Source organism: Glycine soja, chromosome 20 (genome assembly GCF_004193775.1).
Source record: "Glycine soja cultivar W05 chromosome 20, ASM419377v2, whole genome shotgun sequence".
NCBI classification, from domain to species: Eukaryota; Viridiplantae; Streptophyta; class Magnoliopsida; order Fabales; family Fabaceae; genus Glycine; species Glycine soja.
Window position 1 is genome coordinate 42,509,521 of NC_041021.1, and position 58,738 is coordinate 42,568,258.

Here is a 58,738-nt window from a genome sequence, read left to right on the forward strand (position 1 = left end):
GTAAATAATGATAATTTTTAACTTTATATCCCATGAAAGATCTTTTAAATTAATTAAATCAGGAATTAATAACAAACAAAGGAAATAAAATATAAAAAGATGTATAAGAATGAGTTAGAATAAAAAAAATCGGAAAAAAAATTAATTCCTTAGAATTTTGTACCGTGCTCATGCCATCAGCAATGTCAGAAAAAAAGTCAATTCTACAGCATAACCGTTCCCCCACACCACAAACCTTCTTCTTTAATTCTCATCCTCAATTTATGTCTCACTATAAATAGATAATTGTAGATACAAATAGTTGGAAAAATTAAAATAAAAGATGAGATATAAATAAAATAATAAAGAGTGATTAATGGGTGATTACTTGATTTCGATTAATAAGTCAATTTTAATATGTATAATGATGTGGTGTTGGGATATAAATTAACTTATTGGGATAGAAGTAAGGGATAAAATAAAACCACAAAAAAAACAAATATTAAAGAGGATGAATTATTATTACTACTTCTAAATGATTACAGATGAAATGGTGTAAAAAATGGAGAAACAAAAAATAGTTATACAGACTTATATCCCCTTTATATATATATATAGATGATTACTTCCAGACAAAGAATACTTTTGAAAAACCAAAATAGTCAAACATCTTTTACAAATTGAGATTAAGAATAGTTTATACAAATCATTTTACTTTAACATGTTGAGATGTGTTTTAAAGAAAACGGTAAGGCTTAAATATTGAAATTGAGCTTAAAACAGCAAGAATATTTTTCATTCTCTTGAAAAATAGTTACAATAACATGATTTACTTCATTGTTATTCACATGAAAATGAAGAAGTTATTTTTAACACACTTATAACTTTTATTTCAAGTTTTATTTTTTATTTTCATTATTTTAAATTTTAAAAATATTTTTAGAAATATTAAAATTTAACCAAACACATTTTCAAATATTCCTAACAATATAGTATCATGCCTTAAAACAAATGTCTCTTTAATTATCCGTAATTAGTGAGAATGTATATTCACCGGTAATTATCAATGACATGATAGTACGTAAATATCATCCCTTAGTGAGCATATGATGTAGAGCAATTTACCCACAATTCAGTTGTTAAATTACTAGTGAAACTTCAATTTAATCATAAAAAATGTGAATTATTAATAGGTATTTTTTTTTCCAAAAGACAAATATATTTAAGGTATGATCAATAAATATCTATTCTAATATATTTAAGCTGACACATTTGTTTTTGACGGATATTATGGAAAATTATATATTGCCTATATGATAGTTCATTTGGCCACTAAAAATACTTTAGGCCATCAATATTAACGAAATTTCTTGTGGTGCCACAAGTTCTTTCTCATTAATAAGAGTTTAATATCGAATAAACTAATTGATCCATATAGATCCAATGTCATTAAGCTGTCGATAGAAAATTATATATTACGTACCAATGATATTTTTCACTGCAAACAACTTTTGGCGATCAATAATAAGAAAAATTTGTCAGTTGAAGTTTAATATTGAATAAACTATTTATTATCCATATAGATCCAATGTCATGAATATCCAGAGAAATAAGAGGGCTATTTTTTTATTATCAAATAACTGTTCGTGAAATGCGCAATTTAAAAATTGACTTCGGCAATAAAGTGTGACCTAAGGATAAGTTTTAGTTGACTTCCCTTCTACTTATTGGATTTAAAAGCATGATTAAAATATTCGTTGAACAAAGAAAGCAGAAACACTTGTTTTCTTAATTTATTTCACACATATACATATAGGATAAGGATATGTATTCGACTATTCGCTCAATGGCGATCTTTCTCACGCACACGCATACACAGGATTCCAATTAGAATAACTCGAGAGCACTATGTGGATTGTAGCTTGGCTATCAAATATTAGTATTCATATAATATGTTGAAATGTCACCAACATATGCTGAGTGTTTCCGCACATTGAAGCAAAGCTTGACATATAAGCTTACTAAGGTTAATGTCGGCTGAACACGATGCATGCATCATTTTGCCTTTATTACTAAAATAAATAGAAAATTCACGTTCCACGTGCTCACATTTTTCTTATATATCCATCCATATTTATATGATTATATTATATAACTAAAAAGAAAATAAGCATGTACAGTCGTGAAAAAAATAAAATTCGCCAAGTGAAGTTCTGTCTAATTACTCGACCATATTGTTCTTTATATATTAGCTTATGAAAGTGTATATATAACATGTGTTAATTAATTATGTTTGATTTGTTTATCTTATTCTTATATATCATATACGTGACTTTAAATAAGAATCTAGCTAGCTAGAAGCGGTCTTTAATTATCTTCTTCTTTGAAAGAGGAAAAGCAGTGTCCTGCGTGTAACTTATTTTCTTGATAACGTCGGAAGACTTTGAAGCATATAGTTATCCATACATACATTCATGTCCACAACACCGGCGGCAAAAAGGAATAGACGTGATGGGAAATCAAATCAACATGCACCAACTTGTTTAGATCGATCAGAATATATGTTAGAATAAAACCAACACGATTTTATTTTTAAAATAACTAAAGGACTTCAAATTCGAATTGGACGTTGCCGTGTATTAACACACGATGGATTTGGATTGGATCAACACTCAAATATGAAAATACTTGCAACTTCTTCTTAAAAAGAAGTATATTGTATGTCAATCACTTGCCATAATACTTCTGGAGATAAATATGAATTTTGGTTAAAATAAAATTAAAGTTACAGGTTAGATTCTTATATAATTTTCTTTTTTTAAAAATAAAAATAGTCTACAGCAGGCTACATTAACAGTTCTTTAGCAAAATCTTTTGCACATTTGTTTTGGACCGAGAATATTCGGCCTTCTTTTTCAGAATTGTAAAAGACTTTTTCTTAAGGGAATTACTATTCTCATTCTGCTTTTTTCTATTTTCACCCTCCATGTGCTTCAATTTTTTTTTCTTCAAAAAATTCCCTTTTAACAGAATTATATTTTTGTTGTATAAAATATACAACGGATACATATTTCGGTTTTAATATAGGATGGTGAAAAAAAAGCAAAAATTATTTCGCACCCCCATATATTACAACAGAAAGTTTCCATTTTAATTTATTATACAACAAACATATTTTTTCATTTTTAATTTTTCACAACCAATATACTATAACAAAAATGCAGTTCCATTTTTGTTATGTCAAATACAAAACAAAGTTATGATTTTGTTGTGTTTCCAACATAACAGATTCCTAATTTTGTTGCAACCATGTGAGGGTGGAAGGGGAAGGAAAGGGGTGTACGGAATGGAGGAGGGGTAATTTTCAGGGAGTAAGAATAGAAATTTAGGTGGTAAGAATAACAATTCCCCTTTTTGAATGACTACGAACCAAAAGAAAAACACAGTTTATTGTAGTGGCCTTTCTTACAACTTGCAGAATCTCATTGGACTTTTTTGTTTCCATCAATATTACCGAATCTCATTGGATTATTGCTTCCTGTGCCTACTAATTTTGCTCCCTGCACCCCATTGCATTAGGGAAAGTCCAATGTAATATAATTTTACACTACGGATTGGGCTTTCCATAATGCAATTGGGTGGATGAAAAAAAATATGGAGGTGCAGAAACTTTCACTCATCTCATTGAACTAAAACTCATCTAGCATGTTCGATTTGACCCAAGACTTTTATTTTTAGATAGCATGTCTCCAGGCTGTTAGATTCCAATTATGCAGCAAATCTGTTCAAGATATCTCTAGTTAGCTATTAGTTCTCTTCACTAGTTCGTAGCTTGGCTAAACTAACCATATTATCTTAGATCCACATTTCATAAATACTTTTTTTATGTTCCCTTATGTGTACGCAGTCTTCTTTTCAAACCTTAAGAAGTGTAGATTATGCAGTAAAGAAGGTTCATGCATTATATTGTACTCAAATGTCCAAAACAAATGAAACTTTGCTCTTATATTCTGTCATTAATTTTAATTTTTCATTAACTATGAACTCAGTCCTAGTGTTATCTTTGACAAAATCGTTGATGAACTTTTAGAATTAGATGTAGCAACTCTTGTAAGTATTTGTACATAAATTTATGAGAATAATATACTGACGTCACATTTTGTCTAGCAGGGACCTGCCTCATTGGTTTATTGCCCATTTCATTAATACATGGGCACTGTTGGCATGTCTGACAAAATGTGTCACTATATCCACTCCAATTAAGGGCCATAAAAACCCAAACACCTTATCTATCAAAACTCTACCATGCTTATGCAATATGGTCACCTAATATATATATACTCTTATCTTCTTTTGGGCAGAGAGGCTTCACTCTTGAGTAGCCATGGCCTCCTTAAGCTGCCAGTTTCATTCCACCAGCTTGTTGAATTCTAAGAATGTCAACAGAAGGAGGAAACGTTTCATTTTTTGCTCAGCACAGCCTACACAAAACAATATTAAGGTATAAGCTGAAATGAAGTGCAATACTCTTTAATTCAATGCACAAAATTAAGCTACAAAGTGCTTCGCATTGCTATTTGCAACACACCCTTTGTGGAACAGGTTGTGATTAATGGAGCAACCAAGGAAATAGGAAGGGCAGCAGTAGTGGCAGTGACTAAGGCCAGAGGAATGGAGGTTGCAGGAGCGGTGGATACTTGTCATGTTGGGGAAGATATTGGAAAGGTTTTTTTTTTTTTTTTTTTTTGCCATTGGTGTCATTAGCCAAACCAACCTAATTCTTATATTGTCTTTAATCTATTTTTAGATTGTTTTCAATTCTTCTAGATATGTGGCATGGAAGAGCCCCTTGAAATACCCATAATAAATGACCTTACTATGATTTTGGGCTCTATATCTCAGGTGATGTGAATCAATAACAAACTTGGTATTTTTTTTCTCTCCTTAATCTGTTTTCTTGAATGACGTTTTGGATGGCAATTTGCAGTCCAAGGCAGCAGGAGTTGTAGTTGATTTCACTGACCCTTCCTCTGTATATGACAACGTAAAACAGGTTTGATTTCTGGCTGGCTAGAAATTTAATTAGAAGGAATGCTAGTTACAGCATTCTGTATCACCTCAATTCTTTTACGGCAGCAAAAATAAGTTTAACATCAGCATACATAAATGATTTATGTTTATAGAAGTGTGTATCTTTTGTCCATAAATTTAGTACTAGATTAGTATTTTTAAAGAGATGTTTCATAGCAAAAGAAAACACAACTTTGACTGTAAGCTAGGATAGTTGGACACTAGGACAAGATTGAAGACTAACCTCAGAAGTTATAGTTGTGACATTAGACTTTGTATTTTGATACTAGTTTCACATGTGCCAAGTGTTAAACATCAACTCATTCTTCATTAGGCAACAGCATTTGGCATGAAAAGCGTAGTTTACGTGCCTCAAATCAAATTAGACACGGTAGCTGCATTATCTGCATTCTGCGACAAGGCCAGCATGGTGAGCATGGGGTGAGACAAATAAGAACAATACAATGTTTACTTCAAATTATTTCTGTTCACCTTTTCCATTTTATGGTTTGTTTGGTTATTTCACACTCCACAGTCCATATTTGAATAGAAAATGTTGTCATTTTAATTAGTCTGAATTTTAAACTTGTTAGTAAGCCATTTTTTTTCTTTTGTGGCATATGATTTGACTTCGATATCAGGGCGTCTTGGTTGCACCAACCCTTTCCATAGGATCAATATTGTTGCAACAAGCTGCGATTTCAGCTTCTTTTCATTACAGCAACGTCGAAATCGTGGAATCTAGGGCTAATGCAAATGTAAGGATTCTTTTTTATGTTTATTGTTGTATCAATGTTTTTGGATCTTCATTTCTATATGTGGGGGGAAAAACAAAGTAACGAGAATTGTTATTTTTATAAAATCTGTTGAAAATAAAGCATTTAAAGAATGTTTTATATGTCTGTTTTTCTTTTAACAATTCTCCCTTGTAAATTTCGTCATATATCATGTGACTACTCTTTCTTTTTACGTTTTTCAATAATGGGTATATGAAATATCATAGATTTTGATTCGTCCTTGTCTATGTAAAGATCCACTGCAAATGTGAATGGTGTGAGTCTGATATCCAACTTCGTGTTAAAACACATTTCACTTGTTTGACATCTATCATATCTTGTTTAAGGATGCTTGCTCCATGAACCAAATAAATAATAAAAAGGAAATTAATATATGTTTGGTAAAAGCTAAAGTCCTAGGAATAAAATTACAAAAAAGCAAAGTGCTATAATGCACCTAGATATATTATAGGTTAAATTATTTATTTGATCCCTATAATTTCATGATTCTTATTTTCTTTTATTCCTATAATTTAAAAGTGATTTTTTTAGTCCTTATTATTTACATTTTAATTCTCTTTTAGTCCCTATAGTTTTGAAAGTGATTTTTTTAGTCCTTCTAATTTATATTTTAATTATTTTTTAGTTCATATAGTTTGAAAGTGGTCTTTTTAGTCCGTATACTTTATATTTTAATTTCATTTTAGTCCTTACCATCAAAATATGAGTAATATTATCAAGGTTAAATTACTCATTTGGTTCTTATAATTTTATGATTCTTACCTTTTTAGTCCTTATAGTTTGAAAGTGATTTTTTTTAGTCCCTATAATTTACATTTTAATTCTCTAGTCCCTCTAGTCTAAAAGTGTTCTTTTTAGTCCTTATAGTTCATATTTTAATTCCTATAGTTTGAAAGTAATATTTTTAGTTTCTATAATTTGTATTTAATTACCTTTTAGTCCTTACTACAAAAAAATATATAAAAATAATTAGTTACAAATTAGTTATAAATTATCAATTATTTTTTTATTACAAATTATTTTACGATAAATTAGTTACGAATTACTTGTTAATATTTTTTTAGTTAATTGTAATTGATAATATTACTCATATTTGATGGTAAGAACTAAAATCGAATTAAAATATAAAGTATAGGGACTAAAAATATCACTTTCAAACTATAAGGACTAAAAGAGAATTAAAATGTAAACTATAAAAACTAAAAAAAATCACTTTCAAACTATAAGGACTAAAAATGTAAGAATCGTGAAACTATAGGGACTAAATAAGTAATTTAACCTATTATCAATTACAATTAACTACAAAAATATTAGCAAGTAATTGGTAACTAATTTATCGTAAGATAATTTGTAATAAAAACAATAATTGATAATTTATAACTAATTTGTAGCTAATTATTTTTATATTTTTTTGTAACAAGGACTAAAAGGTAATCAAAATACAAATTAGAGGGACTAAAGATATCACTTTCAAACTATAGAAATTAAAAGAGAATTAAAATATCAATTTTAAAGACTAAAAATAATACTTTTAAACTATAGGACTAAAAGAGAATTAAAATGTAAATTACATGGACTAAAAAAATCACTTCAAAACTATAGGGATTAAAAAGATAAGAATAAAGAAACTATATGAACCAAATGAGTAATTTAATCTTTTTATCCGAATGAATTCCCACCTCTCATTTTATCTGCCTTCCCTTTTATCACATAATTAACCGTTAAAAGGGACATTAAGATAACATGGTGAAATATCTAAAAGATGTGAAATCAAAATACTGAATTGGCCTTGGTGAACAGGATCTTCCATCAGCAGATGCAAACCAAATTGCCAACAATCTCTCCAACCTGGGCCAAATCTATAACAGAGAAGACCCTTCAACAGATGTCTTGGTGAGTATGAAAACCCTTCAAGTTTAAGTACCAATTCATACAAAAGCAAATACAATTGTGTTTTAGTCTTTATATGCTTAGTGAGGTACATATCTAACTTTTTACATTTATGTGTGACACAAGGCAAGGGGTCAAGTCCTAGGAGATGGAATTCGTGTACACAGCATGGTCCTTCCAGGCATTCCTTCTAGTACAACAGTTCACTTCTCTGGTCCAGGAGAGGTATGTCCTCTATGAATTGACCTAATTTGGTTCCATCTTTGCAGTGAAGCATTATTTTTTTCATCATCAAATCAATTGCTGCAGGTATACTCTATCAAGCATGATATCACAGATGTGAAGTGTCTCATGCCTGGCTTGCTATTAGCCATTAGAAAAGTAGTGCGCCTCAAGGTATTAGTTTCTTTATTACTCGTATCATGTATTCAACTCTAAGATAAGCTATTAGTTTCATTATATCATTCTGGTTCAATTTTTTTCACTGCCACTTTATCATCCTCAGAATTTGGTATATGGCTTGGAGAAGTTTATATGAAAATAGTCCACCTCTTTTATCTCCTTGCCAAGAACTTTAACTTGGTTGAGCTCAAGGGACCTTCTACTTCAGCATCTTGACAAAATTCATATAGAAAGGTTTGCAAGAACAAAAGAGAAACAGATGCTCACCAAATTGCTTTTTAGTGGCCCAATTATTCAATCACATCATGCAGCACCAGAACTGTGATTTGATGATTTTTTTTTAAATAAATAAATTTGTATATCCAATTAGAATTCAGATCACATGACGACATTTTATGTGTAGACAGTGTAGTCAATTTAGTTTTCAAGACATACAACTCGTTCAAAGGATGTAGTTTAAGGTACAATCTCTTGTTAGTTAAAATCCACTGGTCATCTCAACAAATTACAAATCATACTAAACATCACTCTTAAAAAAAAAATCATTACAAAAGTTAATATTATTATGGCAATGATTAAATAATGGTGTAAAAAATGTTTATACTATTAATGCATTATAAATGAAATCTTAGAAATTACATTACAACAAGAACAAGAAACTCTCTATAACTGCACGAGTTAGCATTATTATTTCAAATTAGTCATTCCTACACGTAATTTGCAAAAGAACACTCAAACCCACCAAAAAACGAGGGCTACTACTTGAGTACTTTCTACTAATACCGAATTTCTGTTAAGAAAAATAAAAACAATGTTTTTTTTTTCCTTCCTTTTCCACAACTGTATAATTAAACTGTGTAAACTATAACAATTAGCTAACTTTGTTTGAGTCTTTCTTTAAACTCCGTTGGGCAAATGATGGCACTATCTACGCAGAGGCCACCTTTGGTGTGAGTGCAATCTATTTGGGCCAATGAAAACTTGATATTTATTGGCTCCTTGGGCTTTTCCACCACGAAATCTCCAACATTGTAGTAGACCCACTCCCCAGGCCCACGCAAGTAACACTCTGAGAGTGAACTCTGGCCGTCGGATGTGGAGAGTTGGAATCGGACGGGCTTGATGTCCCAGCCATGCACTTGATCAACGTTGCACACGCGCCGGCCCAATCTCTTGGAGGCCTTGCCCAATTGGAGTCTGAAAACTAAGCTGTAACTACCCACAGGGAATTCGAACTCTAGCTCCCCGACCACTTCAACCCACCACATTTGTTGAAGATACGCAACACTCTGGAACCTGCACGTACAAAATAATTACCATATAGTAATAAAAAAAAAACAAATTTGATTAATCCTTTTCCATTTTCATAATTTCAAATTAATTTCCATGATGATAATGATACGGTAACAATGATTTGTATGTGCTATTCTGCCAATCACTTTAATTTTTAATTAGGTATAGTAAGAATTTGTGCATAAATTTGTGAGAATAATATATGGAAGTAATTTTCTTTCCTTTATGTATTCTTATATGTTTCATTTTTTCTAAGATTGAAACAACTAAAACAAGTATTCCTATGTTCATCACAAAGAATCAAATCAAATAAATTTGTAAAAGGCATGAAATTATGAGTTGGAATCCCTATCTAACAGTTAAAAAGATCACATGCTAGATTGCGGATCTTTATAAAGTAATTTTTGATGGGGTCACAACCTAAGCACACAAAAAGGTGATTTTTTTTATCCCGGAAAGTTCTACTTCCGAAAAACAAATTGAATATATTCCAATAAAAGTAATAATAACTTTTTAAAGAATAGCATAATATAACTTTGAGGGGAGGCTCTTACGCCAAGAAAAATGCGCATAACGATAAAAGCACGCATATATCCCTAGTTTTTTAGTTTTAATTTGTGGAAAGCAACTACGGGCAATAAATAAAAAAATGTCCAAAGAAACTTTTGTTGCAAGCAATGCAGCCAATGACAAATAGAATATGACCTTGCTTCTCTGCTTTAGGCATAATAGATATTATTTAACATCACTTTCCCTTAAACAGAAGTCCTTTTCAGCAATACCGGTTACATCTTTCTTAGCACTGATTGCTGGTACTCTTGTTTCTTTACTTCAATAAGAATATGGAATTGGCATAGCCAATGGCATTGCCCATAAGCTTTTAAAATCAACGCCCACTCTTGAAAAAATTCCAATCTTAAAGGACCTAAACCTATGGTAAAAGCTTCCGTCGTAATTTCTGGAAAATATCATGTGTACAACTAATAAGGGAATTTTTTTAGTATGGGTAATTTAATGAGCAAAATGGGGTGCCTCAGAAATTGTTCAACTCAACAAGCATTCTGGTTTGTTCTATTTTTTTTTTCTTTTGATTAAATGTCTCGAACACGTTTTACATTAAATAATAATTATTTTGAGATAACTTTTCATCAATAATATAATGATATTTTAATGCATTCAACGTGTTTGGATTTAAATTTTGTGAAATATATACATAGGTCAAATTACACTTTCCCTTTGTTAAATATTAAGCAAGTATAATTTTAATGCAATGAAATATGCATAGGTCAAATTACAATTTCCCTTTGTTAAATTTTAAATAATTTAATGGTATTTTAATGCATTCAACGTGTTTGGATTTTCATTTTGTGAAATATGCATAGCTCAAATTACACTTTCCCCTTGTTAAATATTAAATTAAACAAAGTAGAATTTTTTTAAGGGAATTTCTTCTTTTAAAAATAAGTTTGAGATACTATTATTGATTCTGAGCTATCCGTATATCATTTACATTTACTCAACTATTTTTTAAGTCTTTTACTATATTTTTGCACATATTGCTCTTCTCATTGCTTGTTGTATCATAAATAGTTTTCGGTTATTTTATAAATAAATAAAATGTTTCAATTAGGATTTTTCCGTAAAGTGATACATTGTTCTATTTGATCCACAATCTATTCGTTTTTTATTTGTTCAAAAACTACTCTTACTTCTGATGACATAATGTTATTTTCCTCGGCAGTAAAAAAAAAAGTCTTATGCCCATAATTATTTTAACAAAATAAATATAAATTTTATATTTTTAATATAATAAATACTTTATTTTTAAATATTCTTTATTTCTTTAATCAAATTCTTCAAGAACTCTGGTTAACCTCCTCTATAAATCTTGGTCCCGCCATGAAAAATAAGATACAATATATTTAAACAACATTTCTACCTTAAATAAAGCAAGAAAAATATGAAAATAAATACTTTTCAATGAGCTAATAATTTTCTGTAAACACAAGCAAGTCTAGGGAAAGGCAGACAAATTGAAATGGTTCCGGAGTCAAGACACAATATTTGACCAGAAACATTTCAAAACCTCAATTTTCAATCCAGCTTCATCATAAAAACAAGACCAAACAAGAGAGAGAGAGTTTCAACTGTCAAATGCAAAAGTCAAAAGAAACATGGAATTGAAATATCTATTCATCCCTCACCTGGATTCTTCAGTTGGAATATAATTCCAGTATCTTCTATCATCTATTCCTGTAATCTTCAAGGATTTGGATGACATGAACAAACAAACTTGCCCACTACATTTGTCCAACCAAACTTCCTATAACAGACACAAGAATGGAACAAATATAAAAAAAAGGGTTAAGAACTATATTAAAAAAAAGTTAGGAAAACACTGAAAATTAATAACGGATTGGATCCACAGCATAAGATTAATCAATTAACTTACTTTGGTACCACCATCAAAACGATTGGGTAGGCAAAGTTTTGCATAAATCTCTTTCTTAGTCATAGTAGCAATATTTTCTTCACCAAGAACTTTATTAGCAAGAAACTTGTAACTCGGTGGCAACTTTGATTCCCATACAAAATCAGCTGAGGAAGCTCGATGAAAGGCCCTATTCACTCTTGCCAATTTGCATATATCGGGTGGATCAAGATTCATGAACAAGGAGGAGATGCAACTCTCTGGGAAGTCACCAAGACCGGGTCTTGAATCTCTTGATGACGAAGAAATAGACCCTCCTCCGTCCTTTTCAGCTTTATTAGTTGAAGAAACACCAGCCCCCATGACTCAAGAAAAATAGATTAATATATATACTAAAGAGAGTTGTTGTGATCAAGTGTTGTTTAATTGGTTTATAGGTAAAGGAGGAGGAGATAAAGTAGGTGAGAGATAGAAGGAGAAAGCTGCGATGATGGAGAAAGTGCTTCTTCCATTTTTTGATGTTGCGGTGTGGATTAAGGAGGAGAGGGCAATGGCAAAGGCACTATTTGGTGGTTTTTGCTTTTTAAAAAACAAACAAATGGTGCAAGCGTGTGTGCGTGTGAGGGAAAAAGGATAAAGTGAAATTCTTTTATGTCCCTTAAATCTTCAACGTTCCAAATAAGAAAAGAATTTCCAATTCAGGGGACGTGGACAGAGTGTGCATGGACATTGTTGGGGACAACTTTATTATATATATATATTTTATCAAATGTGGGGATTACGCGCCCATACATTTACTTCCACGCTGAATCTTGATTTCTTAAACACTTTTTTTTGTATTTTTTTAATCTTATTCATATGTTTTGATCAATTCCACTTATTCACATGGATGCAAATGAAGTATAATCTTTAAAAGAAATGACAAATACTCGTACTTTCATACGCTGATATGCATATAATAATTTTTCTCGTTTGAGATACATACACTTTTTTAAAGTAAGTATAATTTTAATATATATATATATATATATATATATATATATATATATATATATATAGAATAAGTTTCTATGCCAAAAAATATTTTTTTACTAACTTATTTTAAAGTAAAAACATTTAAATATAAATCTTTTTCATTTCAAAATTAACTTTAACTAAAACTACTGTTATATAATTAATTTCATTGATTTACTCACTCAAACATACATAGAATATGCATAAAAAAAATACATAGGATAAATCTTTGGGAGTTTGAAGGTTTAGGCCGTAGGATATTAGGAACCCACCTCCTATGCTTGAAGTCCTCAACCAGCTGTAAATTATTACATATCAATTTGGAAGTTATCATATCACATAAATGGAATTGTGGCACATCTTCCCAAATTCAGGATTTTCACGCAATTAAGAAAGCTACGGCATGGATTATTATTGGGTCGAAGAATAAACACACCAAAATGGGGTCCTCTAGACTTAGAGTGGTCACCAAGGAAATGCTTCTCCATCACCGGTCTAATTTCTTTAAAGTCAAATCACCCTTTTAGAAATTAGAATTTAGAATGCTTGCTAAAAATTTAAAATGATAATACATTTAAAACATATTAGATTTTTCTCTTGTACTCTCAATCTCTTCAAGAATAATGTTATCTTTTTCTAATTACTAGTTTCTCAACATCTTTCTTACTTATAACAAAATATTGTATGTTTATTATCAAAAATTTTCAAAAGGTATTTAATAATTTTAAATGATTAAAACAATTCATTGAAGAGAAAAATAACAAGTCCATACTTCCATTTTTAAACATGAAACAATTGACATCGTATTTCATGATTTATACCTTTTTATCTTCTTTTTTATGCATATACATCTAAAAATATATCTCAAAATTTAAACAGCTTTTATTGTCTAAATCGTGTTAAAAGATTTTTATTAAAAATTGAGAAAGAGAGAGAAATACTCTGTTCAACATATCCATTCCTGAATTGAGCTATTTTTTTTTATTATTCGAGTTGAATTAGCATTTTATTTTATGTTTTAAATATGCAATAATTTTCAGGCCAAAAATTTCAGCCAGAGACTCTTTTCTGTGGGTATGTATTTGAATCTAACATGTAGGAAATGATTAAGCATTGAAGTATCGTTGTTTCCCGACAGTGACAATTAGACAAATTGACATCAACGAATATAAATTAGTGAAAGGGTAAGTGGCCTTGGCGTATTCAACGATTTTATTGAAGAACGATCAAAATTGAGATTCAGAAGTTTGTGCTTTGTAGTTTTTATTTAAATATTACCTCTCTGGCATTTTTATACGAACTTTGGAAAGTTTGTCTTTAAACTCTTTTTCATTAGACTTCTTATATTATATTAATTATTTAAAAAAAATATTCATAAATAGAGATATTTTAGTTAACTAGATAAAAGATTTTTAGAAAGCTGAGAATAAACAAAAAAATTATATAAGTTATATATTTTTTGTTCTTATATAATGACTAAAAGGATCTTATATATAGCATCACAGGCAATAATTAACAGATTAAATATTGAGGCGGACAATTTTATTTGTTCTCACGAGACTCGTAAGCAAAAGCAACGCACATGGCTATCAGTAATTAATTTTAACAACAACGTGTTGTTTTATTTTTCATGTTTCCCAATTAATTAATTTGTCAAATACTTTTTGGGTCGCTTCTCTTCTTAAGCCAGCTATTACTATCATCTATCAGTGTTCGTATTCCGGAGTTATGTCGCGGAGAGGAAGAATTTTTTTCCTAGGAGAAGAAAATAATTACTTCCAGTTCGTATTCAGAGATTTCAGAAGTTACGTTCTAGGATTCTTGTGTATTAAAATAAGAAAACCTAGCTAATAAAGAAATATTTCTTGTTCTCTTTCAATTTAAGTTCTTGTTCTTCTTTAAACCAGTCAATTATAAATCACTTTTTTGTTCTTATTAAAATTGTGTTTGATAAATTGTGGATCATTTTCAATACTTGAGAACATTACTCAGTCTTACGGTTTTAATTTATTATTTGTAAGATCTGTATTTTGTCGATACTAAAGAAATTATTAATAAATTATATCAATATATAGTAGGAAATTAAAATAAGTTTTAATATAATAATAATAAGAAATATTTGAGTACATTTTTTTTTTAAATTTCTATGGTAGAACCTCACACGACACTTAAAATAGAATATAAGTAATAGAGGTCAACTATTTTTTTTCTAGAATCTGCTTTTACCATTACCTAACAGGTTTTTGATTTTTCAAAGCTACCATAGTTAAAGATGTTGAACCTTTTTCATTGGAAAATAAGAGTTTTATGCTCCTCTGCTCACGATATGACCGAAAGCAAATCAAGGAGGCTTGCATGCACCGACCCAATGTTTGATTCATAGTGTTGGGGTAACGAATGTTCTTTTCAAGAATCATGTCACTACTCAAACATAGTACAAGTTCAGATGATACAATTTATTACAACATATCGTCTTTAGTCTAAATTAAAAATGTGGCTTAATATTATTTTATAAGATTTAATCTTTTCTTACAATTATAAGATTTAATTTAAAATATTTTTTTACCAAAATACCTTTTATTAAATCCAATTTTAAAATAACGTGACAGTAAGATAAACATAATTTATTAATATTTGTTGATTAATTTTAAAAGTATAATAATATTAATTTAAAGATAAATTTATTATTTATAACCAAGTTAATCAAACTCCTTATTTCTAATAAATTAAGTCATTGAATTACCAAAAAAACCCTCCAAAGAGTGACAGCAACAATAGTGTTAAACTTTGAGAACATTCTTCCCTCAGCTAATATTTCTTCTGATCGAGTGGTTGGAGATATTAAAAATCTTATATCAAAGATTGAAGCGTGATCCACTTCCTCTGTTTAATAAAATCGATGCGACTCACGAAAGATTTGGTTTCTTGTCATGTCCATAACATATCATTACAAGTTGAAGATAATATCCAATGAATGATGTTCATCGTGATGGTAGCTGGCAAACGGAGAATCACGTGGTCACCCTTTTTTATTTTCGAATTGGGGAATATTATAATAAAGCATCAGCACCATGTGTTTAATAAAAAATTCTTAATATAAAATTTTAGAAGATATTTTATATTTGTTTTTAGTTGTACATGAAAATTAACGGACGATGTCTGTCGTTTATACTTCATTACTAAACCAACGTCGGCCGTTATAATAACAGGAAAATACTATATGGATATGATGTTTTAAGATCTCATGTTAATTCGGAAAATATTTATATACACTATTTTAGATACTTTATATATTATTCTCTGATTAAAATAAAATATTTTAATAATCCGTCTAATAAAAATCAATATAAAATATTAGAGTTGATTCTTAATGTAAAATTTAATTTCAAGTGAAGAACAATAAAAAAAATTCTGAAATATTGTACTTAAAATATTAGTAAATATTCCTTTCTGATACTGCTTGTTGGAAAAATATATTCATGTCTAAGTATAATACTTTGTTTTTGACAGAAACGTAAGTAATTTATTGGGATGAAGGGAGCTACAGACATGTACATTATTCTCATTTGTTATCTTCATTAAGCTCATTATTTAACTAATAACGTGAGACTTCAAACTATACTTAAATTTCTAATATGTTATAACTAAATTTTTTTGCATAATAAGTTGAACATTTTTTTCTTAATAATTAGGTTTAGAGTCGAGTTAAACCATCACGTTTTTAATTGGTTTTAATAATAAGTATTTTTTTCTTTTAAAAAGTCTAATTTATTCCCATGCGCTAAACTGTTTGTTTATAAGGTGAAACTTCTCTTCATGCAATTCCAATGTTATCACTCTGAAAATTTATTTCTTTACAAAAAAAAATGGGCTAAGAAAATAAAGGACATATGAGTTTACACAAAAATTTACATGAAATAAAGCAAACTATCCGTTTAATTTTAAACTAGAGGAGAGAAAAGTGATTTCAAGTCAAACAATGACTGTAAGCTGTGATTTAATTACTAAAAAATTTAGTAACATGCATATATTTTTTTGAAAAAATAGTAATAATATGATATCACATTGAAAACTAAAAAGAATTCTATAAGGGAAAAATAAACAAAAAATATGCAATCACATTTCTAGTCCTCCTCTATATAGTTTAAAAACCTAGTTCAATCAGGATTCAATGACATAATCAGATTGGTTTGATTATTAAACCAGTCATACATTTGATTTGAGATGATTCGATTAGACTCGATCAAACCTGATTGATTTGGGATAAATTTAGTGACCAGTCCGATTTTTAAAACCTGTTTCATGTAAAAAAATATTCAATAAAACTTAGAAATTATATAATTATGTTATTAAATTATTATTTGTGGACTTGTGTTATTAACTTTAATACTTTAATTTTTATTTTAAAATTTGGAATATGAATAATTTTTTTAATCAAATAATATTAATTATATATTTATAATGTGTGTATATATATAATTTTAAATTTTTTAATATATATTAAATCAAACTCAACTAATTAATAACTGATTGGTACCTCAACCAAATTAATGACCAATCCAAATTTGATAACTTTTGTCATGTGTAAAGAAGAGGGGACACTGGTCGATTCTAATTTCTTACCGGCTTATGAATAGTCTTGGATGTTGACCCTTCGACATGTGGTCGTAAATATTTCTTTTTCAGTAATCAATAATACTATAAACTAAAATTTGACACTGGGGGACAGCAACATGCATGGGTACTTTTTGATTCCGTTTGGGATTTTGGGTCCTGTTCATACAACCAATATTTTCCCATTTTTTAACACCTGCAATTAACACGAGCATTGAACTGAAACATCAATAATGCCCCTTAAGTCAAAAGATCGATCCTTTTGTTGCTTTATAACAGTGGGAATCTTTAAGATTAATCCTTTTACACGGCAAGGTAAAAGAGTTGTCCATGAAAACATATTTTCAACAAACGACAGCGCGAATGTAATTTGTCTTCTCGAATGATTACGTTTCCTAAATGAAATTAAGCTGGACCATCTCTAGCTAATTAAGTCCATGGAATTGGCATCTAAACCATAACAATAGTTCGTTTAATCTGTGTAATGGAAGCAAATTGAATGAACTGTTCATGTCATGCTACACCTAGCAGCTGATTGGGAAGTTATGAAACGACATAATTATTTATTAGAACAAAACTATGACAATACCATAAGAGTCAAGATCGCCACTCACCCACCTACTCGGTCGCATTAATATTGTTCATATCCTAAATCAACCAATAACCTTCCCATCGAAGGCGTTCCAAAGTTTGATGGATTTCAACAACTATTAAGTACTAGTATTTGTTTGTTTTAAAGTTAGGATAATTAATTTTGATAAGTTTAATTTTAATTAGACTGTGTATCTATATATATTAATCTCAGCCACGTATTTTTTATTTATTAAAACATATGTATACAACTAATACGAGGAATTTATTGTGTAAAACAAGTAGGTCCTATATATCATTGCATATTTGGCATTATCGTGATATAAATCAGTCTAATCAAATTGAGTATTTGATATATATATATATATATATATATATATATATATATATATATAAACATGCATGTGAAAAAAATTAAAGGAAACTATTTAAGTTTGAACTTGATTTTAGTTAGGTTAAAAAATTTAAAATTTGAGGTTGACTGGATTGTTTTCTATTTATTTTTTAAAAATAAAATTTTGTTTATTAACATGTTAAAAAAAAGTAAAATTGGATTGAAATTTCTTATGGACTGTTTTTATATTTTAAAGTTTATACTGTTTTCCATACATTTATAGAATATATATAATGAGAAAATACAAGCAAGAAACACGGCCCTTGTTTTCTGAAAAATAGATGTATATTTCTCTCAAATTCATGTGTGGAAAGAAATACTATTGTTTTATGGCGAATTCTACCGTGCATAATATAGGTCTGGCACCATGCCTAAGTTTTTTAAGACCATGCGATATGATGCCTAAGTTCATGTATGAGATGTATTATCTTACCATGGGCGACAAAATTCTCATAGCTGAAACTAACAATTTGCTGAAACCAAGAACGTATACCAAATATGTAGCTTGGGGTTTTCCTGATCGTAGCTTGAGATTTATTAGCTATGAACAAGAGAAACTTATTTCAAAACATGAAAATTTACATGGAGGTAATCAAATTCAGTGTGCTAGTGTTAGTCATGATCGTTACTCATAGAATATATGATAAGATATTTTATTAATATTGTTAGCCTAACGAATCAGTTTGTATTTGATATAATATATTATCAAAATAGCTCTAATATCATCGTAGAATATATAATGTAAGAGGCTTAACTCAACCCCAAAACCTAGCTCAAGGGATGAGGGAAAGAATATTTTTCTCTCCCCTTTCGTTAAGCATCATTAGCTTATATAAAGGATTACAAGCTTAAAGATAAACTAAGAATAATGATAAATATATGATAAGATATTCGATCAGTATTATTAGCCTAGCTAATCAGTTTGTATTTGATAGAATATATTATCAGAATATAAGATAAGATATTCTATCATTATTCTTAGTTTATCTTTAAGCTTGTAATCCTTTATATAAGCTAATGATGCTTAACGAAAGGGGAGAGAAAAATATTTTTTCCCTCATCCCTTGAGCTAGGTTTTGGGGTTGAGTTAGGTCTCTCACATTATACGTTAGAGCCTTAGCGCCTTTCTTTGGCTTTCGCACATAGGCCCTAGCGCCATTCAGCCCCTTTCTTTTTCTTCTCCATCATCATGTCTCACTCAAACTCTATCTTTCACACTGCTTTTGTTGTCTCCAACATCAATAATCATATCCCAATCATTCTTGAGATGGAAAATATCCAATACGTGACATGGACTGAACTTTTCAAACCCCGATGAGCCTTTTTGTTCACTGTCTCTCTCAAATCTCTTCTCTTACCTTATCTCTCTCAAATCACTTTCCTTACCTTACCTTCCCTCAATCTCTTATTTCTTCTTCTTCTCACCGCCACGACGGACAATAAGAGTTCTTTCCATTCATCTCTTGCGGTTTCCAATATAAGGAACCATATCTACATCACTCTTGAAATGGAGAATGTTTGTCGAAGAGCTACCTCGTCATTCAACTTGTTTTGGGTCGATAGAATATATGATAAAATATTCTATTCGCATTGTTAGCCTAACGAATCAGTTTGTATTTGATAGAATATATTATCAAAATATATGATAAGATATTCTATCGGTATTCTTAGCCTAGCTAATCAATTTCTATTTGATAGAATATATTATCAGAATATAAGATAAGATATTCTATCATTATTCTTAGTTTATCTTTAAGCTTGTAATCCTTTATATAAGCTAATGATGCTTAACGAAAAGGGAGAGAAAAATATTTTTTCCCTCATCCCTTGAACTAGCTTTTGGGGTTGAGTTAGACTTCTCACATTATACACTCTAAGAGTCACATTCTAGTTACAGAGTATGATGATGGGCTAGTTAATGTATGGAGGCCTTAGGACGCTTGAAGTTGGAGAAGCCACTTTGTGGTCACAAAGCCAAAAATTACATGCATGCCTTCAAGTTAGCCAGCCTTACATGCTTATTGTGGGCAAATTGCCCAAAAGGGGCCCCTTTTGCAAACTTATTCCCCAAATGGGGTTCTTTTGGAATAATTTTCGGCACGGTGCTCTTTTTTACGGGAGCTGCATGCAATTTCCAAGCAAACCGCAACTTGCAATGGCGACTTCGCTGCCATACGACACGTGGAAGGCCAAACCGCCAGCGGCGCTAGTGACTTCACGTGGAGGGGCATCTCGCCACTTGCACTGGCGACTTCGCCACTGCTACTGAAACCACTGCTCTGACTTGCGAGTTTCGGGGGTGCAGGAGACGCAAAAGCCGTTAGGTGATTAAGCGGTCAAGTTTGTTAAGGACGAGGCAGGGGATGAGGCGCTCGATCCAGCACTGGCGAAGGACGGCGTGGGTCTGGATGTGGACGCCTTCGACGACGTCGACGAGGAGGAGGGCGCCGTCGCTGAGTCGAGCGGCGATGGAGACCTCGCTGCAGAAGTCGATGTGGTCGGGGGAGTCGATGAGGTTCACCGCGTAGCGGAGGAGGATGGAGGAGCTCTTCATCGTGATGGCGCGGTGCTGCTCCTCGTCCAGGTATTCCATGAAGCGGACGCGACCGGCGAGCTTCGGGTGGACGACGCCGTCGCCCGCGGCGGCGATGAGGTGGTCGACGAGGGTGGTCTTCCCGTGGTCCACGTGCGCTAGGATGCAGATGAGATCCCTCTCGTTGTCGATGCAATCGAAACTTCCCTCCTCCATTTTGGAATCTCAAAACGCACTTAAGGTGATAAAATCACGCCGGAATCGCCACGTCCTGCACGTCTCCTACACCCCTACCCCGAAACTCGCTAGTCAGAGCTGCGATTTCAGCAGTATGGCAACGAAGTCGCCATTGCAAGTTGCGGTTTGCTTGGAAATTGCATGCAGCTCCCATAAAAAAGAGCACCATGCTGGAAATTATTCCAAAAGGACCCCATTTGGGGAATAAGTTTGCAAAAGGGACCCCTTTTGAGCAATTTGCCGCTTATTGTGAGTGGATCAGATGATTGCACAGTTATTATATGGGATCTCAGCTCCATGGCATTTGTACGACATCAGTTTCAGAAATTTATGTTAATGACTTGACCGGAGAAATTGTTACATCAGCTGGCATTGATGAAAGCATCACAACTGCCATCTGATTCCATTCTCTGAGTGATAAGCAGTACATTTATTTTCTGATTGGTTGGACACAAAGTTGTAATATTTCAACACTCATAATATTAACTATTATTTTCTTATCAATGCTTAACATTGCTCACTTTACTAATAAAGTAAAATTTTCACTTTAGAAGAATTGAATCTCAAATGTTGAAGGTCTTCTATTAAGCAAAGAATATTAAACTTTTATTTTTTAAGCAAGTCTAACATCTAACGAAATTATTTTGTTTTTTAAAACATATATTATATTAGCATACATTTAAATAATAAATGTATAAATTCATCCTGTGGATTAACTATATTTATAAAAGTTTAGACAAGAATCCACTTAGTAGTATTGGCGTCTCTTTGTTCTACCATGAGTGTGGGTTGCATCCCCTTGACATCCCTTTCCCCGCTTGGTGTTTGAGGGAGATCTCGTGCTGCATAGTAACTAATTGAATAGTTACAACTAAGTCAAATTGCTTGGAGTTCTAACTTGTACAATAATTTTCTTGGTGAGTTTTTTTTTCCAGTTACAACATGTCATTGAATAACAATTTTGCATAGCACTGAATAGATAAAAAAAAAAAAAGCTCCAATTTATTTATCAATTCAATTTGGTGTTCTGGTGTTCCCTGTTCCTCGTCTTACGTAAGGCTTGCATGAGATCTTTGTTTAGGTGCGGCACAGTGCACCTTCATGCATGCACCATCACCATGTCCACTTCAATCGTCACTCCTCTTCCTCTCAAATCCATCTCTGTCAACACCCTCAATAAAGGAACACTCAATCCCGCTTTTCAATCCTTAACCCTCCTTTCTACTCACCCGCTCGCAACCCCCTCGCGTCTCGAGCACGCGCATTCTCTCCTCCTCGACCTCTGCGTCGCCGTGAAAGCCCTCCCGCAAGGCCAACAGTTGCATGCCCGTTTGCTAAAATCTCACCTTTCGGCGTTTCTGGCCACCAAGCTTCTGCACATGTACGAAAAGTGTGGGTCTTTGAAAGATGCAGTAAAGGTGTTCGATGAAATGACTGAAAGAACTATTTTCACCTGGAATGCCATGATGGGTGCGTTTGTGTCAAGTGGCAAATACCTCGAAGCAATTGAGCTGTATAAAGAGATGAGAGTTCTTGGGGTGGCGATAGATGCTTGTACTTTTCCCTCTGTGCTTAAAGCGTGTGGTGCTCTTGGTGAAAGCCGCTTGGGGGCTGAAATCCATGGTGTGGCGGTTAAGTTTGGATTTGGTGAGTTTGTGTTTGTGTGCAATGCACTTATTGCTATGTATGGGAAGTGTGGTGATCTTGGTGGGGCTAGGGTGTTGTTTGATGGGATTATGATGGAGAAAGAGGACACTGTGTCTTGGAATTCTATTATTTCGGCACATGTAACAGAAGGGAAGTGTTTGGAGGCATTGTCGCTTTTTAGAAGGATGCAGGAGGTTGGTGTTGCTAGTAATACGTATACTTTTGTTGCAGCTCTTCAGGGTGTTGAGGATCCCTCGTTTGTTAAACTGGGTATGGGGATACATGGTGCAGCATTGAAATCTAACCATTTTGCTGATGTCTATGTTGCCAATGCTTTGATTGCTATGTATGCAAAATGTGGTCGAATGGAGGACGCTGAAAGAGTTTTTGCAAGTATGCTTTGCAGGGATTATGTGTCGTGGAATACATTGCTTTCTGGTTTGGTTCAAAATGAGCTGTATAGGGATGCTCTAAATTACTTCCGAGATATGCAGAATTCTGCTCAAAAGCCTGACCAGGTGTCAGTGTTAAACTTGATTGCGGCATCTGGCCGATCGGGAAATTTATTGAACGGGAAGGAAGTTCATGCCTATGCAATAAGAAATGGACTGGATTCTAATATGCAGATTGGGAACACCTTGATAGATATGTATGCCAAGTGTTGTTGTGTGAAACATATGGGCTATGCTTTTGAATGTATGCATGAAAAAGACTTGATTTCTTGGACAACTATCATTGCTGGCTATGCTCAGAATGAATGCCATCTGGAAGCAATAAATTTGTTCCGGAAGGTTCAGGTGAAAGGGATGGATGTTGATCCCATGATGATTGGAAGTGTTTTGCGGGCTTGCAGTGGGTTAAAATCTAGAAACTTCATCAGAGAAATCCATGGTTATGTTTTTAAAAGAGATTTAGCTGATATAATGCTACAAAATGCCATTGTCAATGTATATGGAGAGGTTGGGCACAGAGATTACGCAAGACGTGCATTTGAATCAATTAGATCCAAAGATATTGTGTCTTGGACAAGTATGATTACCTGTTGTGTTCATAATGGACTTCCGGTTGAAGCTCTTGAACTTTTCTACTCTTTAAAACAAACTAATATTCAACCTGATTCTATAGCGATCATTAGTGCACTCTCTGCCACTGCTAATTTATCTTCATTGAAGAAAGGGAAGGAGATACATGGATTTCTGATTAGGAAGGGTTTCTTCTTGGAGGGACCAATTGCTAGCTCGCTGGTGGACATGTATGCTTGCTGTGGAACTGTGGAGAACTCAAGAAAGATGTTTCATTCTGTAAAACAGAGAGATCTAATTTTATGGACTTCTATGATTAATGCAAATGGAATGCATGGATGTGGAAATGAGGCCATTGCGTTATTCAAGAAAATGACTGATGAAAATGTTATTCCTGATCACATAACCTTTTTGGCTTTATTATATGCATGCAGCCATTCAGGATTGATGGTTGAAGGTAAGAGGTTTTTTGAAATTATGAAATATGGATATCAATTGGAACCCTGGCCAGAGCACTATGCCTGTATGGTCGATCTCCTCAGCCGTTCTAATTCCCTGGAAGAGGCTTACCAGTTTGTGAGAAGCATGCCTATCAAACCTTCTTCTGAAGTCTGGTGTGCTCTTCTTGGGGCATGCCACATTCATTCTAATAAAGAATTGGGAGAGCTTGCAGCAAAGGAGCTCTTACAATCGGATACAAAGAATTCAGGAAAGTATGCACTGATATCAAACATCTTTGCAGCAGATGGAAGATGGAATGATGTTGAAGAAGTGAGGTTGAGAATGAAGGGAAATGGGTTGAAGAAAAACCCAGGATGCAGTTGGATTGAGGTTGACAACAAGATTCACACCTTCATGGCAAGGGACAAGTCTCATCCACAGACTGATGACATTTATCTAAAATTAGCTCAATTTACAAAACTTTTGGGAAAAAAAGGGGGCTATATAGCTCAAACTAAGTTTGTATTCCACAATGTTAGCGAAGAAGAGAAAACACAGATGCTATATAGACATAGTGAAAGGTTGGCACTTGGTTATGGTCTGCTTGTTACCCCAAAAGGTACTTCTATTCGAATCACCAAGAACCTTCGTATTTGTGACGATTGTCATACATTCTTTAAGATAGCATCAGAAGTCTCCCAACGGGCCCTTGTTGTAAGGGATGCCAACAGGTTCCATCATTTTGAAAGAGGACTCTGTTCATGTGGAGATTTCTGGTGAATACCTTGATTATTATGTGAAAATATAGATTATAGCACACTTCTCTGGTTCCTTCCTGTTGCTGGCAGTCACTGAAATTTCTCCTTCAAAGTTTTACTGTCTCTTTATGATGTCTCAATCAACAGAACTTGGGAACTGGTACCAAATATGTAAGCGGAGTTTGGGATTACTTGGTAGTTAATAATCGACTTTTAAGGTTTGAGATGGCTTGAAATCACATGTAAGATGGTCAATCTTCTGCCAGCTTTACAGGCTAGTCGGCAAGAATCATCAGAGATGTTAAATAATAACACCATATTTCTAAGAAATTGGCTGTCCATGCTTCTAATAACTAATAAGCCATAGGAGCGCAGAAAAAATGTACAAAGATGTAAATCTATCTCTACGAATTTCTAATTAAGTATTGTTTGCACTGAAGTACTTCTGTCTTCATTATGTTAAATTGTACATTTTTTTTTTTTTTTGGTACAAGGGAAAGAAGATAAATTGTACATATGTATGTATGTGTGGTGGTATTTCTTATTAACAAATGCATGTACGAGTGATGGTCAATCTACTTAAATTCAGTTGGAAGTACAAGAGGAAAAAGTTCAAATTAACTGTCAAGATCCAGGATTGGGCTGTAAACAAAAGTTTCCCGAAGTTGCAATTATTAAAAGCCAAACTGGGTTATAGTAAAGTGACTCTGCTGACCAAAACATTCTTGCGTAGGTCTCCAGAAATATAAAGCATATCCGTGCTCCAATTTCAATCAATTTGTTTTTAGAAAGCCTTTTGTTTTTACTCATGAAAAACTTGTTGATCCCGCAACGTAATGCTCCCACATAATGCCAGCAGATTGCTCTGCTGTTGGAAAATAGTTTTTACTTCTTTCATTTCCTATATTTTATAGGAAGCTATTACCGTGTCAAATTATTTTTACTTAACGTTATAACTTTTTGCACCTTAAGAAGATTTTATGGTTAAGTTTTATTATTTTTTTAACGTTACTAATCGCCGCAAGTTGCGGTTTACTTGCTCCACGTTGTCTTTGGTTGTCTATAAATATTTAGCATCTTGCTCACTATATACACGAAACAGAGCACGCAAAATATTAAAATTCATCTAGTTTTTTCCTCTTCTTGAAAAGAAGAAAATAGTTTCTTTCTTTCTTATAATTCTACTATTTAAAATATGTTTTGGGGGATACTCTTTGATTCAGGGATCTTTTGCTACATACGATTGTTCTAACAGGTAACATCTACCAGTGTATAAAGGCTTTTCTCTCTAAAGACTTCAACCCAAATTTTTGTAAATTTATCTTTTAATTATTTTTATACTTTAAATTAATTAATTGTAAAAGCTTCGTATGATTTTATATTTCTATGGGATATTATAGCACTGCAATGTTGTTGTTTTTGTTTCCTAATTTTTTATCTAACAATCTTAAAAAGAAAAAACTATCATATACAAAGCTTTTTTTATAAGCAAAACTATTATATATAGGTAGAGAGAGAAAAATGGCATATCATATGAAAATAATATATCTTATAGGAGAGAGTGAGAGGATTAAAGTTGGACTCTAACAAAATATAAAAGGTTAAGAGTTAATATTATGTCATTAATTAAAAAATTGAATTTTTTAAAAAGTTATATGATTTTTTAACATTAAATCTTGATCAGGTTATATAGTTAAAATTTAATCATTTTACTCTCAAATAAGATTTATTTCTCTTATGTAATATGTCATCTTATAAGGTATAATTTTTTATCAACAAATGCTAATGGTTATTAACAAGGGTATTCAAACTCATGTTCTCCTTTCTCCCTTTACCACAAAACAAAACTTATAAGGTACACCTTGTTACAATTTTGCGAGAAAACGTTTACATGAAGCTACACTTGCTATAAATGTTAATTACCAGGAGAACACAAGTCACGAAAGCAGGCACTCCTCAACCACGACCAAGCATGGAACACGGCACTCCTTTATCTCTACCTTTTTTTTAAGACCCGTCAAACACTACTTACGTTCCCATGATAAGATACTGCATCCACATGGTAAGATGATACATCCTGTACATCCAATTTTTTGCCATCATATCACACGGCCGTAAAAGACTTACGCATGCTACCACACCTGTATTACTTGTGCACGTTAAAATCCGTCTTGTTTTTATAAAGGTTATAGTTTTATATAGATCTCTATTAAGTAATTGAGAAAAGCTTTCTAATTATTATCTGTTTAGGTGAGACAGTAACTATTGTAATTATTCTTAATAGCAGAAATACAGGCGCCACAGACACAATCTGCATCTCTGTATTTTTATTATGTTAAATTTGATATTTTATATAATTTTTATTGTGCTAAAATTAATATATCTCATATTCTAATAGATGTAAATATTAGTTTGAGATAAAAAAAATTAATTTAATACATTTTTATTATGCTATTGCATTTTTATTGTGTTAAATTTAATATATTGTAACAATTTTTCTTATAATACATTGTAACTACATTATAATAGAACTACTTAATAAAACAAATTATTAGAAATTAATTACTAAATTGTAATGTGAACTTGAATGTTTTAAATAGGAACGAAAGGAGTATATTTTTATGCTTCTATTATTTATCATCATTTATAATAAAAATTGTAAAAAATAATATAATTATATGTATATATTTTTTCTAACTTAATAAATTCTATCGCAAATATCACATATTACTTCCCAAAAATTGTTTCTCTATTGTTAATTTATTGTTAATTTGTTTGTTTATTTCATTATTCAATTATTTGTACTTCTTTTTCTTTTTTATATTTAAAAACCTAATTTTTTTCACATACTTTTAACAAAATAGTATAAATTACTAAATTAGTTTAGGACACATGAAATCCTTGGATGACTTTGAATATGATTAATGTTTTAAAGTAGAATAATGGATCCTAAGATGCTTTATAAGTTTACTAGATATGTTGTAAAATATTTATTGATTATTGATAAGTATTATGTTTGTTTCTTATCTAGAAACATGATTCTTCTAATATGCTTAAATATATTATTCCAACCGACAAGATAACATAATAAGTCAAATTCAAATGTAAGATAATATAGATTAATGTAACAATCGGTGTAAACTTGAATAAATAAATATTACACACAAGAAATATGTACTATAATTTTTCAAATAAGATAAATAATACAAATCAACAATCAATTCTTTTATGCTATTTATCCTTTGTCTTCTTTTTCCTTTTCGTAATTGCAAAACTTTTACATCAATTATTTTCACATTTATAATATGGATCTTTATTCTAGCATTATGAGAACTTATATGACATGATACATGACACATACATAATTTTTGTTTTCTTTTTCTTTGATCTACATTCATTTTCTTTGATCTACAAAAGGAAATCAAAGTATTAAAAAAACTACGAAGTACTTAAAAAAAACTGCAAACTATGTAAACCAACAAAAATAAATAAATTAAAATAATCCCTAATAAATATTAGTAATCAAACACTAATATGAGAAATTTTCAAGGATACAAAATCAAAACCAGTTTTAAAACTAACAAATATCTAAAATTAAATCAATTCTTAATTTTTTAAATGAGCAGTTTAACAAAAAAGAGTTCTATAAAAAATCCAAAAAACCAAAATGGGTAGTTTTAAAATTCGCCAATATATCTATAAAATGAGTTTTAAATTGAAAAATGAAAAGTTTTAAAAATTCTTTTATTATTAGTTGGTAGATTTAAAAAATTAAAATGAAGTTAGTGATTAAAAAGAATTAATTATTTGCAAATTTGATTTAGGAGAAGTTTTAAAATGGAAAATTATGTTACCATGATGGTACATGAACACATTAAAAATGACCAATTTTAAAATCAAAATGAGTTTTAAAATCAAGAAATAACAAAATGAAAATAAATTTTAAAATAAAAAGTAGACAATTTTATATTTGGTCTAATAGAGATGATTGTGTATATGGAGGCTAGGAGAAATGGTTGTATATAGTCAAAAGAAAACTATAAAGATAATAAGAAAAAAGATAAAAATAATTATATAAGAAGGATATTAACACAAATTAGAGATTACTTGTCTTACCATCCTAGTAAAGAGTGAGAAAGAAGAGCTAGTGAACCACCAATATCCAATCTCTTTCCATTTGTTCTGCTAATTACTTTTGCTTAATAATATTAGCATGAAACTTTTTGCTTGAAAACTAAAAAAAAACTATAAAGATAATATTTATACATATTTTTTCATAGTCCCCGTCGGATATAGGTAATTATTGTGTTTTGAAGAAAGTGAACCATTCTCATAAAGTGAGTATTGAAAGATAAAATAATCTTTGTAAAAATAAAGACCAAAAGATAGTTACCAAAGGTATCTCTTTTATCTATCGGTATAGATTCCAACTAGATATAAGGAAAGTAAATGACAGGGAAGTAACAAAATCAAATTATGGTCGTAATCTACGTTGCTTTCAACGTGGGCTATACACGAGGTTGTTACATACTGGTTTGGTTTTGACGATCTTGTTCACCAAAAGATTTCTCATAAAAGGTGGTCATGGTCACAGCATCATGATTCTGCGATATCTAGGACTCCTAGTAGTGTTTGTTAACTTCCCGTTGGCTGATATTCACTGGTTCAAAAAAATCAAATGAATTGCCAGAAACTGCTTTAAATTATGAGTCAAAATGTGACAGCAATATCAACTGTTCACATACACTTCGGTTTTTGTCCAATATTGACTTGAATACATTTCAAAGGACCAAAAAGTGTATTGTCGCCATCACTTTAACAAACGAAATAGTATAAACACTGTAACATTATGATTTATGCAGGCATGTTACTAGTCTTCATTCATTTTCTTCTGCTTAAATGACTCAAACAATATAACCAAAACGACAACAAAACCTCGATGGTTTGGAAATACTAAAAATATACATTTTCAAAATTGAAGAGCATATATTGACAACAAAATTGAGCCTTTGCATCTTAATGGCGCGTGGCTTTTGTGTATGGAATTGCATTTTCTTTAATTAATAGAACAACGGCTGAGCACATTTACATCAAATTCGAATACAACTATAAAAGCCAAACAAATATAAATCAACAGATATCATTTCGGTCGCTACTGATTAGTTATTAGTTATTTGGTGATGCTAATAATTAATTAGTTGCGATTATCTAAAGTCTGGAGTACCTTCTACGAAACACATACTCTTCAGAATTTAAAATGAACATGTATCTTCAATTTTTTTTTTGAAAAAAAATTCCGTAACAATTTTGCAAAAAGGATTCGAAAAAAAAACACAAAAGAAAAAAACAGCCCATTTGTAACAATTCCGCAAAAATTAATATATGACAGAAGCAGTGTGACGCTCAAAAGCCTATAACATGGCTCATTGGCTCCTGCTTTTGAAGTATTATTATATCCATAACATGTTGATCTCACTGGGACGCATTAGTGCATGATGCTTAACATTTTATTCTGTCTCCTGGCGAAAGACCCTAAGATCACTGACTTCCTCTTCCATAATTTTCTTTTGTGACTTAAAACTCACTTCAGGAATCTTTAATCCTAAAAAAAAATTAATCTCTAGCTATCTGCTACAAGATACCATTCGTAAAAAGGGTAAATCCCTGTAAACTATGGCCAATAACCGTACAAATTTAAAAGTGAAGTTGAGACATATTTGAGACCTTGGTTATCCCTTGTCCTACCATTACCATATATAGAATTCTGTCACTAGGAAAGAGTATTAATTGACACTATATATAATATAGTTATTACTTATCACAATGACTTGTGGGTCAAGAGGTTCAAGGCCAACAAGACACAACTTAGTGACCCTTCAGTTAGTAGATTTTGAACTGTACACAAACCCAAGTCTTCCCATGTCATTCTTCAACATCGTATCAAAATAACATTTCACGTGTAGAGCTCAGATGGAGATCTAGTTCACATATAGTAGTTTATGTGTTTTAATTCTTAGAATTTGGAATTTTGGATTTCTAACATTAATTACAACAAAACAGTTCTCACAAAATAAAAATACACAAAATTATTTGAATAATACTATTTATTATTACAAACCAATAAACATTGTCTATATATACAATTATATGGCTGCGTTTGAAGTAAAACCCGCACGAACTACGTGTCTTGGGACATTCATATATAGTTCTAAACTTCAGATTAAGTCTTATAGAGTGAGGCATATTCATCCTGTCCTTTTTCCAGAGTTACGTGACAGGTACTCTTAATTTTAAGTAGACCTTCTTAAAATAGGCCCAAAAACCTTAAGGTGTATCTGTGCAATCTTGCTTTCATGTTTTGAGAATTGCATGGCTCAAATAGGATTGTTTCTAAAGAAAAATCAATGCAGGGCAAAAAAAACTGTGCTATAGACTTGTGGGTCAAGAGGTTCTAGGCCTAGACAGACACAACTTAGGGACCCTTCACTTAGTAGATTACGAACTGGAAACAAGAATCTATCTAGACTACATCACCAATAATTACCAGGTATTTTTCTTGCTTTCATATATACACAATATTAATATAATACGAAAAAACATGAGAAACTCCTTAAATTCAGACGTAGGTGACACAATGATTGTTGTAATGTTGCCTCTGCATAGCATTAAGTTTTTGCCTTGAAAAAGTTTAGCAATTGTCACGTGTTTGTTCATGATGGGTTGTCTTAAACCACTCACAACTCACTCATTTTAACTAGTCAACTAGATTTTTTACCATGCGCGGAATAAACAAGAGTCTAAGTATCTTCTCCCAAATGTAAAAATAGATAAAAACAATTGTCAAAGAATATGATAAATTTTACTTAAAATTTATTTTTTAACCAATAATTAACACCACAATTTTATAAGTGTATGAAAATAAACTATTAAACAACATTTACTAAGAATACTTTTTATGATTTTGTCAAAAATATGAAAATAGGCATAGATCATGCATTTCAACTTGAGTATGTGAGCATTTCTTTATTAGTTCAAACACTTTATTATCACTTATCCCTCACTATTTCTCTTTGTATTTTTATTTTTAATTGCAAAAATATTTTCTTAAAGCAATCGACTCCTAATTTTGCCTTGTCATCATTTCCATTCGCAATGGTATTAGTAATATTTCCAGAATATTTCCATGAAACATAGTAAAAGAAGAGACACAGGCTCACTAGACAACCAATGTACAGTATAAAGTATCACTCCAATCTTCGTAGAGCTGAGGGTGTCCTGATAGTTGATTTCACAAACAACAACAAACACTATTGCAAGCCCAGAGATATATAAACAAGCTGAAATAGAAATTATACTAAGCTTAAAAGCACAAGTTATAAACATTCAAAGACATCGCTGTAAACCAAGTTTTACGGTGGGTGGGATCATAGATCAGTATCAACCTCAAACAATTCAAAGATAAATGTTACGAGGAGACAAAAATTTAGGGCCTGTTACTCCTCCCCACACCTGTCAGTTCAATCATCAATCACCACCCACTTGCCTCTTCCAGGAGTCTTCCACAATCAGTTCATCAACTCCCCAATCTTCATAGCTGGAGAAATTTGCAAAAAAATGATTAACAGTCAGTATGGCATGATGTTATCAACCTTAACCTCCCCCAGCCAAGAAAAAAGAACTTCCTAACTTGTATAATGGCCAAGTATTTACCTTCCATCAGGCAAGTAGCGCCGAATTGTAAAGGGTATTTTCCGCTCTCGAAGCTCCTTCATAGCAATCTGATAAGTTGGGAGAACTAGATATCAGATGTTATATAACAGAGCTAACAAACAAACATGTATATTCCTGAACCCTAATACAGAAAATTTTTGTGAGAACTGTCTACAAGAAATAATCAAAACTGCAATACAGGCAGGAAATAAACACTTAGGATAATTGATATCAAAAAAGAGTTCAACATGAGATATTAATGGCAAGTAAATATGCTCAAGAGGAAAACCGTAGAACAGGTAATCTTGGACATGACTTTTATAAGTGTATAAAAATCAGAGAACTTATTTCTAGAATTGTGCACACAGTGCATTCTTCAGGAAACCACAGAACTTGAGAATCAAATAGCATAAAACAAAAGCAAAACATTTTCTCAATATATAAGGTCCACTGATCATGTGACTAGATTCAATATTTGAAGACTGAAGCAGTTTGTAGAACTTTCCAGCTTAGGTCAATAATGATGACAAACTTATCTTACATAGAAATAATAAAGCTTCACATAACGCTGGAAAATTAAAAAGAGCATGTCATTGTCAAACTGAATAAGAGACCAGTTTATGTTAGAAAAATGCTAAAACCATACTCTCATGCACACTCTTTTGAAAACACACTCTTATTGGTTGAAATTTATTGAAAATCACAAAATTTTGTGGGTCTCACATATTATCTAATGAACCTCTCTCCTGTTTTGTAGTTTTTAATAAATTTCAAGCAATGGAAGAGAGCATATTAGAAAAAGTGTGTTACTCTCCTCTTTAAGTTATGCCAAAAGCCCAAAACCTTTTCTTGAGGAAGCCAGAGACAAAGGAACACAAACTATGATGGGGAAAGCAATCTACAAGCTGATTAAAGAGTCATAACTATAAGAGAAAATTACTCCACCTACTTTAAGATGAACATATTTCCAATGTTAAATTGATCTTCCCATTCTATGAATCTCTATTATTTAAAAGGAATATATGAAAAGACAGAATTCCATCTGTTATCTGTGCATTTAGCTGCACGTTCGTGCAATTGCAGAGTGATTTATAAAACAAATTCAAAACACACAAACCATATCAGTAGTGTGCATGCTCAATTAAGGAGTCAGGAGGGAAGGAATCCTCTGTCCCATCAGCCTGTCTTACCCCATGTCCCTCCAATAAAACATTGACACATCATTTAATGAATTTGTGTCACTGCTCCCTTACTTTAACCAAGGATTAAAGGTGTCGTTATTGTTTGGCACAATGTCTTCCTCTTCCATTCGCAATTCTTATTCCAGTGCTTCAACTAAGTGCAATCAAATTTCTAATCAAAATCATTCCTTGTAAAAACTCCAGCAGCCATTCATTTTCGGGAGCAAAAGAATGAATAAAGTCAGGCTCCATTCAGTCCAGTGTTGTTATAAACAAGGGACCTGGATCTGGCTGGTGTCATCGTCCCTGCAAGTGTCGGCAAGGAAGTTCAGAGGGTGGCAACATCATGGAAGAAGCCATTGGTACAGTCGGGGCCATGGAACACGCACGGTGCAGAAGTAGATTCAGCACACCAAAGCAGAAAAAGAATGAAAGGGAAAAGGATTGAAAACTGAAAAGATATATACAGAGACTCATTGATTGAAAAGGGATTACGTGAATGAAGAAACAACATTAATGATGCCGTTAACCCTTGGTTAAAGTAAAAGTAAGGGAGCAGTGCCACGGATTCATTAAATGATGTGTCAAAGTTTTATTGGGGGAACAGCAGGTGAGACAGGCTAATGGAACAGAGGATTTCCGTCCAGTCAGGAGATCACTAAAGTGGAAACTTCTTAATGAAATATTTTCTACATTTCATATAAATATATGACTATACCATCATATTTAGAAATTTAAAACTGGCATAACAAGTTTGACAATGAAATACTCACAATGAGCTCAAATGAACTTTACAAGAAAAAAAGTATCAAACTGCAAAGAAAACAAAAAGTTCTTTTACCTCGAGTGGGTCAGTTTCCCCCTCCAACTCGACCATGACAGGTGCATTCATACTGACCAGCCAGAAAGACAACATGTTAGATAATCAATAAGCAGAATCTGAAGCTCACAAGTCCTGAACAAACCTGATTTGAAGAGCACGGGTGCCCAAAATTCTAGCACGCTCATACTTAGTCATATATTTCGATGTCTTTCGAGGCCGCTTCACTGGTTGTTCCTCTTCCTTATCCTCGGTGTCAATAGGCTCTCCAGTTATTTCATCGTTTTTGTTCTCCACATCTTCCTCTGCACCTTCCTGTTCATCAATCAATCCAGCAGTCAATAATTCAATTACTTCATTCAACGCAGAGTTCAATAACATGCATTTGTGTAGATACAAAAAAAGGACACAAGACAAAGAGTTCTGCACCTCAATCTCGGGCTCTGGCGGTTCATCTTCGTACCTGCATCACCACCCTTTATTCCATGAGAAACCATTCAATGAAAATATACAGATTACAGAATTCAGGGCTCTAACCCTAGCAATTGAAGCATGAAGAATAATTTACAATGGACGTTTGAAAGAAAAAGGCAAACGTGATCAAATCCAGTAGAAGAACATTTGAAAAAAAAAAAAAAACTACAAGTGTTACCATAAACGAACCAAAAATAAAACCTCAGGACAAAAAAAAGGAACACGGAATAAATATACGACACGGTGCAAAAAAATCCATTTTGGGGTACCGTGAGTTGAAGAATTGCTCATTTAGTCACGAACAAGAGAGTTAATTAAAATAGTGTCCTCGTCGGCTGTGGGAATTAAGGATTTTCAATAGGCAAATTGAATTAGGGAAAACCCTAATTTCTGTGTGTGTGAGAGAAAGAGAGAGAGAGAGAACGAACCCCATGTCAATATCTTCATAGTCCTCGTCAGCCATCGCGAATTGCAGAGAGTGAAAGAAACCGTCTCCCTGCGGTGTGTGCCCTAAAACCCTCACCGAGAGCCAAAGACAATGATGTACCAGAAACTTTGATTATATATGGGTAAATAGTTATGAACAGAAATAATTATTTATGTGTTAGAATGTTGTAAGTTGTAACTCATGCATACACACTTCTAAATATTTTTATAAAAAAATTTAAATATATATTTTAAAACTTTTCTAGTATGTATTATTTATAATTTTTTCTTTGTTTTAACCATTTAATTATTAGTTATTATTGTCTATTATTAATGGTTGTCATATATATAGTAGATTTTATTATTATTATTATTATATATATATATATATATATATTTTAGACTTTAAAAAAATACAATGAGAGAAATGATAACTAATTATGTGTTAAGTAGGATAGTAATTTATATAATTGTTGAAAAATAATATTACAAACAAGCTAATTTAGAGTCGTTGACTATAATAAAAAATTAAAATAAAATATTTATAAAATAACATTTTCAATTATATATTTTTAAATTAAAAATTAAATTCATGTGACACCTATCATTCATAACATATATGTTGATTTCTGAAAAATAATATAAAATATTTTAAAATTTTGAATTAGGAATTATAAACTAAAATTAATATTTTTGTTCTAGATAGCAATAATGTATCATAAAAATATAACAGTTTTTAAGTTATTAATTATTATTGTGTAATATAAATAATTAGTTGAAGATTCAATTAATTATTATATCTCAAAAATTATGAAAATAATAAAAATAAGAATTAAATTTATATTCACTCAATAAATTATTTATATTTTATCTTAATTTGAATATGTTGTAATTTTGAATAAAAATATATTAATGTTATTAATTAATTCAAATTAAAATATATATTAATCCAAATTACTTGAAATGAATTAAATTAAATATTTAAAAAAATAAATGATTGAGTATTTTATATTGAATATTTTTATTTTATATTTAAAATATTTTTTTAGTTTACTGAATTATAATGAGTTAGGAAAGATATGTCTAGTCTTCTGACCCAAGAAAAAAATATAAACTAGTATTCTATCACACTTAATAGAATTATGCATTTTAACATATAAATTAATCAAATAAAAATTATTTCTTTGTTAATTTATTATTCAAATAAAATATATTTCTATTTGTTTATAAATTTTAAAATTTATTCTATTGATAATAAAAAATTAGTTAATAATAATAATATGTAGACAGTAAAAAAGTATAATATGTATAATTATCATAAATCATTATTAATCCTTTTATTATTATAATTATAAAAAAAATTAATTACAATCAATTATTATAATTACATTACAATTATTATATTATTTAAAACGAGTTCTCTTTCAAAAAAAAAATAATCAAATGAATTTATTACTTAGAACTCTTTTAAATGTCATGTATAAAATTCATACGTATTATTATAGATAAATGTGCTAAGTGGTAGTGTGTCTATCTTGAAAACACGAAATAGTTAATAGTTAATAATTAATTAGAATAAATTTAGATAAGCCAAAAGGAAGAAATTATTAAGAGATTTAAGATTATTAAAAATTCTAACCAATAATTATGTGACACATAAATAATCAAAAATATATTTACTAAATTAAAGATATGTTTAATAATTATATAACAATAATTAATTTTATCATCTCATAATTTAAGGAATCTTAATCAATTAAAAATATTAAATTATATGTGAATCATATAATGATTAGTTATTGATGCAAGAGATGATGTGATAATTTTAAACTACCTAATAATTTTTATATCTATTTAAAACAGGATTTTTTTTTACACGTGACCACTCTTTGTGCAACCAATCATAATTTCTATATCTATTGTTTAGGAACTGAAAAAGTCTTTTTTTATTTATTTTTAATAGTACATTCTAATAGAATAACGGAAACATCATTTTGAATTAAAATAAAATTTAAAATTGATAGATAGAGGAAACGTTTCAGTTCTCCATAGACAACTTCAGCACAGGAAAATTGTGGGAAATCATTCCCACCATCCTATTTCCTCTACGTGCAACTGCAAAGACCCCGTGCTAAGTAACCAATAAACCCACTGTACACAAATTGAAAACACCAGCAAGTGAGAGTTTAAGAACCTGCAAACCAGAAAGGAATCCATAAGCTATGCACCAGAAGATTTTCACCATAAGAAGTTTACGAGTATTTCTCCTTAATGAGAGTTTTGCATTGTTGTTATTTATGTACTAGCATAAAATTGACGTATTTGGGAAAATTATTATAACATTGGCACATTGCATAGATAGATATATATGTACTCGTTTGCACTATTGGGTAAGTTTTTTCCCTCTGTTTTCGTTCTTTTTGCTTGATGGTGGTAGTCATGATGCTTTGTTTTTTTTTTTTTTTAAGTTTACTTTTTTATGGTTTTTGGTTGCCAGATCTAGATTTTTAATATGATCTTGAGACATAACTACCTGGAAACAATATGGCTTAATGTTATAACTATTATAATGTTGGCACTATGCATGTGTACTTTTTATGAAAATTATTGAATTGTTTTTTATAAAATTGGTTGTTACAAATTGATGTTATTTATAATTTGAGACTATTTATAAAATAATAAGGATGGCCCGCAAAGTTACTCCCATTAAGGAGATTGATGATTCAAGAGAAACATGAAAGTTAGCTATTAGAATTATCAATATGTGGAGTATCCAATCACAGCAGAGGACAACAATAAAAATGATTTTCATGGATCAAAATGTGTGAATTCTTTGCCTATACAATTGGTATCAATTGATTAATTGCAACATAATATTTGCATTTCATTATTTTTAGAAGATGAACTCAAATATTGTTTTTCAATTGTTTCTAATAGGGGGACAAAATTTCAGCTCAAGTTAAGAATTTGGACATAGAAAAATGGGAACAACAACTAAAAGAGGGCAAGACTTATATCACATTTGATTTTGAAGTAAAGAGTAACAAAGCATAGGTACAAGTTGGTCTTTGTTAAGGGAACCATGCTTAAGGAGCAAGATCTACCTGACATCCCTCATTATGGCTATGATTTTACAAAGTTTGAGACTATCATCAATAAGAATGTTGTTGCTGATGTGTTAATAGGTAAATGATACACTTTTAGCAATTAGTTTGTTTTGTTATGTAGTTAATATCTTAGATTTTACTTATCTTTTATGTAAAGATTATATGATAGTGTTTTCTTACATGTTCATTGTTGTTTTTTGCAGAAGTTATTGGTGAGTTTGTTGATTTGGTCCAGTGTAGCCTTGAAACTAGGCCCAAGAAATTAGTATTCACAATGAGAGATGAAGGTTATATTCTCAATATAAGTTTAAGTCTTGTTTAGTTTTCATTTTTGTTAATTTTTGTAATGACAATATTCTGTTATTTTGATGTTAGCAAGGAAATGGTTACGTGCACATTGTGGGGATCATTTGCAACTCAAATGAGGTATTTTTTGGACAAACACAAATCTGGACCAGTTTTTGTCATCCTGACACAGGCCAAGATAAAGGAGGCTACAAGTTCAATCAAATATCTTAATATGGTCCACGTACATTCCCAATCATTTAATTGTTTGTCTTTATGAATAATGATTTTATTAACCCTTTAGAAAAATTTTGTTTTTATGTAAACTCAGATAAGCTTGCTCTATCCATTCAAAACTCCATGTTTGGTTCAAAGCTATTTATCAATGACGATAGCATTCCAGAGATAGAGCATTTTAAGAAAAGGTTAAATCTCTTGAAAGCACCTTCTTTTCAATAATTTTTAAATGTTTTATATAGACTTTTGATTAAATATTGTTCCCGCTGCCAGTTTGATTGCCAGTAATACCGATAACATTTCTTTAAGTCTAAGATTGAGCCAAAAATCTTCAAGTTCCCAGCTAACCCATGGAGGAAAATTAACGATTAATGCACCAGTTAAATATTTAAATGAGCTTGGTCAAGTGGATAAGGTATAGCAAATTATAAATTTGGTAACTTAGTTATTACTAATATTAGTTTAAGTTTCTTAAATTGTTATGTTTGTTTGTTTCAGCAATATTATTTTGTGACTGTTGGAGTTATTAGTAAACTATTAGTTGCAAATGGTTGGTGCTTTGAAGGATGTCCTAACTGTAGCAAGAAGAAAGATTCCACCGAGTCTACCAATACATGTACAATGTGTCACAATGCTTAATTAAAAAGTGCTGTTGAGATTAAGAATGAAATAACTGTTGAGGTAATCAACAATGCTTAATTCTTTAGCTGATTTAAATTCTGAAAGTTTTCTAATATTTTTAAATGCTGATAATTTGTAAATTGTCTAGGAAGGTGAATTTGATCCAAGGATTATACTTGAAACACTTGAACATGTTAAAAAAGATTGCTAGCTTTCAAAATTAAAGCAAATCCAAAAGTACCCGTTTTTCAGTTGTCAAGTCTGTGAAGATAAAGATATCATCCAATCAATTATTGAGAAAATCGCCAGTGAAAAGGTACACTCAACATTGTCATTATAACATATTTTATATGTTTTCTCATAACAAGTACAAATTGTGCAATCTATCTATAACAATTTTAATATTGTTTTTCAATAGGATGAGACAAATGCTGAAAAAAGAAAAGTCAATTTCCTTTGGAAAAAATGATCCTGATATACTACAGTCACAAACCCCTTGCAAGAAGTTGTTTTCATCAAACACTCAAATGGATGATGTTGGACCAGAAAAACTTGGTTCTTTCCAGTTATCTTCTTCGAAGTTGTGCAAGCACATCAAGGAAGAGTAAAAATTTAGTGGAAAGACATTACTAGATGTATTTTGATGCACTAATTCAGTTTTTAGGTGGACACTGTCTTATGCTTTTGTTCTTTTTGTTTCGGATTAATTTTTGCAACTGTTTTGTTTGGGATAATTATTGTGTTGCACTGAGAATGCTTTGAATTTTAAAAACATGTCGTGGAATTTTTATTATTCTACCATTACTATTCTGTTTTGGAAAAATAATTGTGTTACTGTGAATTTTTTATCTGACTATGTTAATTTCATGTTGCAGTTTAGAATGTTTTATCCAGCTATTTAACGAGGAAGAAATGGTTGCCCCATTTGTAGGTTAGAATGAAAATTCATAACGAGACAAAAAAATCATTCCATCTAATTCCAATGGAGAATTAATACATTTTATTTATATTTTGCAATCAGTCATACCTGATTTTAGATATAACTATAAGGAATATATATTGCTTTAAAAAGTAATCACATGACAATAATTAAGATATCAACCTTACTTTGCATTGGTTCCTAATTATGAGAGAGAGCTTTTTGGTGAAACTTTTTTCATTACTTTATATATTTGGTGGAAAATGCCACTTGACAATCATATGCACCACCGTCCGTTCGACTTTGGCGAGATGAAGTGCAGTATACAATAACATTGAGCAAATCATAAAAAGGTCATACTTATTAATAATAATAATAATAAATATTATTATTGTTATTAGAATAATAATAATAAATTATGGTAGCTTCTCAAATTTGGGAAACAAGTACATAAACATATTTAGAGGATACAATATTATATGATTAAAAAAATGACACATTAAATAAAGTGTTTACTGCGATTTATTAAAATATATTTTTAATAACTTAACCGATGTGTTAAAAAGTGATAACATTCCTCCATCAAAGTTAATTTAGTCAATTGAATTTGAAGACATCAAATCCTATTTCCCAAATATGCCACGTTTATTAATTAGTCACAATCAAACATACTAATAGTAACATGTGTATAGTATTGACAGTAATGTGTTTCTCTAATTAAAGTAAAGCAACATTTTGCAAAAAAAAAAAACACTATCCGAGAAAACTTAATATTTGGCCTAAGGAAATGTAGTATATGATATATTTTATAAGTTGTGAAAAAATAAATTATTTAATAATAATAATAGTAATAGCTAACAGATTGTCGTAGTTTTCTCAAAATTAGAAAATAAGTGTACAAACGTATTGGGAGGTTATAATATGATTATTTGAATTTAAAAATAAAAAAAAATATTGACACATTTTAAAAAGAGCATTTATCGTGATTTATTAGAATTATTTTAAATGGTAATATTCCTCCATCAAAGTTTAGAATCTAACACTTTTAATAAAAAGTCATGGTAATTATACTAGCAATAACACGTGTGTCAGTTTAATGACAATAAAGTATTTCTCTAATTAATGCAAAGCAATATTTTGCAAAGAAAAAAAAGCGCACTATCTGAGAAAAATTTCGTGAGAATGATAATTATTTTTCTAACTCATCATGGTTTCCAAATGAAGTGTTGACTAATGCATTTTTCTACATATAATCAGTTTTCAAACTATGGTTCAGTTAAAATTTCGTGAGAAACTTCTTAGGTGTGCTTTCCAATGGCAATAAGCCATTCTAGCAATTTTATATTTTGGATGGAAAATAATTACTTGATGATAGTATAATGTAGGCAATGAATGCAGTTTCGCTATACTGATTTTTTAGACAAATTTTAGTATTAAGACTCACATATACTAATTTTTTATGGATAAAATATAATACATTTTATACTAGATTGTAAAGACTCTTGCCTTGAAAAGAAGAAAATAACAACAATTAATAAATGTGGCGAATGCCCCTGCATAAATCTGCATGTATAAAATGTCTTAATTTTTTACACGTATCAGGTTTATTATCAACAAACACGGGGGCAGATTGACTCGATCCCTGTCGAACCTTAAAGAAATCGAATTCCTTTGAAGGTTAGTTGGGTTTTCCTGAAAATAAATAAAAACATATTAACTATACCTTAGCAGCTTTAGCTGTAGAACGTTTAGGCAGTATAAAGCAAAACATGGTGACTTCTACAGACAAGCCTGGCGACCCTGAATACAAAACACCTTCAACTCCAACTCCTGCTTGAGTTGATTCCTTTAAATTTGAAACCAATGCTTTAGTTAATATATAACCTTGCTTTGGTTCCTTATTATGAGAGAGAGCTTTTAAGTGAAGCTTTCCATTACTTTATATAAATGGAAACAAGACAAGCCTAGACAAGAATTTTCTTGGTGGAGAATAGTTGTTATGTGATTAATTTGTCAGAATCCATTTTTAAAAAATTACCAGAATTCGATTTTTGTTTCCTATTAATAATGCTTTGGAGAGTTAATTTTATTGAATTAAGTTTTATTTTTAATGCTTCGTTGAACAAGTGATAGTCTAAATTATTCACCTAAAAAGGTATAGATTATTGATATCTTAACAAAATATATAAATTCTATATAGATAAAAAAATATAAATATGTGAGTAATTCCGATTAGATTTGTAAATGTGGGTGAATTATGCATCTAATTGATTTTGAATTCTTTTTTCCAAAATTATGTGCGATTTGTAAATTTTAATTTGTAGGTGTGAATGTGTGATTATACATTTGGGCAATCCGACCAATTCAACTAAGTCCACACTTAAAAAATCATGAAATTGGCCTGGTTGGTTGTTTCAGTGTAGGAGTTTGAGTAAAAAGTATGAAATTGTCTTGTTAGATTTATAAAAAAAAAAAAAATAAAAAAAAATTGGATACCCACCTTTGCGTAGTATAATGATAACAACAAAGACAACTTCCAGTAAGAAAGATAAAAGGTACGTAGAAATGGAAAGGAAGCAAAGATCACCTCTATAAATTTGCATCCAACATCATGCTCAATAGTCACCACCATAACCTTGGATTGGTCTCCTATGCGTACAAGAATAAGACTTCCTTTCTTACCAGCATGAGCATATCTTCTGGAACCCAAGTCAAAAATTGGGAAGATCATAATGTAGTGCACGAGCACCTATAAGAGGAAACTAAGTTAAAATTTGAAGTGTAACGCAAGTTAAAAATTGACAAACAAATTGAAGTGTACATAGAAAGAAAATAAGAAAACCCCATTTGTGTAAAAAATAAAACTCACCAAATATCCTGAAATTGAGATGCACAACATCCATGATGATCTTGAAGCTTGGATATCAGAGAAAAATATTCTTGAGAAGTGAAAAAGAGAAGAAAATGAAAGTAAAGGTGAAAAGTATTATAAAGAACAAATGGTTTATATTATTTTAACTTTTTATTAAATTATTTTAACATTTTTAAAAGATATTGAAATTGAATAAAAAAAATAATACGAATATTATATTAATTATATACTTCATACTCTTCTAAATAATTATACATGTAAAAATAATTTTGCTTAATTTTATCAAAATAATTTTGATTTAATCAAGAGTGTTTTTAAGAAAAAATATCCAAACATAAATCACACTACAATAAACACATTTTATACTAAACTTAAGTTTAAAATAGACTTTTAATTCAAACTTTTATTCACTGACTTTTATTCAAACATGCACTTAACTCTACGATATTCCTTATTAGAAAATTGGTAAATTCCTTTAAAATCATATCAATAGGAAAAAATAGAAAATAACTCATCCTACCGTATCAATAAAAGAAACTCCCCTCTCTCCTCCTCAACACCAACCAAAAAATAGATTCTTATTCCAAGATTGATAACTAAGTCAACTTATAATATTCTAGGTACCTATCCATGCTATGCTATGTATAAGAAAATATATCTTTATATTTTATATTGTATGCTACATAATTATTATTCATGATATTTATTCATTAAAAAAAATATTCATTCGAATAACCCATGCGAGTGCACGGGTATTGTATTAGTTTCTCCTCAAAAGAAGGTTGGTGTTATCCATGAAATTTTGGATGTTTTTGAGAAGTCTTATGTGTTAGCCGTGAACTTTCAAAAGTTATAAGTTTTTCAATAAAAATACTTCTCAGATCATTAAGCATCATGTTTCATCTTTTTTGGAGTCACTCCATGTTTTGAAACTCGAGTATCTTGGTATGTCTTTTATAACAGGTTAGAAGAAGAAAGTTAATTTTAATTACTTGAGAGACGAAATTTAGAGGAAGAACTATCATTAGTCTAGAAAGCATTTATCTAAAGTTGGCAGTGAAGTTCTTATTAAATTTGTTGCTTGAGAAAATCTTTCTTATTGTATTAGTACTTTTTTACTCACATAAACCCTTCAAATATTCAAAGAATTTTTAATTCATTTCGGTGGGGATCGAATACAAATTATGGAAGAGATCGACATCAACCGGCTTAGATGGATCAATTATCTATGCAAAAAGAATATAGAGGTATGAGTTTTAGACATTGCTTTTAATTTAACCATATTAGAGAAGCAAAATTGAATTTTTATTTCCAATTAAGATGCTTTTGTCACAAGTGTTTTCAAAGCCAAATTTATTGCAAAGGAAGATTTTTTGGGTTCCATATGGTGGTTAAAGAGGCACTAAACGATGGTTTGGTGATGGAAAACAAATAAATGTTTAGAGAGATCATTGGCTTCATGCAAAAGATAAACCCTATGTTCAAACAACTATTTGTTTCCGGTTTGTAAATTTTAAGGTATGTGATTTGATAGACCAATCAAGTGTTACATAATGTTCAAGTTTATTTATGATGTTTTCGAAGATCGTGATGTGCAACAAACTTTATCTATTCCAATTTACTTATCGCATGATGAAGACAAAGTGATGATTTGCAAATAATGAAGCTTTTTGATTTGGGGAGAACTTAGGGATTATCTTCCTACAAGACAATGCCTCTCTTTGAAGTGAGTTCAATGTCCAATTGCTTGTCCTTTGGGTGAAAATTGTCCCGAAACATATTAGCATGTGTTATTTGGTTGCCAACATGCAAAAACAATGTGGTCAAAATCTGGTATTTGATAAAGGTGGCAACAATCATCTGAAGCTATGGAAGATCTCAAGAAATACATCTTTATCCTCAACAATCTTAACAGTGAACAAGTGGAAGAAGTTAAATCCATATCTTTTGGTGTCTCTGGAGGAGGAGAAATAAAAAGTTATGGGATGGTATCCACAAAATAGTATGTGTCACATTTCGTTTGGCCATGTTGAATCTCACTGACCGGAAGCATGCACAATAACAACATAAACTCTTCATTGCATCTGATTCTTGATTCTGGTAATCGATGTTGGACACCACCTTGTGTTTGTTGTTTAAAATGCAACATTAATGGCAAAATGGTCAATCCCTATTAAATAATAAATATTAAAATAAATCAAAATACAAGAAATACGTAATATAATTGGTTACTTTTTGTCTGACCACCAAACACAAATTTACCTACTTCACCACCTTAGTCTACGCCTCTTTTGTGATTCTAAAATATTTGGAGTTAGAGCTTGCATAAAAAATCACTTGTGTCATTTTGTTTTTTGCAATGACAATATGGTTTTTTGGTGTAACTCCATCTTAGGAAGCAAAAGCAATTGCACTTCCCACAGCTATAAATTAGAATTCAAATATGCACTTACATCAAATCACCTTTGAGCTCGATGGCTAACAGGTTGTGGACTGTCTCAATGCAAGTTATTTCATGAATGATGAGTCTGAATATATCATCACGAGCTGCACAAAGAAGTTGAATCATTTTCAAAATTATTAAGTTGTAAACAAGTCAATCAAGTTGTCGATTGTTTAGCAAGGAAGTCTAAATTTTATGTTAGTTAAATGCTTTTTTATTTTTCAAGTGTAATAAATGCTTCTCTTCTTCTTCTTCTTCTGGTTTAAATGATTCTCTTCTAATATTGTAATCAACAGTATAAGCATTAATGAATTTTATATATCAGTCATCAGATATAATAAATATTTATTTTATTTAAAAAATACATAATTGTATTTAATATATATGATTTTAATCAATAAATATTTTGAAAAAATAAACAAAAATATAGATTGTTAATTGAAACATAATGGAAACGCGTTCTTATTCAACTGATATATAGTATATGTACATTAATTACTTTCTTTTCTTATAAAAAGTTATAAAATCTGTGACCATTTGATCAAGGAGTCTAACTTTTAATAAGAAAGGATATCTGAATTATTATAAATCTTTTTATATTATCTTTAATTTGATAAAAAAAGGTCAAACTAATTGAGGAATAAATCAATCAATCAAGTGAAAAATCTAAATCTTTCCTTCCCACAAAAACACTGCCTCATTGATAATCTCATCTATCAAACAAAAAATATCATATACTGTTTATATTTTTAGAATATTAAGTACATTTAATATTTTATTAAATATTTTCTTTATCGTATATTAAAAACCAATAAAAAAATACTATCGTCAAAGGATACATTATTAATTGTTTTGGTAGAAAGACAAATTAATCTCCTCTTTCCCACTTTACTTTTTTTCCTATATTTTTTTATTTAAAAAAACAATTTTAATAGTAATTGAAGAAGAAGAAAAAAGTGGAGGATTTGCGTAACTCATTAGAACGAGATCACTGGAGTTGCGTACTTGCGTTACATAAAGGATACGAATACATACAAAGATTTACAACAAAGCAAATGAAATCTTCTCTTTGATTGTGTCTTTGCGCGCTGACAGTCATATAAACACACACAATACCCATCTTCTTTATTTTCCAAGATTCTCCAAGAATCCAAACAGCTAGCGATGGCGAATGCTGATTCTTCTTCTTCTTCCCGCTACCGCAGCGTTTTGAACTTAAGAAGAAAAGCACACATATACGCACTCGTTGTCCTTCTCTGCATCACCTCCTACCTCCTCGCCGTCTTTCACCGAGGATCGCGCCTCACCACCGCCCTCTCCCTCTCCGCACCGTGCAACCACTTCAGCGCCGAGTCTTCTAAAACCTTCCCTCGGTGCAGCGCCAACTTCAGCGAGTACACGCCGTGCCATGACCCGCAAAGGTCCCTGAGGTACAAACGTAGCAGAAAGATATACAAAGAAAGGCACTGTCCCGAAGAGCCCTTGAAGTGTAGGGTACCTGCCCCCCACGGCTACCGGAACCCCTTCCCCTGGCCGGCGAGTAGAGACCGCGCGTGGTTCGCTAACGTCCCCCACCGTGAGCTCACCGTGGAGAAGGCCGTGCAGAACTGGATACGCTCCGACGGCGACCGCTTCGTCTTCCCCGGCGGCGGAACCACCTTCCCCAACGGCGCTGACGCCTACATTGAGGATATCGGAATGTTGATTAATCTTAAAGATGGCTCTATTCGGACTGCTCTCGATACTGGCTGTGGGGTAACCCTTCTTCTCTTCTCTTTCTCCTTACAAAAATATTTATTTAACTTAATAGTAATTATTATTATTATTTAAAATTTTGATATGTAAAAGATTTTTTTTACGTTACTACAAATCAATAGTTTAACGGCTGTTTCACCGTGTCAGTGCAAAATGTACACGACGGATCAATCAAAATTTGTTATTAGTTATTAGAATATTTGCTGAGATAATTATTGTCCCGATTTGTAATTAGAAGAGTTTATTGTGAAATTCTTATCTCAATTTTTTTTAATGTCTGAAAAGTACTTTTTCCACCTACTAGTGTTTTATTTCTCCACCTAGCTAAATCCTTCACCTCAATAAAATTGAATAAAAATAACATCTTTTATTTTAGTTGTAATATTATTTCTATTATTGAGAGTATTTAAAACACTCTCAATAATTAAATAATATCTCATTTAAAATAAGAAATATCATGTTTCCCTAATTTTATTGAGATGAAGGCTTGATGCATATGGACAAATAAAATATTTTAAATATATTAAGTGTAGTGTTACATCTTCAACTAGAGATGTGGGAATGCATGAAAAAGAATACCTTTTATTTTATTCTTGAAGTATAAATGTGAGTGAAATTCTGCGTAAATTAAATATCATATAAGTGAAGAGAAGATACTTGAATTGAGTGAAATTCTGTTTAAGTTAAATATCATATAAGTGAAGAGAAGATAATTGAATTTAAAGTTTTGAGTTAAAATATACTATTAAGTTAAATATTGACTAAAATTAAGGAAATGTATTTGTTTTTCAAATGGGAGTTAGATAAAATAGAAGAATTGTAACGGCTTGCTTTGTCTATTGTCCTAATTGAATTATCCATATTAAATTCTGGAGAAAACTTTTCAATGGTTCAGTTTATTAGTATATTGAATTTTAATTTGATTTGTATCCGCTGGCCTTGTGTTTGCAAATAATAAGTATGATTGTTTTTTTTTACTGAATAAGCATGATGTTATGAAACATATATATAGTGAAAAAATAATGTAAGAAATTAAGAATATTATTTTACACTAAAACAAGAATAAATAGTGTAGTTTTTTTATAATAAAAGAATATATATAGTTTTAAATTTTTTTATATTATCATCTTATTATAAATTGATATAAATTAAGTTTATTAACTTTTAAAATAATTATTTTAAATTTTTTTAATCCAAATCCTGCATTTTTCGGAGAAAACAAATATATATAATTCCATATTATAAATCTAAATACTTAAACAAGCTTTTAAAAATTTATACTCTTTCTTAATAAGTTACATGACCTCTTCAACATAAATAGTTCACATTCTTCTTCTTCTTCTCATATACATATTAAAATTATTTAAATTTAACAAATTCGTGTATTACATGATTACTTTACCAATCAATACTACTATATTTATGAAACTTTGTGTGCAGGTTGCTAGTTGGGGAGCCTATCTTCTATCACGCAATATCCTAACATTGTCAATTGCTCCAAGGGATACCCACGAAGCACAAGTTCAATTTGCTCTTGAGCGAGGTGTTCCTGCATTCATTGGAATCCTAGCCACCAAGAGGCTTCCTTTCCCTTCCAGGGCTTTTGACATCTCCCATTGCTCTCGCTGCCTCATCCCATGGGCTGAATATGGTATACTATATGCCATATACACTAATATTCTTATTTATCACACCACAAACTATACTTGAGACCTTTAATGATTTTAAGTAGTAACTTGTATAGAAAATTATTCTTTTTCACTTAATTGTTGAAACAGATGGGATTTTTCTTAACGAAGTGGATCGATTTCTACGCCCTGGTGGGTATTGGATTCTATCTGGGCCACCAATCAATTGGAAGAAATACTGGAAAGGGTGGCAGAGAAAAAAGGAGGAACTGAACGAAGAGCAGACCAAAATTGAGAAGGTAGCCAAAAGCCTTTGTTGGAACAAGCTAGTCGAGAAGGACGATATTGCCATCTGGCAGAAACCAAAAAACCATTTAGATTGCAAGGCCAATCATAAACTCACCCAAAACAGATCATTCTGCAATGCACAAAATGACCCTGACAAGGCCTGGTAATTTGTTCAATCTCCTTGCATGCATGTCTTCTGTTCATTCTTAATGTGTCAAGTTTTTTCCATTTGTTTTTATAAATATTTTGGTCACCTTTCAGGTACACCAATATGCAAACATGTCTGAGTCCTGTTCCTGTAGTGTCTAGCAAAGAAGAAACTGCTGGTGGGGTAGTGGACAATTGGCCAAAGAGATTAAAATCCATCCCACCAAGGATTTATAAGGGTACCATAGAAGGGGTTACAGCCGAAACTTATTCAAAAAATTATGAGCTGTGGAAGAAAAGGGTATCACATTATAAGACAGTGAACAATCTACTAGGAACTGAGAGATACCGCAATCTTTTGGATATGAATGCCTACTTGGGTGGATTTGCCGCTGCACTAATTGAGGACCCTGTTTGGGTCATGAACGTGGTTCCTGTTCAGGCTAAGGTTAACACACTTGGAGCCATATATGAACGAGGCTTGATTGGAATATATCATGACTGGTTAGCACCATATAATAATACCTTGTCCCATGTTGGATGAATCTATCTGTTTCTAATATGCTTAATGAGTTGCTTGGTTCTCTTGCAGGTGTGAAGCAATGTCTACTTATCCTAGAACTTATGATCTAATTCATGCTGATTCAGTGTTCAGCCTTTACAGTAACAGGTAACATATTGGTCTACATATGTTGAATTTTATATGTTACTTCAATGTGTAAAACTCTCTTGTTCTTATTGATGTTAAGAAAGCAAACTAATGGTGATTATGTGTTGTAGATGTGAATTGGAAGACATTCTGCTAGAAATGGATAGGATTCTTAGACCTGAAGGATGTGTTATCATCCGAGATGATGCTGACATATTGGTAAAAGTAAAGAGCATCGTCAATGGATTGGAATGGGATAGTATAATTGTAGACCATGAAGATGGGCCTCTTCAAAGGGAGAAACTTCTATTTGCTATGAAGAAGTATTGGACGGCTCCAGCAGCTTCTGAGAAGACTAATTAATTTTATTTTTTGTTGTTAATTTTTCTCTTTTACTGCTTTAGGTTTCCTTTTTTTTCAATATATTCCTTTGTCTTTTTAACTTACATTTTTTTTTTGAGGGTAGGGGGTACATGCAATGCAATCATTTTCACTGTAACTGTGCAGAACACCGAGTCCAGGTATATTGTTATGTTACGTGAAATTGTGATATTACTTGGACAGTAAAAGAGGCATTAACTGCCTAATAATCCTTGAGGACGTGATTTTTAGCGGCTTTGTCTGGTGATTAACACCTAGAGAAAACGATGATAACAAACGGAGTTAACAGTTTTCACAAAACAATTTGAGAAAAATTACAGCCTGGTTTAAGAAAATATTATTTTATTTTTTTCATAAATATTTACAAAAATATAATTTTATGCTCACTTTTTTTTATTTTAAAAAATATGTAAAAATAGTTTTAAAATATATTTTAAAAGGAATTTACTAATGTATAACAAGTAGTCAACTCCAAAAACATTTGTTAACGTATATTTACTTATTTTTTGATTGAAGTACATTAGTAAACTATAATTATAATATGAATATATTTTAACATAATATCTTATTATTATTTACTAACATATTCTAATTAAAAAATAAATAACAATAAGTGTTTTTTTTATCCGCCTAAGAAATAAAATTCATTAAAATAGATACGAGAAGTACCATAAATTACAAGTGGCAATAAGTGTGTATTATTAATTTTTTAAAAACCAAACTAGATTTTAACCCGTGATAAGATAAACAGAATTTGTGAGATTTTTTGTTTTTATTTTTAGTATGCTTTATGTGATTTATAGACATACATATCTCGTTTCTTGATTTGTTTTGCGAAGGATTTAACTAAGACACGAGCAATTTATAAAATGCAAAGGTGATCTTTATTCAACCAAGCCACAGTACCTTATGAGTCGATAATTTTATTTTAAAGTACTACAAATATATTTAATCTTAAAAAAAAACAGTAGAATAAATTACATTTATTTAAAATTAAAGAAATTGTTTAACAATTTTTTATCATTACAACATATGATTTGAGAATGGTTTATTTAAAAGAGTTATCTATATAAATAATAAATAATCGTTGTTTAATTTATTTTTATCAAGTAAAGAATTAATTTTCATTTTTAAAACTTAATGTGACTCAAATTAAACATTTATTTTATCAATTTTAATATTAAAATAAAAATTTTAAATTTATGAAACATTATAAAGCTTGTAAATTTAAAATAAAAAACTGTTAATCATATATTATAAATACTTTAAAATTTCTAAAAATTACTCATAAATCTTGCATTTATAGCAACCTCTCTTGTAGGGATATTTCTAATGAGAGAAGTGTTAATAATAATAAGCACACTCCTTCAAATACAATATCTGTGACAGCGAAACAAAAAATACAATATTTGTGTAATTTTTTAAAAATAATATTATTTTGTGTAAAAAAAATTATTAAAATTTTAATGAAAAACGGTGCAACTATGCGTTTTATCTGCTAATATCCGAAGAGGAGCAGAATCATCTTCTCCATCGTGTTAGTATTTGCAGAGTTGTTATTTCCCTTTGTTTTGCTTCTTCGCACTCAGGGATAGAAGCAGCTCCAATCCAAATCATGTGTTTTCGCAACTAATTATAACTCTGCATTCGAATGAATCCAACTACAAATCACGGCTCTGGATAGCTACCGGTAAGGGTTGTTTGCACTGCAATCACCATAACCTCAGCAGAATTTGTAATGAACATGATCGATAATGAATCATCATTCAGAAAAAACTCTAGTGTTTGCCTTTGCTTTTTATTTATTGGATTGCAATTCTAATAGTGAAATTGAACGTGTCATTGTGCAAATTGCAGATTGAAACCAGGTGGGTTTGAAACATTATTTGTGGATTTGGCATGAACTTAGTTTTCATCGTAGTTGGGTCTATTTTATGATTCATATTTTTTTATGAGCTAAGTAAGTTAAATTAAGAATAAACATATGCACTTTTTAGTGTGTGTGTGTGTGTGTTTGTATCTCCGGTTAATCCAACCGAACTTAGTACACTTTCATAGTGTCATCCAATCAATATATCTGTCATGTATGGTAAGTTGGTTGACTCTTATAAAAATCATGCCGAATTTGATTTCTTATTGGTTGATTAGTTGATAATGCGTGCCTATTAAACACTTAAATTAATTTGCTTATTTCTCCCAATTTGGTGAAGGTTTTTAATAATGGATGGGGATCAAAATGAGTTTGGTTCTGTGCATGAAGGGAATGTTGATATTGGACCTCAGACGTCGAATAACTTGGAGTTGAATGTGGAGCAGAACTGTTGCAGCCCAAATGTTGCTCGTGCTAGTGACTCTCAATCCTGTCCTCCTGCAGCAAATGTACTTAGCTGCGATACTGTGTTGGGAATTGGTACGGAATTTGAGTCCAATGATCATGCATACAGATTCTATAACAAGTATGCCAGATTGTTGGGTTTCAATGTTAGAAAAGATTGGATAAATAGGAGTAAGGTGCATGGTCAGGTGGTGTCTAGGAAGTTTACCTGCTCCCAAGAGGGATGGAAAGACAAAAGAGATGCTAATGTGAAGAAACATCGGAAGGAAACAAGATCTGGCTGCTTGGCACATATGATCGTCAATCGGCAACCAGATGGTAAATACCAGGTCACCCTTTTGAATCACAACATAATCATGACAATATAAACTCAAACTCTAATAGTGCTAGCATGTTAAACTTGCAAAATGAATTTAGTGTTGCTCAAGCTGTGGAAGCTGACTCAAACAACAGTTTGGGACCTAAATCAAAGTCTGCACTAGATATGTTGAATAAAAAAATAAGTACCCATTAATCTCTTGATCTACTTTCAATGAATTATGATAATTCATTCTGTGGGGGAAAGAGATATGGGGAAAGGAGAAGCAGGGTGTGTTTGCTTGGTTACTTCCAAAGGCAGCACTTCGAAAATCCAACATTTTTTTATGCCATACAGCTTGATGTTGAAGACAAGGTTAGCAATCTTTTTTGGGCTGATGACAATATGGTGGTGGATTATGACCATTTTGGTGATGTAATTTGTTTGGATACAACTTGCAGAACAAACAAAGATCTTCGGCCATTTGTACAGTTTTTAGGTGTTAACCATCACAAACAAGTATTAATCTTTGCTGCTGCTTTTCTGTATGATGATTCTACTGAATCATTTAATTGGCTATTCCAAACTTTCATTAATGCAATGTCTGGCTAAAAGCCAAAGGCCATTCTCACAGAACAAGAAGCTGTAATTATTGAAGCAGTCAATACGGTTTTATCTGACACAAACCATTGTACATGTGTGTGGCAGTTGTATGAGAACACTTTGAAATACCTCAGCCATGTCGTTAAGGATGCTGAATCTTTTGCAAACGATCTAAGGAGAAGTATTTATGATCCCAAGGATGAAGAATTTACTCGTGCTTGGGAGGCTATGCTGGAGAAGTATAACCTCCAGCAAAATGAATGGCTGAGATGGATTTATAGAGAAAGAGAAATGGGCTGTTGTCTTTGGTCAGAATACATTTTTTGTGGACATCAAAGGCTTTCATTTAGGTGAGATTTTGTCTCACAAATTTAGAAGTTATCTAAATCACGACCTTGATGTGCTTCAATTTTTTAAGCATTTTGAAAGGGTAGTAGATGAGCAGCGTTATAAAGAAATAGAAGCTAGTGAGGAAAATGAGCAGGTGTTTGCCAAGGCTAATGGGTAATGTGGTTTTGTTGAAGCATGCAAGTGATATTTATACTCCAAGAGCATTTGAAGTATTTCAGGGAGCATATGAGAAATCTTTAAATGTTCTTGTTAACCAACACAGTAGAAATCGATCATTGATTGAGAGTACAAAGCAAATACATTTGGGCATACTAGACAATACAATGTCACCTTCAATTCTTCTGATGATACAGTTGTCTGCAGTTGTATGAAGTTTGAGCGGGTTGGTTGTCTGTGTAGCCATGCACTAAAAGTTCTTGATCATACAAACATAAAAGTAGTTCCATCTCAGTACATCTTGGATAGATGGACAGGAGATGCAAGGTTGGGAAATCTTAGGGAGATTAAGCAACTAACAATGCAAGGTAATCCTAACATGGTTGTCGCAAGCTGTTACAAAGATTTGTGCCACAGACTGCTCAAGTTATCGGTAAGAGCCTCTGAATCTATGGAGGCTTACCAATTTTCTGCAAGGCAACTTGATGAAGTGATGGTAGGAGTGGAGAAAATCTTGGCATTAAAAGCTGAGGAAGGTCAAGTTATCACCTCAAGTAATATTGATGCAAATGCTTCAGAAAATGAGCCTGCAGAGATCTTTCTGAATGGACATGCAATTGAGGATCAGGATGAAAGTAACAGAGCAAATGGAGGAAAAGACAGGAGAGCTACATCAGATAGGGGATATCTAACAACCATGACTTTTAATGGAGCTGATTCTGATAGGATTTTGAATGTAGAAGTATCTCCACCAAATACCGTTGTGTGCATTTCAAGCCCCTCATCTGCATATGTTTCATCTCATTCTGCATCACCAAATCCCATTCTGCAGGTCATCTTTTATCATTTATCAGATATGATAGTATATTTTGTGATCATATTATTTGTTTGCAGTTATCAGCAAACATAATGCTCATAACTTTTAAAAGAATATATTCTCTCTCTCTCTCTCTCTATATATATATATGTGTGTGTGTGTGTGTGTGTGTGTGTGTGTGTGTGTGTGTGTGTGTTTGTGTACACAAAAGAGAATTTGTTGATTTTCTCATTTGTGGTACAGGGTATGTACAGTTTTGAAGCCAATCAAGTGGTTCACTGTATGTATGAACAGACTAATCATGTGCTGGACCATCAATCTAATTCTAACACGTTACAACCGCCAAACATCTTTTCTAACCAACAGGATTGTCCTGGTCAATCTCAACTATTGCAGGTGTTTATTTTTCCAGCCATCAAGTGTTTTGATTATATGTGGAATATGCATCTGTGTATAACATGTTAAGAAATTTTTACTTAGGAGCCTATAATCCAGAGCACATACCATGCGTCCATGCCCTGCAATAATCAGATGCGACAGGTAAACATTTCTTGGTCATAAACCACCACCACCCCTGAAAAAAAAAAGATTTTTGGTGGGTGGATTCATATCAGCTAACTTTCAAAATCTTCTTTGTGTATATTGGTTGTAGGGGATAGATCTTGACATCCAAAATCCACATTCCTCTTCATTCTTGCTGTATGACCATAGATACAGAAGTTCCGAGTCTGCATGAAGTACAAGGGTAAAACATGGTTAAATCATTTTCCTCTAATACGCTTTTGGTAGTGCCAATATTTTTGCTTTACAGTGGGGATTATTCTAGTCATAAGCATTGAAAACAGAGTCATCCTTCTTTTTTTGTAAATAACCAAATATTCATCATCCGATATTGTGTAGCTCATATGAACATTACATAATTGAATGCGATGGCTACACAACTTTTTGGAATGAAAGCTAACATATCTACAAATACATTCATATATATATATATATATATATATATATATATATATATATATATATATATATATATATATATATATATATGTATGTATATAATGAGAATAATTATTATTTTAATAATGTAAGAATTATAAATCTAGACTATATAACTGATATACGAATGGATAAGATTAAAAGTTAGTTAGTAGCGACATGATCATTTAAAAAAGTTGCATGCTTTCATCTTTTTAAGGATGACAATTTAAACAAGATATATCTATTTATATTTATTGTTCTTATTTGTCACTGTAGCTTATAACATGAGCACATGTCTTTGATATTTTAAGAGATACAAATTCAACGGTGGGACATTGTGCCGAAATTTGGGACTCTGTCCAAATATAGGTCATTTGTTCATGATCTTGTGTCTGTAGTCTATTCTACATCTCTCCTAAATTAGTAAGGAGATAGTTGGCCAAAATTTTCTTGGAAACCATGAACTTTCTGATTATTTACCCCCTCCCCTCTTTTAAGAAATTTGATATTGTCAAGCAATGGGTGTCTCCGATCTCCATGCCTCAGTTTGCCCGATTGTATTTTAACGAGATTCATCAACGCAGCTGTTCTTTTAGAATAATTAGTATAGTATAAATTGTATATTTTGATTTTTCTTGCTTCCACACAACTTATTTGTGTTAAATATCATTTGACTACTTTATAGTTCTACCGTACACTTCCTTTATTTAGTTTTATTGACTTCCTGTTGAAGAATTTTCCTATCGTTAAGCTACATTCATTGACTCGTCGGCTTATTGTGTCTTTTCATAATGTTCCCATTTGCTGGCTTTTCATTAATGTGCTAGACAAAATGTCAGAACTAAACGGTAAACTTGGATTTGTAAAGTGATCCAAACTTGCATGCTCACATGATCGCCAGAAGTTGCTCAGAATTTTTTATCCTAAAATAAATAAATAAAAAAACAAAATATAAACACAAACAAGGTATTAACACTTTAGTTGCTTGAGGGCTTCCCATGAGTTGGGACTGGGAGGCTGGCTATTTTTAGAGGAGCAAGATGGTATTATGCCTGTCTTCGGCATCCTTGAAATGATGGGATCATTATTAGCCGAAACATATGTTTGGGAAGGAGAAAATAAAGATGTACCTTTCTATTTATTATTCTGGTAGCCAGTAATTTAAATATTTTCAATCGCTAAGTGTTGTCCATATGAAAAATTCAAGGCAATATTTATTCAAAGTGAGCAAAGAGAACTTATAAGTTATAATTCTTACGCAAACATAAGAAAATATTAAAATAATTTAAACAATATTTTCTTCTGATTTCATTTTATTGCATTTCAAAATTTTAATTATAGGGTGTATAACTATAAACACCGACTGGTGCAATAACTACTCGAGGATAACCCGCGCGTCCATGCTTATACTTGTACAATTAATGTATGCAGGTCATTTGACAACCGGCCAAGCAGCTTTATTCAAACCACGACATAGGTTTTATGTTTTAGTTTTTGTTTGACACTGAGATTACTGAAAAGAAAAATGATATAAAACATATTTTAAAATATATTTTTATTATTAGATAAAAATTATATAACTTTCATTATGCATTTCTCACTTTTGTATTCAATAAATTTTATTCAAGAATAACAATATATTAAAAATACATTTCTATTTTCTATTGTTAGAAAAGTTTAGAGTAAACGTTTTAAATCTTTCATCTTCTTTTGCAGTCTTACACAAAAGTTAGCTCGCCAGATTATCCAGACATTAAATTCCACGCGTCTACTATGGATGCACAAGTGAAAATACATACATAACTGTCTGTCAGTTTTTATATATGATCCCAATCTATAAATACTCCTACTATGAAGTAAAACCTTGATATGAGACGGTTAGATCTTTTTCACTAAGTAAGGAATTCTTATGATCGATTCACTGACTTAAGATATAGACACCCGGTTAATTTGATTTTTTTTTTACCAGACAATCCAATCAAATAATGTGTTAAATTATACCTTTCATCTCTTCTCTTTATTTAAAGTTCTAGTTCAACCATTTTTTTATATTTTAATTTGATTTTTCGATTATATTTTTTTTACTACACCTTTTTGTTTTATAATTATGATATTTTTTTAACAGACACTAAAACCAATTA

The 58,738-nt window shown here is 31.3% G+C and overlaps 5 protein-coding genes and 1 pseudogene across 8 annotated transcripts; 4 read left to right on the top strand and 2 right to left on the bottom strand.

Moving 5' to 3' along the window:
- The first annotated feature begins 4,299 nt into the window (after positions 1-4,299).
- LOC114403806 (dihydrodipicolinate reductase-like protein CRR1, chloroplastic) lies at positions 4,300-8,622 on the top strand. 4 transcript variants are annotated; one of them, XM_028366975.1, is made up of 10 exons: positions 4,301-4,480; positions 4,582-4,704; positions 4,807-4,881; positions 4,967-5,032; positions 5,384-5,479; positions 5,691-5,807; positions 7,647-7,739; positions 7,863-7,961; positions 8,046-8,132; positions 8,242-8,622. In XM_028366975.1, the coding sequence occupies exons 1-10, from the start codon at positions 4,364-4,366 to the stop codon at positions 8,272-8,274; spliced, it is 906 nt and encodes a 301-aa protein (XP_028222776.1). In that variant the 5' UTR covers positions 4,301-4,363; the 3' UTR covers positions 8,275-8,622. The 4 variants fall into 4 exon arrangements, with proteins under 4 accessions (XP_028222777.1, XP_028222776.1, XP_028222779.1 ...); XM_028366976.1 differs by lacking the exon at positions 4,967-5,032 and having other exon boundaries at positions 4,300-4,480; XM_028366977.1 differs by lacking the exon at positions 5,384-5,479 and having other exon boundaries at positions 4,302-4,480.
- A 96-nt stretch (positions 8,623-8,718) lies between these two features.
- Positions 8,719-12,580, bottom strand: LOC114403807 (F-box protein PP2-A13-like). The gene is made up of 3 exons (XM_028366980.1): positions 11,884-12,580; positions 11,636-11,754; positions 8,719-9,434 (listed from the first exon to the last, which is right to left on the bottom strand). The coding sequence occupies exons 1-3, from the start codon at positions 12,223-12,225 to the stop codon at positions 9,014-9,016; spliced, it is 882 nt and encodes a 293-aa protein (XP_028222781.1). The 5' UTR covers positions 12,226-12,580; the 3' UTR covers positions 8,719-9,013.
- Positions 12,581-22,002: 9,422 nt separating this feature from the next.
- Positions 22,003-25,661, top strand: LOC114402580 (pentatricopeptide repeat-containing protein At3g63370, chloroplastic-like). Its single transcript, XM_028365206.1, has 2 exons — positions 22,003-22,162; positions 22,327-25,661. Exon 2 carries the CDS (start codon positions 22,364-22,366, stop codon positions 25,133-25,135), a length of 2,772 nt encoding a protein of 923 aa, XP_028221007.1. The 5' UTR covers positions 22,003-22,162; positions 22,327-22,363; the 3' UTR covers positions 25,136-25,661.
- Positions 25,662-32,326: 6,665 nt separating this feature from the next.
- On the bottom strand, positions 32,327-35,875 carry LOC114403823 (DNA-directed RNA polymerases II, IV and V subunit 6A). Its single transcript, XM_028367002.1, has 6 exons — positions 35,727-35,875; positions 35,254-35,287; positions 34,970-35,139; positions 34,846-34,897; positions 32,824-32,891; positions 32,327-32,707 (listed from the first exon to the last, which is right to left on the bottom strand). Exons 1-6 carry the CDS (start codon positions 35,759-35,761, stop codon positions 32,638-32,640), a joined length of 429 nt encoding a protein of 142 aa, XP_028222803.1. The 5' UTR covers positions 35,762-35,875; the 3' UTR covers positions 32,327-32,637.
- Positions 35,876-47,331: 11,456 nt separating this feature from the next.
- LOC114402490 (probable methyltransferase PMT16) lies at positions 47,332-51,244 on the top strand. The gene is made up of 6 exons (XM_028365087.1): positions 47,332-47,963; positions 49,404-49,614; positions 49,742-50,042; positions 50,141-50,530; positions 50,619-50,696; positions 50,807-51,244. Exons 1-6 carry the CDS (start codon positions 47,373-47,375, stop codon positions 51,036-51,038), a joined length of 1,803 nt encoding a protein of 600 aa, XP_028220888.1. The 5' UTR covers positions 47,332-47,372; the 3' UTR covers positions 51,039-51,244.
- A 1,318-nt stretch (positions 51,245-52,562) lies between these two features.
- On the top strand, positions 52,563-56,577 carry LOC114402489 (annotated as a pseudogene).
- The last annotated feature ends 2,161 nt before the right edge of the window (positions 56,578-58,738 follow it).

Bases quoted from the DNA above. Each gene is read 5' to 3' on its own strand.
- LOC114403806 (XM_028366975.1), top strand. From the start codon at position 4,364: ATGGCCTCCTTAAGCTGCCAGTTTCATTCCACCAGCTTGTTGAATTCT. The intron at 4,882-4,966 runs GTGATGTGAATC...GGCAATTTGCAG, and splicing joins TTTTGGGCTCTATATCTCAG to TCCAAGGCAGCAGGAGTTGT. The intron at 5,480-5,690 runs GTGAGCATGGGG...CTTCGATATCAG, and splicing joins TCTGCGACAAGGCCAGCATG to GGCGTCTTGGTTGCACCAAC.
- LOC114403807 (XM_028366980.1), bottom strand. From the start codon at position 12,225: ATGGGGGCTGGTGTTTCTTCAACTAATAAAGCTGAAAAGGACGGAGGA. The intron at 11,755-11,883 runs GTAAGTTAATTG...TGTCTGTTATAG, and splicing joins GTTTTGATGGTGGTACCAAA to GAAGTTTGGTTGGACAAATG. The intron at 9,435-11,635 runs GTGAGGGATGAA...TTGTACGTGCAG, and splicing joins ATTCCAACTGAAGAATCCAG to GTTCCAGAGTGTTGCGTATC.
- LOC114402580 (XM_028365206.1), top strand. From the start codon at position 22,364: ATGTCCACTTCAATCGTCACTCCTCTTCCTCTCAAATCCATCTCTGTC.
- LOC114403823 (XM_028367002.1), bottom strand. From the start codon at position 35,761: ATGGCTGACGAGGACTATGAAGATATTGACATGGG. The intron at 35,288-35,726 runs GTTCGTTCTCTC...GTGGTGATGCAG, and splicing joins TATGAAGATATTGACATGGG to GTACGAAGATGAACCGCCAG. The intron at 32,892-34,845 runs GTAAAAGAACTT...CCAACTTATCAG, and splicing joins GGGAAACTGACCCACTCGAG to ATTGCTATGAAGGAGCTTCG.
- LOC114402490 (XM_028365087.1), top strand. From the start codon at position 47,373: ATGGCGAATGCTGATTCTTCTTCTTCTTCCCGCTACCGCAGCGTTTTG. The intron at 47,964-49,403 runs GTAACCCTTCTT...CTTTGTGTGCAG, and splicing joins CTCTCGATACTGGCTGTGGG to GTTGCTAGTTGGGGAGCCTA. The intron at 50,043-50,140 runs GTAATTTGTTCA...GTCACCTTTCAG, and splicing joins AATGACCCTGACAAGGCCTG to GTACACCAATATGCAAACAT.